This window comes from Mirounga angustirostris, unplaced genomic scaffold (assembly GCF_029215605.1).
Source record: "Mirounga angustirostris isolate CCGP_5_RB_7025 unplaced genomic scaffold, mMirAng1.0.hap1 SCAF_32, whole genome shotgun sequence".
In the NCBI taxonomy this organism is placed as follows: Eukaryota; Metazoa; Chordata; class Mammalia; order Carnivora; family Phocidae; genus Mirounga; species Mirounga angustirostris.
The window spans coordinates 154680-226768 of record NW_026991740.1 but is presented as its reverse complement, the minus strand read 5'-3'; the positions used below and the strand labels follow the sequence as shown (position 1 = coordinate 226768).

The 72089-nt window shown below is 39.9% G+C and overlaps 1 protein-coding gene and 1 long non-coding RNA gene across 7 annotated transcripts; one reads left to right on the top strand and one right to left on the bottom strand.

Moving 5' to 3' along the window:
• Positions 1-36501: 36501 nt before the first annotated feature.
• DCUN1D5 (defective in cullin neddylation 1 domain containing 5) lies at positions 36502-62604 on the bottom strand. Of its 5 annotated transcripts, XM_045895159.2 has the most exons (8): positions 62137-62604; positions 59997-60088; positions 54922-54992; positions 54418-54509; positions 40889-40997; positions 40694-40798; positions 38515-38617; positions 36502-36828 (listed from the first exon to the last, which is right to left on the bottom strand). In XM_045895159.2, the coding sequence occupies exons 1-8, from the start codon at positions 62220-62222 to the stop codon at positions 36773-36775; spliced, it is 714 nt and encodes a 237-aa protein (XP_045751115.1). In that variant the 5' UTR covers positions 62223-62604; the 3' UTR covers positions 36502-36772. The 5 variants fall into 5 exon arrangements, with proteins under 5 accessions (XP_045751115.1, XP_064439896.1, XP_045751116.1 ...); XM_064583826.1 differs by lacking the exon at positions 54418-54509; XM_045895160.3 differs by lacking the exon at positions 59997-60088.
• A 23-nt stretch (positions 62605-62627) lies between these two features.
• Positions 62628-70748, top strand: LOC123857878 (uncharacterized). Of its 2 annotated transcripts, XR_010408830.1 has the most exons (4): positions 62629-63553; positions 63665-63775; positions 64104-64489; positions 66769-70748. It is a non-coding gene; the product is annotated as an uncharacterized LOC123857878 (long non-coding RNA). The 2 variants fall into 2 exon arrangements; XR_008507575.2 differs by having other exon boundaries at positions 62628-63553; positions 63665-64489; positions 66769-70746.
• Positions 70749-72089: the final 1341 nt, after the last annotated feature.

Here is a 72089-nt window from a genome sequence, read left to right as displayed (position 1 = left end):
TAATGCTGGATTGCTTGGTCTTAACCGGAATTTGATGATACGATTGAGGTCACCTAAGGACTTCGACATTTCTTTCACCGTTTTGAGACTATGATAATTATGTAAAATCAATGCTGATTGAGTGCATTTTAACCTCTACAACTGTATTTTTGCTAATGTGGCCTTGGCTGCATTTGAATAGGGAAAATGCTTTTATCCAATTAGAGTTTATCTTTGTGTATGGTGTTAGAGAATGGTCAGGTTTCATTCTTCTGTATATAGCTGTCCAATTTTCCCAACACCATTTATTGAAGAGACTGTCTTTTTTCTATTGGATATTTTTTCCTGCTTTGTGGAAATTAATTGACCATAGAGTTGAGGGTCCATATCAGGGTTCTCTATTCCATTCCATTGATCTATATGTCTGTTTTTGTGCCAGTACCATGCTGTCTTGGTGACCACAGCTTTGTAATATAGCTTGAAATTGGGCAACGTGATGCCCCCAGCTTTGTTTTTCTTTTTCAACATTTCCTTGGTGATTCGGGGTCTTTTCTGGTTCCATACAAATTTTAGGATTGTTTGTTCCAGCACTTTGAAAAATGCCATTGGTATTTTGATTGGGATGGTGTTGAAAGTATAGATTGCTCTGGGTAGCATAGACATTTTAACAATGTTTATTCTTCTGATCCATGAGCATGGAATGTTTTTCCATCTTTTTGTGTCTTCTTCAATTACTTTCATGAGTGCCTCAATGTGAGACAGGAATCCATCAAAATCCTAGAGGAGAACATAGGCAGTAACCTCTTCAATATCAGCCACAGCAACTTCTTTCAAGATACAGCTCCAAAGGCAAGGGAAACAAAAGCAAAAATGAACTTTTGGGACTTCATTAAGATAAAAAGCTTCTGCACAGCAAAGGAAACAGTCAACAAAACAAAGAGGCAACCCACAGAATAGGAGAAGATATTTGCAAATGATACTACAGACAAAGGGCTGATATCCAAGATTTATAAAGAACTTCTCAAATTCAACAACCAAAAAACAAATAATCAAGTCAAAAAATGGGCAGAAGACATGAACAGACACTTCTCTGAAGAAGACATACAAATGGCTAACAGACACATGAAAAAATGTTCATCATCATTAGCCATCAGGGAAATTCAAATCAAAACCACATTGAGATACCACCTTACACCAGTTAGAATGGCAAAAGTTGACTGGGCAAGAAACAACAAATATTGGAGAGGTTGTGGAAAAAGGGGAATGCTCTTACACTGTTGGTGGGAATGCAAGTTGCTACAGCCACTTTGGAAAACAGTGTGGAGGTGCCTCAAAAAATTAAAAATAGAGCTACCCTATGACCCAACAATTGCACTACTGGGTATTTACCCCAAAGACACAGATGTAGTGAAAAGAAGGGCCATATGCACCCCAATGTTCATAGCAGCAACGTCCGCAAGAGCCAAACTGTGGAAAGAGCCGAGATGCCCTTCAACAGATGAATGGATAAAGAAGATGTGGTCCATATATACAATGGAATATTACTCAGCCATCAGAAATGATGAATACCCAACTTTTATATCAACTTGGATGGGACTGGAGGAGAGTATGCTAAGTGAAATAAGTCAAGCAGAGAAAGTCAATTACCACATGGTTTCACTTATTTGTGGAACATAAGGAATAGCATGGAAGACATTAGGAGAAGGTAGGGAAAAATGAAGGGGCGGAAATCGGAGGGGAGACGAACCATGAGAGACTATGGACTCTGAGAAACAAACTGAGGGTTTTAGAGGGGAGAGGGGTGGGGGGATGGTTTAGCCCGGTGATGGGTATTTAGGAGGGCATGTGTTGCATGGAGCACTGGGTGTTATATGCAAACAATGAATCATGGATCACTACATCAAAAACTAGGGGCGCCTGGGTGGCTCAGTCATTAAGCATCTGCCTTCGGCTCAGGTCATGATCTCAGGGTCCTGGAATTGAGCCCTGCATCAGGCTCCCTGCTCTGCGGGAGGCTTGCTTCTCTCTCTCCCACTCCCCCTGCTTGTGTTCCCTCTCTCGCTGCCTCTCTCTGTCAAATAAATTTTTAAAATCTTTAAAAAAAAACCAACAGGCACGTACTGCATGGAGCCCTGGGTGTTATACAAAAACAATCGTGGATCACTACATCAAAAACTAATGATGTACTGAATGGTGAGTAACATAACATAATAAAATAAAATAAAATTTAAAAAATAGGGAGAATGCAATAGAATCTAGTTTGTGGCAGAGAAGCCATTTGGGGGAAAACTCTTTCATTTTAACCCATTCTCCACAACCTTCCAACTTAGTCTTTCTGCTCCCACAACCTTCTTATCTTTTCTCTGTGTCTTCCAGCTAGTAAGTCCTGGTTCTTTTATGCATATATTCATTAACAAATGCTAAGTGCCTACTATATTCCAGGCCCTCTTCTAGGTACTGAGGACTCAGTAACGAGTACCACTGGACTCCTGCATTGTAGAGACAAAGAGAGGGACAGAGCATAAACAAATAAGCACGAAAATATAATTACTGGTAGCAAGTGCTAGAGTGCTAGGAGGAAGCTACTTGCTTTAGGGTCCCTTTTAGGGACTCCCATAAGCTCAGGGCTGCAGGACTGCCCCAAGTCTCACTGCCTTGTCCCTGTGTCTGCTCACCAGAGACCAGAGCCCAGGTGTGAGAATGCACGGTGTGATGTTCCCACGCCCCAGGGCCACCTGTTTCAGTTAATCCCATAAACTGATATGAGGGCTGGAAATTTTTCAACAAATGAACACGTACTAGACTTATAATAAGAAAATAATTCAAGTGTACATAAAAAAAAAAAAAAACAGAATCCAGTACATCAAGATCTAAGAGAAAGATCGTGTTTTCATGGCTCTGATGCTAGCATGCTCTCAGTGATTGATGATAAAAGGAGAAAAAGGAACAACCTGGATGCAAAAATGAATGGACACCCCAGACCCTCGATACAAAGTTTTGACATGTATCTGCATCAAATCTCTCACAGGAGCATCACACAGAGAACAAACTTTTCACACCAGGGAAAGCAAAGAAGGAAAAGGTAGCAGAGAGGAATAAAGAGGTCTGGACTATGCACTCAATTAAGTAACTGGCAACCAAACAGCCCTTTTTAAATTGACTAGTAACTGCTTACCTGAGAATCAAGGCAGTATGAAATCAAGGCCTGATTCTCAGACAAATCGGGGTCCAAACCCTATATCCACCCTTTATGAACAAGTTGAGCCTCATCTGCCACGTTTTCAAAGTTAGAAAATAATGATGCTTCCTCTATAGGCTCTAGAATTGGCAAGGTCTAGGACATAGCAACTGTTAAATGAATAGTAGCAATTATTATCACTGTTAAAAGTTTTCAGGGGCACCTGGCGGGCTCAGTCAGTGGAGCATGAGACTCTTGATCTAGGGATTGTGAGTTTGAGCCCCACATTGGGCACAGAGATTACTTAAAAATAAAAATCTTTAAAAAAAAAAGTTTTCAGACTCATGATCAGTTTGGCTCTATAATATTTTTAAATGACGTTAACATTAATAGGCTACATTTTTATGATTCTTCATACTGTTTAAATTAAATATATTTTTAACAAAAGCAATGCCAGTTCATTGATGAGATATAATATCCAGGTAAGCCATAAGAAGGAAATCTTAAAAATCATAATCATCTCACTACTTAGAAACAGCTAGGGGAATATATATACACACCCACCCACATATATATATATATATATATATATATATATATATATATATAACACATATATATTTTAGATCTTTATATAAATCTATAAAAATGGAGTCATACTACTCATACTGTATTATAATCCATTTTTAAATGTAATAATGTAGAATGAAGATCTTATAAGTATTCATCTAAAACATTACTTTTAATGGCTGAGTTATCTTCCACTGTATCAATAAATAACATATATATTCACTGCCCCTTTTGATCAGCATTTAGATTTTTACGGATTATTAGATGTGATGAAAAGTCTTGTAGGTAATCTTGGTGCACATCCTTAATAATTTTAATTTAATTTAATATTTATTTTAATACTTTTTAAAAGTTTGATAAAATTTCTTGAAAAAAATGGTTGTAAAATGTTAAGGTCTTAAAAACATATTGCTGGGGCGCCTGGGTGGCTCAGTCGGTTAAGCGTCTGCCTTCGACTCAGGTCATGATCCCAGAGTCCTGGGATCGAGCCCCGCATCGGGCTCCCTGCTCAGTGGGAAGCCTGCTTCTCCCACTCCCACTCCCTCTCTCCCTGTGTCTCTCTCTGTCAAATAAATAAAATCTTAAAAAAAAAAATATTGCTAAATTACTTTTCAAAAGCAGGTATCGGGTGCCTGGGTGGCTCAGTTGGTTAAGCGACTGCCTTTGGCTCAGGTCATGATCCTGGAGTCCCGAGATCAAGTCCCATGTCAGGCTCCCTGCTCAGCGGGAAGTCTGCTTCTCCCTCTGACCCTCTTCCCTCCCATGCTCTCTGTCTCTCATTATCTCTCTCTCTCTCAAATAAATAAATAAAATCTTTAATAAAAAAAAAGCAGGTATCAGTTTATACCTTCATCAGCTGTGTGTGAGAATGGCCTTTCCCTGCACCTTCAGTCATGAATTATTTCTTTCCATAGTCTTTGTCAGTCTGATAAGTAAAAATTATGTTGTTTGAATTCATAGTCTTTTGTATTAATAAGGCTAAATTTTTATGTTGATTGGCTACTTGATTTTTTCCTCTATAAAGTGTTAGTTTAAATCCTTTATAAATTGGTATGTTCATCTTTGTCTTATAAATTTATAAAAGTTTCGTTTTCTTTAAAATATTTTTTAATTAAAAAAAAATTTTTAAAGAGGTTTACGCCCAATGTGGGGCTTGAACTCACAACCCCAAGATCAAGAGTCGCATGCTCTACACATTGAAACAGCTAGATACTCCGATAAAAGTTTTTACATATCAGATAACCTTTTGTCTGTCTCACACGTTACAAATATTTTTGCCCAATTTGTCACTTGCTTTTAAGAAAATTATTTTGTTATATTTTAAAGTTAGGTTACTTGAGATGTAATTTAGAAAAAGTGAAATTTTCCCTTTTTTATGAATTTTTTTTTTTTAACAAAAGCATGCACTCAGGTAACCACAATCAAAATATAGGATAGTTTCATCACCCTCCAAAAGTTCTCTCTTGTTCCCTCCTCCCCTAACCCTTCTCCTCAGTACTCACTGATGTGTTTTCTGTCCCCATTATCTGCCTTGCCCAAAAAGTCACATAAATGAAAGTGTACTATATACAGCCTTTTAAATCTGGCTTCATTCACTTAGCATAATACATTTAAGATTTATCCATGTATCAAGAAGCTTTCCATTTCTGTTGCTGTGTAGTGTCCACTCTGTGCATGTCCAGTGTCTTTATCAATTCACTAGCTAATGGACATGGGTTTTAGTGATTATGAATTAAAAAATAAAGTCCCAGGGTGCCCATGGAGCGCTCTTGGCTTCTGCTTGGGTCATGATCTCGGGGTGGTGGGGTTGAGCCCTGCCTGGGGTTCCACACTCAGCGCAGAGTCTGCTTCAGATTCTCTCTCCTCCTCCCTCTGGCCCTCCCCCCACTACCCGCATGCACAGACACTCTCTCTCTAAAACAAATAAACAAATCTTTAAAAAAAACTAATGTCTCCATGAGCCCTTCTATAGATATTTTTGTATAGACCTATGTTTCCATTTTCTGTGGTTAAATTCCTAGAAGTATGGAAAATGTATGTTGAACTTTGTAAGAAATTGCCCAATGGTTTTCCAAAGTGGCTGTGCCATTTTGCGCTCCCACCAGCAAGGAGTGAGAATTCTAGTTTTCTAAACCTTTGACAGTGCTTCATACTATCAGGTTTGTTTCCTTCTTCCTGCTCTTCTTTCTTTTTTTTTTTTTTTTTTCATTTTAGCCATTCTAATGAATGTACGATGGTATCTCATTGTGGTTTTAATTTGCATTTCCCTAATTAAAATGATGTTGAACATTTTCCCATGTGTTTATTTGCCATTCTTACATCTTCTTTGGTAAAGTGTTTAAATCTTTTGCCTATTTTAAAAATGAGGTTGGTTGTTTTCTTATTTTGAGTTATGAGTGTCTCTACATACTCTAGATGCTAGTTATGTATCAGACATGTGTTCTGCAAATATTTTTTCCCAGTCTGTGGCTTTTCTTTTCATTTTCCAACAGCATCCTCTCCAAAGAACATAAGACTTTAATTTTCATTAGGTCAAATTTATCAAGCGTTTCTTTTATGATTCCTACTTTTTTGTCTTGTCTAAGAAATATTTGCCTATCCCAACATTGCAAAGATTCTTCTCTATGTTTTATGAGAGAAGTTTTATGGCTTTGGGCTTCATATTTAGGTCTATACTCCCTTTTGTCTATGGTATAACATATGGGTCATATATATATATTCATATATATATATATATATATTTTTGTATATGGATGTCCAGTTGTTCCAGCACCATTTATTTAAAAACACTATCTTTTTTTCTTTGAAATGTTTCAACACCTTTCTAAAAAACCAGTTGAGTATATATGCGTAGATCTATTTCTGAACTGTATTTCTCCAGTTACTTGTGATCGATCTTTTGCCATTTCCATACCGGTTTGATTACTCTCAGTTTACAATAAGTCTTAACATCGAGAAGTGGGAATTCTTCAACCTTGTTCTTCTTTTTCAAAATTGTTTTGACTGTTCAAGTGTTTTTGATTTTCATGTAAATTTTAGAATCAAGTTGTAGATTTCTACCAAAATAGCACGCTGGGATTTTGTTTGGAATTGAATCAAATCTGTCACTCAATCTGGGAGGAAAATTCATCTTAACAAAATTGTCTTCCAGTCTGTGAACATCTCTCCACTCACTACACATCTCCATTTATATAGGTCTTTTTTGTTTCTCTCTCTCATCAGTGTTTTATAGTTTTCAGCACACATATTGTTAGATTTTTATGTAGGTATTTCAAATTTGTTGGTGCAATTGTAAATGATACTTTAAATGTTTCCCATATTTATAGCATTTTCATATTTATATATTTATAGCAATTTTTATACTTTGTATATTTAACAAAATTCATCTGTCCTAGATGTTACCAACATTTCTCTCTGCCTTTTAATTTTGTTTATAGCCCAATATTTAAGTCTTTTCATGCACGGTTCCTTCTTTTGTGTAGATTTTTTTGTATTTCAAATTATTTTAATGATTTTTATCTATATTATTTCATTTTACTTTTACGATAACTATAGTAACTACAAAAAGACCACACTGTTTATTCCTCCTCTATTGTTTATTACACTGATATCAAAAGATTAATTTCTCAAGGCTATAGTTTGTTAGAGGCATTGTTTAAACCAGACTCTTAGGTACTGTGATTCTCTTATAAATACTTTTCACAGACCCTGCACTCAAGAAGCACATGGTCTAATAGGAAAACAGGTTAAAAAAGGGAAATTGATAGAGGGTCAGCTGTGAAGATGGTGAGGCAGGAGGACCCTAAGCTTACCTCATCCCACAGTACAACTAGATAGCATTCATATCAGTGTAAAAAAAACCAGAAAACAACCTGAAGACTGGCAGAACAACTCCACAACTCAAGGTAGAGAAGAGGCCACATCAAATAAGGTAGGAAGGACGAAGTTGTGGTCTGGGAGCAGAACGGACTGTGGCCATCCTTGATGGAGAGGGAGCTGGTGTACAGAGAAGGGTGAAACACAGACTTTCATACCAGGAGCCCATGAAATAGGAGAGCGAATCTCTGTAATATTTGCTTTTGAAAGCGAGAGGGGCCGAATTTTGTGAATTCTTACAATTAGTAGGATTTACAGCCTAGAATTTAAAAAATCAGTGGACTTGGCTCTGGGAGAGCCTGGAGGGCATTAAGAAGTGGAGTCCTTGCCCTTAAAAAGGCAGCACAATATGAGTCCTTGCAGATACAGTTTAGAACCAGCAGTTTGAAAAATGCCTGGGGCAGACAGGAGGGAGAATGATTTGCTCTTTTCAGAGCATGGTCATATAGACAGGGATGTGAGGGACCACTGCAGGAAGTAAGGAGCTGGCAGATGCCATTTCCTCTCTCCTTCCCAGCATAAACAGAGGTCACCTGTGGGGACAAGTATTGTGTCCACACTGGCTACCTACCTGGCTTGTACCAAGCCTTGCCACCCCCTCCCTGCACTTTGGTGCATCTGCCCTTGCCAGCCACACTGGCCTTAGTCCCGGTGCTGCGGGCCCCTTCTCCAGCAGACCAGCCAAAACCCCTGCCAACACTACATCTCCTGACCTGTGCAGGCATCTTGCCAGACCTCAGTTCTGGTGGCAGTGGGGGCAGGTCTCATTTTGTGAGCAGACCACTGCGTGCCTTGTTCAAATGTGCTTCACCCCAGCTAGGGACCAAACACTGCCCACAATAGGCAAAGCAAGCCTCTGCAGACAACTGGACTGAAGGAAAAGAGGCCAAGACTCTACAGCAAAGCACACAAAACACATATGGGAGATACTCCCTGAAGCACCAGGCCCTGGGAAACAGGGAACACAGCACTGCAGGCCACTACAGGACCTCTCCTTCATAAGGCTATTATTGTTAAGAGCAAGAGAAGTAGCTAACTTTCCTACCACATAGAAACAAATACAGAAAGTGACACAAAATGAGGAGAGAGAGAATCACCTCCCAAATGAAAGAATAGGATGAACTACAGCAAAAGACCAAAGAGAAACAGATATAAGTAATATGCCTGATAGAGAATTTAAAGTAATGATCATAGAGATACTCACTGGACCAGAGAAAAGAGTTGAGGACATCACTGAGACCCTTAATACAGAGATAAAAAAGAAGCAATCAGAGATTAAGAATACAATAAATGAAATAAAAAACATACTTATAAAACAAATGGCAGGCTAGAGGAAGCAGAGGAATGAATTAATGTCCTGGAAGACAGAGTAATGGAAAGTAACCAAGCTGAGCAAAGGAGAGGAAAGAAAATTATGCAAATTGAGAACAGACAGGGAACTCAGTGATTCCATCAAGCCTAATAACATCTGCATTACAGGGATCTCAGAAGAAGAGAGATAAGGGAGCAGGGAACTTATCTGAAGAAATGATAGCTAGAAACTTTCCTAATCTGGGGAAGGAAAAAGATATCTAGATCCAGAAGGCACAGAGATTCTCCCCCAAAATTCAACCCAAGGAAGTCTACACCAAGAAACATAGTAATTAAGATGGCAAAAAGTAGTGATAAAGAAAAAATTTAAAAGCAGCAAGAGAAGACAGTTGCACACAAGGGAAACCCCATGAGGCTATGAGCAGATTTTTCAGCAGAAACTTTGCAGGCCAGACAAGAGAGGCCTAATATATTCAAAGTACTGAGTGGGGAAAAATCTGCAGCCAAGAATACTCTATCCAGCAAGGCTATCATTCATTCAGAATAGGAGAGAGAAGGAATTTCCCAGGCAAGCAAAAACTAAAGGAGTTCATGACCACTAAATTAGCCCTACAAGAAATATTAAAGGGGACTCTGAATGGAAAAGAAAGTCCATAAGTGAGATTATGAAAAAATAACAGTAAAAATAAATATTTCTGTAAAAATTAGTCAAAGGATCCATAAAATAAAAGCATAAAATATGATACCATGTACCTAAAATGTGGCATGGAGAGGACTAGAGCATGGATTTATACATAAGTGACCATTAACTTAATATAGACTGCTATATGCAGAAGAAGTTATATAGAAAACCAATGGTAACCACAAATTAAAAACTAGTAATAGATATGCACAAATAAAGAGAAAGGAATCCAAGTATATAACTAAAGAAAGCCAGCAAGCTATGAAAAAGAGCAAGAGAATAAGGACAGAGAAAATCTATAGAAACAACCACAAAACAAGTAATAAAAATGGCAATAAATACATATCTATCAATAATTACTTTGAATGTAAATAGGGTGACAGAGTAGATAAAAAAATAAGACCCATCTATATGGTGCCTACAAGAAACTCATTTCAGACCTAAAGACACCTGCAGACTGAAAGTAAAGGGATGGAGAAACATTTATCATGAAAATGGATGCCAAAAGAAAGCCGGCGTAGCAATACTTATATAAGACAAAATCATCTTCAAAACAAAGACTGTAACAAGAGACAAAGGGCATTATATAATAATAAAGGGGACAATCCAACAGGAGGATATAACAATTGTAAGTATTTATGCACCCAAAACTGGAGTACCCAAATACATAAAATAGTTAATAACAAACATAAGAGATGTAATTGATAATAATACAATAATAGTAGGGGACTTTAACATCCCACTTCCATCAATGGACAGATCATCCAAACAGAGAATCAACAAGGAGACAGATTGGACCAGAGAGATTTAACAGATATATTCAGAACATTCCATCCTAAAACAGCAGAATACACATTCTTTTCAACTGCACACAGAACATTGTCCAGAATAGATCACATATTAGATCACAAAACAAGCCTCAACAAATTCAAAAAAATCGAAGTTATACTATGCATCTTTTCTGATCCCAACCCTGTGAAATTAGAAATCAACCACAAGAAGACATCTGTGAAAGACCACAAATACATGGAAATTAAATAACATGCTACTCTACAATGAATGGTCAACCAGGAAATAAAAGAGAAATAAAAAATTATATTAAAACAAATGAAAATGAAAACACAACAGTCCCAAATCTCTGAGATGCAGCAAAAGCGGTTCTAAGAGGAAAGTTTAGGGCGCCTGGGTGGCTCAGTTGGTTAAGCGACTGCCTTCGGCTCAGGTCATGATCCTGGAGTCCCTGGATCGAGTCCCACATTGGGCTCCCTGCTCGGCAGGGAGTCTGCTTCTCCCTCTGACCCTCCCCCCTCTCATGTGCTCTCTCTCATTCTCTCTCTCTCAAATAAATAAATAAAATCTTAAAAAAAAAAAAGAGGAAAGTTTATAACAATACAAGCTTATCTCAAGAAGCAAGAAAAATCTCAAATAAATAATGTAATCTTACACCTAAAGGAGCTAGAAAGAGAAGAATAAACAAAACCCAAACCCAGCAAAAGGAAGGAAATAATAAAGATCAAAAGCAGAAATAAATGATACAGAAACTAAAAAAACAATAGAATAGATCAATGAAACCAGGAGTTGGTTCTTTGAAAAGATCAACAAAATTGATAAACGTCTAGCAAGATGTATTAAAAAAAAAAGAGAGAGAGAACCCAAATAAACAAAATTACTAATAAAAGAGAGGAAATAACAACCAATACCCAGAAATACAAACAGTTGTAATAGAATATTATGAAAAATTATATGCCAACAAATTGAACAGTCTAGAAGAAATGGATAAATTCCTAGAAACTATAACCTACCAAAACTAAAGCAGGAAGAAATAGAAAATTTGAACAGACAAATTATCAGCAATGTATTTGAATCAGTAATCAAAAAACTCCCAAAAAACAAAAGTTCAGGACCAGATGGCTCCACAGGTTAATTCTACCAAACATTAAAAGAAGAGTTAATGCCTATTCTTCTCAAACTATTCCAAAAAATACAAAAGGAAGGAAAACTTCCAAATACATTCTATGTGGCCAGTATCACACTGATACCAAAACCAGATAGACACCACAAAAAAGAGAACTGCAGGCCAGTATCTCTCATGAGTATAGATGCAAAAATCCTCAACAAAATATTAGCAAACCAAATCTAACAATAAATTTAAAAAACCATTCACTATAATCAAGTGGGATTTATTTCCAGGATGCAAAAGCGGTTCAATATTCACAAAACAATCAACATGATACATCACAACAATAACAGAAAGGATAAAAGCCATATGATCATTCAATAGATGCAGAAAAAGCATTTGACAAAGTACAAGATCCATTCATGATGAAAACCCTCAACAAAGTACGGATAGAGGGAACTTACCTCAACATTATAAAGGCCATGTATGAAAAACCCACAGCCAACATCATACTCAATGGTGAAAAACTGAGAGCTTTTCCCCTAAGGTCAGGAACAAGACAAGGATGTCGGCTCTCACCACTTTTATTCAACATAGTACTGGAAGTTGTAGCCACAGCAATCAGACAACAGAAAGAAACAGAAGGCATCAAAATTGTACGGAAGAAGTAAAACTCCCTATTTGCAGAGGACATGATACTACATTTAGGAAACACTAAAGACTCCACCAAAAAACTACAGAACTGATAAATGAATGCAGTAAAATCGCAGGATACAAAATCAACATACAGAAATCTGTTGCATTTCTATACACCAATAATGAAACAGCAGAAAGTGAAATTAAGAAAACAATCCCATTTATAATTGCACTGAAAATAATAAAATATCCAGGAATAAACTTAACCAAAGAGGTGAAAGACCTGCACTCTAAAAACTATAAAATTCTGATGAAAGAAATTCAGGACAATGCAAAGAAATGGAAAGTCATTCCATGCTCATGGATTGGAAGAAAAAATATTGTTAAAATGTCTGTGCTACCCAAAGCAATCTACAGATTTAATGCAGTACCTATCAAAATATCAATAGCATTTTTCACAGAGATGGAGCAAACAATCCTAAAATTTTATGGAACCACAAAAGACCTCAGATAGCCAAAGTAGTCTTGAAAAAGAAAAACAAAACTGGAGGCATCACAATTGCAGATTTCAAGTTATATTACAAAGTGGTAATAATTAAGACAGTATGGTACTGACATAAAAATAGACACATGGATCAATGAAATAGAACAGAAACCCAGAAATAAATTCACAATTACATATAGGTCAATTAATCTATGACAAAGGAGGCAAGAATGGGAGAAAAGACAGTCTTTTCAACAAAAGGTGTTGGGAAAACTGGATAGCAACACGCAAAAAAATGAGATTGGACCAGTTTCTTTCACCATACACACAAAAACCCCTCAAAATGTAAGACCTAAATGTGAGACTTGAAACCATAAAAATCCTTGAAGAACACACAGGCAGTAAAATCTCTAACAGTGGCTGTAGCAACATTTTTCTAGATACGTCTTCTAAGGCAAAGGAAATAAAAGCAAAAATAAACTATTGGGACTATATCAAAATAAAAATCTTCTGCACAGTGAGGGAAACAATCCACAAAACTAAAAGACAACTTACTGGATGGGAAAAGATATTTGCGAATGACATTTCCAATGAAGGGTTAGTATCCAAAATATATAAAAACTGATACAACTCAATACCCAAAAAACAAATAAGCCAATTAAATAATGGACAGAAGATATGAATAGACATTTCTCCAAAGAAAACATACAAATGGCCAATAGACACAGGAAAAGATGCTCATCATCACTCACCATCAAGGAAATGCAAATCAAAACTACAGTGGGATATCACCTCACATTGTCAAAATGACTGAAATAAAAAACACAAGAAATAACAAAGTGTTGGTGAGGATGTGGAGAAAGGGGAACCCTCTTACACTGGTGGTGGGAATGCAAACTGGTGCAGCCACTCTGGAAAACAGTATGGAGGTTCCTCAAAAAGTTAAAAATAGAACTATCCTACGATCCAGCAATTGCACTACTAGGTATTTATCTCAAAAATACAAAAACACTAATTCAAAGGGATACGTGCACCCCAATGTTTATAGCAGCATTATCAATAATAGCCAAACTATGGAGAGAGCCCAGATGTCCAATGACTGATGAATGGATAAAGAACTTGTGGTGTATATATACAATGGAATATTACTCAGCCATCAAAAGGATGATATCTTGCCATTTGCAAGGATGTGGATGGAGCTAGAGTGTATTACGCTATGTGAAATAAGTCAGTCAGAGAAAAACAAATACCATATGATTTCACTCATATGTGCAATTTAAGAAACAAAACAAGTAAGTCAAGGGGGGAAAGAGAGAGGTAAACTGAGAAACAGACTCTTAACTACAGAGAAAGCCAAAGATGGTCACCAGAGTGGAGGTCGGTGAGGAGATGGAGGAAATAGGAGATGGAGGAAATAGGGGATGGGAATTAAAGAGCACACTTACTATGGTGAAAAAAAAAAAGAAGAAAAAAAGTGGAATTAATAAAACTTCAGCAGTGGTCTAGAGGAAGGACCATAACTTAACATCTGAGGTGTAGTCAGGCTGGTATTGGCTGAGACCCTCAGTGTGGGCAGTAACAGACACAGCTCCTCTATCATATGATAAGTTAGTTCCTGACTGAAGCAGAACTTACATGACTGAATTTTAAGACTTCCTTTACATCACTTTTGGACTTTCTGACTTGTGTATTTTTTCTACTAATTGCAGACTCAGAGATTAATCTTGTCATATGACAGCTCCCAGCTGGCGTAAACCAATATTCTAAGTGTAAACTCTTGTATTATTTAAGTGAGAAATAAAAAGCAGCACTCAAAATAACCCAAATATAGAACATATTATCATCATGGATAAACCTTTGGAAAATCTTGCATGTGGACTAAAATGTAACATAATATTAATGGTACCCCTGGCCTTGCCTGTGAAAAAACTATTGGTAAAATGTATGAATATATATAAAAAAAAGGAACTGCTAATTACTTTCAGATTAAGATCACATTAAGCCTGTAAGAGAATGACACATATTTTCCACCCCGGAAAATATTACTAATTATCAAAATACAGGAAATAGCAGAGGACTGTGTACATGATTTCAGCAAACAAGAGGATATTTCCTTAAGCTAAACATAAACGTTGATCAATGGCCTCATTTCACTCTATTCCCAGAAAACTTGCCCAAACCAAGACTGCCCCCTTACTTAAGACAAAACCCAAACTGACTCAAGAGCTAAAGCTCATGGTAAATAAGACAGAGTTCACAATAATTTAATAGAATATTCTTAGTCTTCTGAGGGAAATAGAACTAACCTTATAACATCTTAGAAATCATAATTATTCAGGGGAGTTCCTGTTTGGGTCTTTATCCATCACCCAAATTGCAATAAATCCTCTAGAAGGAAAAGGATTTCCATCTGAGGACCACTGACCCACTCACCTGTCTACACAATTCAAACAAACTGTAACTGGTATTGGTCGCAGGAATTTTAGTTTAGGTAGAGAAAATCAGTTTGTTTGGTTTTTTTTAATGAGATGTTGGGACACAAATTTTTATTCAACACACTTATAAATATACTTTTATTCAACTTTGTTCCAAAGAAGAGAAGAATCCAGGTAGGGAAAGAGAGGGATAAGAACAGGAGAACTAAAGATAAAGAGAAGCCTATTTTTGAGAATGCATTTAAGAAAACTGTTTAACTTGAAAAGACTGACTGAATACAGTAAGAAGCAGGAATGGGGAAGCAGGAAGGGGGAGGAAGGGGATGGACAAGAGAGTACAGGTTTACCTCACAGGTACACAAGGTAATTAGGTAAGGAGATCATGAAGCAGAAGTGGGAGAAAGTAATTAAACAGAAGGTGTGTTCTACTGAGAGAAGAAATCCACATTATCTACAAATAAATATGGATGAGACCACTAAAATCAAGTCATATTAGCAGATCTACTTTCCTTCTGTAACAGGCTTATTCCATCTTTGGCTAAAGGGGATACTTCCATCGATTTAGGATATATCTGATAAACTCTCTTTTAGTACTCTTACAAATAAAAAAAGGGAAATGTAATTTGGATGTTGGCCAAATAAAATGGGTAGATGTCTAGGTGGATCACCATACTCAAGCATGTGACTGAGCACCTCTCTACAAATCCATCCGTTCATTCTCCAGGGATAGACTTTTATGAAGGATCTACCATCTACCAGCCATGACGTGAGCCTGAGGGATCCTAAGAAGACCAAGCTCACAGTCTATGGCCTCACAGTCTATGAGGGAGACGCGATTCTATCAGAAAGAACTGTACTAAGCGGTTCAGTAACTATGAGAGTCAAGATTAGTGGAAAATCATTAATGAGAAGACACTCACAGGGTCCTCCCAGGCCATATCTTCTTCGATATTTTTTACCAGTAATGTAGATAAATATATCATTTTTGCAGATGTCATAAAACCTGTAGAGGTAGCTACTCATTGGGAGGTAAAAATAAGAGGTCCAAAAAATTGCAGTGACTGGCATGACGGGCTAAAACCACAATGAATTAAGTCAACTATAAATAAGTGCAGGGATCTACATTTAGGTTAAAAACCACAACCTCACAAACACAGGCCCCGGAAGACAGAGCATGACAGTGGCTAGGACCTGACCCTTCACAACACACAACCTGGACCTCGCTTAGCTCCTGCTGTCATGGAGGTAAACACGGGTGCAGCCCGAGGCTGCGTTATCCCAGCAGGTGCATCCAGGCCAGGGGCCGCCATGACACTGCATCCTGTGCTGGGATGTGAGATTGACCCTGCAGCGTGGGGGGCCAGTGCCGGCCACACATCACGGAAACATCTGATGTATCAGAGAGGGTCTGGGAAGAGGCAGCCAGGACGAGTTTTTACATGAAACCCATCACTTTTATATTTGTAAAGGTATGTAAGGAATCAGAGCTCTTTAGTGTAAAGAAAACAAGATGTAATGAGACACGCCATTGTTTTCTTTAACAATGAATGGGATTTTTCCATGAAGCCCAGGAGGTGAGAGAGGAACAGCTTTTCTCTTCGGATTTATTCTTTGCAAAGGACCGTCTGCTGCGTTATTTTGGTTCTCATAATGCCCCTGTGGGTTAGGTAATGCAGGGCTTTTCACACCTGTTACAATTACAGAAACTCTACAGGTGAGGAGCCAGGCTCAGAAAAGTTGGGACTTGCCTCATGTGAAAACATCGGGGGCCAGATTCCAATTTTCTGACCCCAAGCCTAAGCCCACAATTCCATGCCATCCTTCCACCTAGAAGCAGCTTTTATCTCTGTATAAGGAAAGCCTTTCTAATTGTAAGGACCGCACAAGAATGAAACGGACCACCTCACCAATTAACAACTTAGCTTTTCCAGAAGACCAACAGGGCTGGCTGACTTTGTGTCAAAGACAGTTTGGAGGTGACTTCTACTCACAGAAGAACTTGGGTCAGGTGATCCCTAAGTCCACTTGAATCAATGTTTATCATGGGGAAAAGAATTCTGAGATAGGTTTAAGGTGATATTCATGAGTCACCCATTGAATTCACTCGTTCACTCAGCAAAGATTCACTGATCATTTTGTATTCCAGACTTGAAAATAGAAATCTTGGTATTAAGTACTCCCTGACTCAGTTATCAACCGTGTGCCTCTTTGAGGATAGAATTTTCCACATGTTAACTGTGAACTGTAAAATCCATCTTGGGAATTGTAAGGATTTGATGAGGTAACATTTTTAAAGTACTAAGCACATAGTAGGAGTTCAACAAACATTAGTTCACTTCTCCTCTTTAATTATGAGAGGTACCAGGAATTTCCGAGGACATAGTTTGTATGCATTGAGTATGACAAGACAGGACCTGGCTACCGAGAAAAAAAAAAACATCTCTCCGGGTTCACATTATTGAGCTGGTCTCAGACTCAATTTTGTTAAGAATAGGACAGCGTGTTAATTCGCAAGCCTAGGGTATAACATGCTCTGAAATGTTATTTGAACTTGAATTCTCAATCTAACATGTCTTTTCATTGATTCTTGTATTCTGTTGAGCAAATTGTACTAGTTTTATCCTCGGAACTGGAGAAAAGAAGAAAAGAAGGTATTTGTTGGTTGCTCTTACAGATGAAATGCACACATGGACCTTATTTCACAGTGATTTATACATCTAAAACAATATCCATCTAAATATACTTTTAATCAAAGAAAAACCATTTGCCTGCAAAAAAGGAATGTTCCACTCAGTACATCCACCAGTTACATGTCTCTATTTTGACAATCGAGCTTCTTGGCTGTATCTAGAGTGGCTTAGCAAATAATATTTTAGATAATTTTGCCAACTTCATGTTCTGGCCAGAAATAAGAAAACATCGGGGACAATGGCTCAATTGGTTGGTACATAAGCTCACCCAGCTGTGGAAACCAAGCCTGTAAACAAAACTTGCTCAGCCCTGCTGAGCTATTATTCCAGAAATAAGACTGGGCAAAAACTCATTTATTTTTTCCTGTTTTTCTTCAACATATAAATTAAATATTTGCTCAGTTCTCACTTAAATTGTTAATGAAAACTGTGAATTCTTTCTGAATACAGACCGGTTTACCCACATTCATCTCCCCTATGTACACAGAAGGGTAAAAGATACCACAGAAATGTAAGTTAAATCTACACTTAGGCGTTTTCCCATGCTGAGAATATATAGTTAATACACAGGAAGTGATTAAATAGCAATATAAAATGTATTTGATATTTAGAACAACAAATACATACTTTGTATCTAACCCCTTGTGTGCCATGCACCCATCTTTGAGAAACATACAGTCTGGTGAAGGTGGAGGGTATGAGATGTGGACAAATTTGTAGCAATGGGATAATGTAAGGTGGGTTTCATTAGTGTTTAGGACTATGGGACTATCAAGAGGCTATGACAGGATAAGGTCGTGTGTCTGTGTACAAACACAGAGAGAGAGAGAGAGAGAGAGAAAAGTCTCTAGTTCTCAGAAATAACTGCCTTACTGAGCCAAGCATCATCCTATCTGAAGAGCTTGAAATTACATAATGCAAAGTTTAAAAGGAATGCAAAATAGGATTTCATTTTCTAGCATATTCAGGGTCAAAACAATAATTCTCACCTCCTAAATATCTAGGAATTACCTGGGAGCATGCTAAATGCAGACTCTCAGCTTCACACCAAGACCTTTGGTTTGGTAGGTCTGGGAGGGGCCACTGGGTGCCTCCATTTAAAAACACCAGGTGGGGGCACCTGGGTGGCTCAGTTGGTTAAGCGACTGCCTTCGGCTCAGGTCATGATCCTGGAGTCCCGGGATCGAGTCCCGCATCGGGCTCCCTGCTCGGCAGGGAGTCTGCTTCTCTCTCTGACCCTCCCCCCTCTCATGTGCTCTCTCTCATTCTCTCTCTCTCAAATAAATAAATAAAATCTTTAAAAAAAACAAAAACAAAAAAACACCAGGTGGTTGTGATATAGATACTAAGCAGATCTCATTTTGAATTATTCTACCAAGGGGATAAAAATTAGGAAGAATGGAATACAACTTTTTCAAATCACAGATTCCAAAGACTTAAAACGCCTGAACAAAAAAAATCAGTTCCTTAAAAAAAGAACTCTATGAAAGAAAGGTTTTTAAAAATCAAAATAATTAACCATGATCATAACCACATTTCCTCCCTTTATTTCATCCAGATGGTAACATCCACTGCAAAGGGGATGAATTAGGATCATCTCCAGGAGAAATCTTCTGACATGAAGAGTATAATTTGGATGGCAGAAAGAATTATTAAAGAAGAGGAGAGAAACCTTTTTCCCTGGTATAATCAGGTAATGACTCCATGACATCAAGCCATCGAGGAACCTAAACTATTGATTAAAAGAAAATAGAAAAACACATGAAACACACACATAAAATGCAGTAAGTATATGGTAATGGGCAGTAAGCACTGGATTAGTTAGTTAACGTGCTCTGGATTGATCTAGGAAGAAAGGACGGGCAGGCTGAAGGAGAGATGGCGTTGGGACTGTACCAGAGAGGAGGAAACAGTGCTAAAAAGCACAGCACCCTACGTCATCTCCCAAGCTGCTAAACACGTGGCAAGGTCGAATTGACCAGTTGTTTTGAGGTCACCGAACCACACCTTTAGTTTTTCAACAATAAAAACCAGTAACACGAGGTGGCAAGAGCGAAGAGCATGAGACAGACACAAATGAAGGGGAAGAAGTTGCAACATAGAAAGAACATTTCTGCTGTTGGGCAGAGGACACATTCCCTCACTGAATACTCCTGGGTTGATTTAAAAGAACAATCAGAAGATGTAGCTCACATTTATTGCACACTGATCGTGCATCAGACACTGTTCATTCCAAGCACTGACATTATTAATTCCTTTATTCCTCCGATAAGCACCATGAGATGGGAATTCTTCCCACGGTATCATCGGGGTTTCTAACAGCCCAGGAACCCCAGTGCGGGTCCTCTCAAACAGGGAGCTTTCAATCAGAGATTAATGTCATTTGGTCATTTTCAATCCTTCCTGTTTTTCTGCATCAGAGAAGTTTGCTTTAGGAAAATATCCTTTATTTTCCATGAACAGTATATTCAATCAGGTGAAAGGTGAGTTTTAAAAGTTACAATCAGGAAATTCCTACTGAATGTTTAACACAAACTTTACTTGTATGTGCCTTCTGTATACATTTTTAAATTATCCGTGTTGAGGAGAAAGAAAGTATATAAACTGATGCTTCAGTCTAAGAGAATGGGAGGTCAATGTGAGACCGAGGAAGCAGAGGGCAGGATCAGAAGAAAGCCAGGTAAGAATTTAGGAAGCAAGGCCAAGCAGAGTAACCCCGTGACCTAACTGGAGAACGTATCTGCTGTAATCTTGCATTGGGGGGTTAAAAATTACAGCTTCTACTACTTGAACTTCCCAGTAGTTCAGAAAAATTTTAAAAAAGTGGTTTTTTTTTGCAACTGGGTTTCAGGGTGACTCTTTTGGATAATATTCACAATTCCAAACATCTCTGATCTCCTCCCAAATTCACTGAGCAAAAATTAATTACTTAAATGCAGATTCCCCCTTGCTTAGTGATTGCAAGTTTCCCTCTGACGCTAGCAAGCAGGTCTTCCTGGAAAATCAGTTTCCCCACATATACCAAGCAAGTTATCTCTTCATTTTTCTTTAAAGATTTTATTTATTTGAGAGAGAGAGACAAGAGCACAAGCAGGGGGGCAGATCAGAGGGAGAGGGAGAAGCAGACTCCCCGCAGAGCAGGGAGCCCGATGCGGGACTTGATCCCAGAACCCTGGGATCATGACCCGAGCTGAAGGCAGACGCTTCACCAACTGAGCCACCCAGGCGCCCCAGTCTCTTTATTGACTGAATAGGTTCACACCACTAAGTGGCTTTAAAAGTTAGTGAAATGGTCAGTGATGTGTTAATCATAGTTGTAGTGACATATTTATTGGGCTAGTTTCCTAATCATGGAATTCTGTCATAGTTACATGCACTTCACATGGTTAATTGTTGCATACTGATGTTATTCATACCATCTGAAATTGCTGAACAGCATTTTAGAGTCTATAAAGTGCTTTGCCATGCCTTATCTTATTAGAACCTTATGGCAAGTGCTGGAAATGATCTAGGCAAATCGTCTGGCTTCTAATCCAGAGCTCTGTTGACTGGTAATAACTAAGGGTTACGAAAATACAAAGAGAATGGTGAACTCCCAGCTGTTAATGGTCAGGTTTTCTAGTTTTCTCCAGCCTAACTTTTAAAAGGATCAGACCAACCCCACAAAGTGGATGTGCTAATTCCCTTGATATATTTATCTCACTCACCATAAAAACATGGAAAGACCATTCTCCCTGAAGCGCACAGAGCTTTATATCTAAAAGAAGTAGTTGCTGATTGAAATAATCATCTTTTTTTTAAGATTTTTTATTTATTTATTAGAGAGAAACAGTGAGAGAGAGAGAGAGCACAAGCAGAGGGAGAAGCAGACTCCCCACTGAGGAGGGAGCCCAACGTGGGGCTCAACCCCAGGACCCTGGGATCATGATCTGAGCCGAAGGCAGATGCTTAACCGACTGAGCCACCCAGGCGCCCCTGAAATAATTGATTTCTGTTGATCTCGTTTACTTTTAGATATTATTGGGCTTTTTCTCAACTATTTCTATTTTTTAAGTACCTGAATAATTTTCTAAATTCACATGTTAAATAGTTGGTCTGTGGCATGGCCAGAATCTGGTTCGTGTGATTTTCTTTTCCTACTTGTCCTTCTTTCCATTTAGTTACCCTCTGGAAACTGGATTGTCCCATAAAGTAATACAATAAGGATCTGTTTATGCTTCTGAAGTATTTCCTTCCTGTTTTGTTTTTCTCCCATTCTGTTTACATACATGTGTCAGAAGTCCAAACAATTCAGTTGTCTTCTGTTAGCCCCGCTGGCTTCTTCTCATGTCTTCTTCTGATCAAAGGAACAGGATGGACAACTCATTGCAATAGTTGGTGCCATTTTGCTTTGCCCTTTCCCATCCCTTACCACGCACACACTATACTCTGTACTCCTGTTTTCCCCATATTATGATCCACTCAGTGACCACCACCAGCACCTGTAGGCATTTGCCTTCATAGAGAAGATGTGGAAGGCATTCGTATTTTAATATTAGAAGGGGATAAGTAGTTCTGGGCAGACTGCACATAAATCTATACATTAAATCACAGCTCTTCTTTCTAAGAAAGCTTGTATCACTTTAAAACATAACAGAGGGTTGCTAATCATCATTTTTAAAGATTTATTGTTTATTTATTTATTTATTTATTTATTTATTTATTTATTTATTTGAGAGAGAGAGAGCGAGCACAAGCACGGGGAGAAGCAAAGGGAGAGAGAGAGAAGCAGACTTCCCATGGAGAAGGGAGCCTGACGTGGGGCTCGATCCCAGGACCCCAGGATCATGACTCTAGCCGAAGGCAGATGCTTAGCCAACTGAGCCACCCAGGCGGCCTGATAAATAACTTTTTTTAAGAAAGATGTTTCATGAGTTTAGCAAGATCTTGAAAATGAAATTACTAAACTATGAGCACAATTATAATAAAAGGAGAAAGCACGGAAATGAAAAATGAAAGCAAGAATGTCTCAAGAGCTAAGAGTAGCGTCAGAAGGCAAACGCTCAGAGAACTCGGCAGAATGTGGGTATTGCTGTGGACTCCCTCGGTTACACTCAGGGTGGGAGAGTGGAGAAAGGCACCAGGGCCAGGGTGTGCCATGGCGATCACAGAGAGGAAGGACCATGTAGTTGCTGGTTGAGTTTCCCTCTTCTCTGTTAATGTGCAAGTGAATCTGAAATTAAGTTAAAAATTGAACTACCCTATGATCCTGCAATTGCAGTACTGGTATTTACCCCCAAAATAAAAAAAAACTAACTCAGAGGGGTACATGCACTCTGATGTTTGTAGCAGCATTATCTACAATAACCAAGATATGGAAGCAGCCCAAGTGTCCATGGACTGATGAATGAATGAAGAGGATGTGGTATGTGTGTGTATATATATATATATACACACACACACACATACAATGGAATATTACTCAACCATCAAAAAAGAATGAAATCTTGTCATTTGCAATGACATGGATGGAGCTAGAGTATGATTAAAGTGAAATACGTCAGTCAGAGAAAGACAAATAACATATGATATCGCCTATGTGTGGAATTTAAGAAACAAAACAAACGAGCAAAGGGGAAAAAAAAGAGACAAACTATAAAGCAGACTCTTAACTACAGAGAACACACTGGTGGTGACCAGAGGGGAGGTGGGTGGGGGGATGGGGGAAACAGGTGATCAGGATGAAGGAGTGCACCTGTCATGATGAGCACCGGGTATTGTATGTAAGCATTGAATCACTATACTATATACCTGAAACTAATATTACACTGCATGTTAACTATACTGGAACTTTCCACATAAAGTATCATGTCATCTGCGAAGAGATACACCCCTAAATTACTAGAACTCATACAGCAATTCAGTAATGTGGCAGGATACAAAATCAATGCACAGAAATCAGTTGCTTTCCTATACACTAAGAATATACCTGTAGAAAGAGAAATTAGGGAATTAATTCCATTTACAATAGCACTAAAAACCATAAGATACCTTGGAATAAACCTAACCAAAGAGGTGAAGGATCTATACTCTAGAAACTACAGAACACTTAAGGAAGAAATTGAAGAAGACACAAAAAGATGGAAAAACATTCCATGCTCATGGATCAGAATAAACATTGTTAAAATGTTTATGCTACCCAGCGCAATCTAGACCTTCAATGCCATCCTGATCAAAATTCCAATGACATTTTTCAAAGTGCTGGAACAAACAATCCTAAAATTTGTATGGAACCAGAAAAGACCCCAGATTGCCAAGGAAATGTTGAAAAAGAAAAACAAAGCTGGGGGCATCACGTTGCCCAACGTCAAGCTATATTGCAAAGCTTACCCTACACTGTAGGTCCCCCCAGCAAATCTGTGGCTCCACGCGGACTAGAATCACCTCCGCTACGCCCTGTGAGGTGATTATCCCACCCTATCACAAGGAGATGGCTGTGTGAATAGCTGTTGGTGGGTCTCCCACTGAACTAAGCACATCAGGAAAATAAAAGATCACAACTGAGGTTTCAAGGAGCTCAGAGTAAGACAATGCAACATGACAAATGCCACGGGAGGTAAGAGAGTGTGTTGGGGAGTGGGTGTGGGTGAACAAAGCCTTCCCGGAAGACGCAGGATCTTCGCTGGAGTGAGGGGTTTTGAAGGATGAGTGGGAGTTAGCCGGGTCAGGGCTATGCTGGAGAAGGTAGCACGCAATGGAACCGTGCATTTGCTAAGTTGCTGGTAGTGTGGTGCCAAGCTCTAATGAAAGTCTCTGCATTTCAGCGGTTGACAAAATCTACACAATAATCTTTTCGCAGAATATAAATACTCAATAAATGGGTTACTGACTGAATGGCCCCTCTCCACAATAAAAAGCAAGAAGTTGATATAGAAGGGGAAAGGTTTTCATCGGCTTGGTCTAGTTGTATTTATGAGGTTAAATACAAAGCAAAACTCTAATTTGAGGGACAAATAGCATAATAATGGCTAAATAGAAATTTCATAGATATGAAACTTTAGTTAGCTACAAATTCCGTGAGACAAACTGAAGCCAGGTAAGGCATCTAAAGATATGAGAGAAGAGATGCAAGCATCAGGTACGAGATTTCCTTTCACTTTGCGGATCTGCTGTTGTGCAGATAGATAGGTGTTTTACAAGACAGGAAGCCCAGGTGACAAGAGAGAATTTCCCAGTTCCAGTCTAGAGGTGCTACTTACGATCCATTCAATCTTGGGCAAATCTCTTTGGGATCCATTTCTGACTCCAAAGAGAGAGGGCTGTCCTCAAGTCTTTATTCAACTCCGGTTGAAATGATAAATGGCAGAAGTGGGTGGAGGGGATGCAGAGACACGCACTCCCAGGCACAGAGTGAGAGTGTCACGGGGATGCGGTGCTCAGCATATGGGCACGGTCGGTGATACCCCAGTAAGTCTGTGTGCTGACAGATGCCGCCAGACTTACCATGAAGATCGTGTCGTGATGCATCAGATGCCCAATCACTATGATGTGTGCCCAAAACTAGTAAGATATCGTATGTCAATTACACCTCAATGAAAACAAACAAAACCCCAAAACACAATGAGCCTTCAAGAATTTGACACATATCCTTATACCCCAAGTTCTGAGGCCACCATAGGACCTCTACAAATATTTCCTGAATGCGTGAGTGAGTGAATGAATGAGCGTTACTTCCAGATAGGCCTCGGGTGTGTCCTATGAGGCCATGGGCAACAGGCAGACAGGCAGGGAGCATGGCCCGCTGCACTGGGTCCAGGAGAACACTCTGTTTTCAGCTTGGTGCCTCCTCCTTCACTGGGAGGGTGCATGTCATCTGCAAAGGGGAAAGCCTGCTTCTTTATCTCACCTTTATTTACTTTTTTTAATTACAGAAGTGATGCATCGTCACGGTTAGTAGAGAAAATGTAGAGAATGAAGTAGACATGAAAACTCCTGGTGATGCTATGACCAAGCGGCTACCATTTTCCCGTTTTGGAATGCACTTTCAGGCTTTTCCCTGTCTGCTCACACACGGTGGAACAACCAGGGTGCATACTGTTTTCAAACTGGTTCCTCCCCACTCCCACGATACAGCGTGGATTTTTCTCGGCAGAGTACTCCAAAGTAGGATTATAATTTATATAACCAGTGTTTGTATGGTTAAACATTTAGGTGATTTCCTCCCCCCACCCCATCTATAAACTAGGTTATGGTAAAAAATATTGCAAATTTGTTATTTATTCTTTAGTATAAATTCGTAGGCATAGAATTGGTAGGTGAGAGGAGATAAGCATTATTAAGGCCTTTGAATATATCTCCCCCTAAATGCTTTCCAGAAAAGGCTCTGCCAGTTTATATTCCCTTCAGCAAAATATAAAAATCCTTGATTTCCTGTACCTTTATCAGCAATGGGTATGACCAGTTTTAAAAATCTGCCAATTCGGGAGGCAAAACTGTCCTAATTGTTTTAATATGCATCTCTCATTTGGATTTACACTTGATTCTAACTTTCATAGGTCAACATTAAAATAGGGCTGTAATGGAATGCCTACCATATAGTGAAAAAAATACACAGAAGATAATTAAACATCTTACAGAAGCAGAATCGTTTATTTATCTGTTCATCTTCATTTGTTCCACGTATTGAGTGCTTTCCCTGGACTGCGGGTAGCTGTGAACAGTGGACAAATGAAAGGCAAATACACCATCCCTGCTCTCAAGGAGATCGCAGTCTAGGTAAGAAAACAAATGTGTAAATTATACATTGCAATACAGTGTTGTCAACACTCTGGAGGGAAGGGAGGTTTCTTAGGATGAGGGGGAACCCACAGGGGCTGAAGGAGGCAACAGAGAGAAAGGCGCTGTGGCTTAGGGCCCGAAAGGAGCAGTTACAACAAACCCCATCTTACATCATAAAGACCAATTCATACATTCCGAGTTCAAAAAGAATCGTCTTTTCCCCTTTTCGGCTGGTGGCCTGCCACCAATTATGCTTCAGTGATCGTGTAATGAGTCCAGTCGATGTAACCATCTCACGGCCAAAAGTTAAAACCAGTTACCAGCGAAGGAATAAAGATGACTCCTTAGTAAGGAAAGAGGCGAGCAGTTAGAGCCAATGAAGCCTCCATCCCTCGGGAAGCTTTTTTTTTTTTTTTTAAAGCTTTGCTCTATGGTTTATTTTGTGGTTTTCCTTTTTCAGTAAGGCATCCTTAGAAATCATGTCAGCACGAAGAGCTCATGACTTATTCATCCCTGACATAACTTCAGTCTCAAAGGAGTTTCCAAATGACCCCCAAAGCCCTTCTGATCATGAGATTTGGTGGCTTCGCCTGTTCACTTTCCTTCCCGTCCGGTGACAGGTTTACCGGCAGATGCCAGAGCCGACATTCCAGAGCGTCCTGCTTTCCGTCGTCAGGATCATTCGTTCTGTGTCATTCCGCAGACGTGCGTCTGGGGGCCGGTGCACAGCAGGACGCTTCACTTAGTGCCTCACCGGCACCTCGAAGGACAGTCTCAGTCTGAGCACCGAGCTCAGCTCTGCTATGGGAACAGGCAGAGGGGAGCTACGCGAATCTCAAGGCTACGGAGCCGAGAAGCTGCAAAGCCACGGCTCCCCACAGGTCCTGCCGCTCAGAGCCCAGGGCTCTGTCCACGCCGTGCCTTCCTTCTCCAGCCATCTAACTCACAGCTTCAAACACACCTTCATCAAGTCTCACTGGCTCTGAGAATCCGTCTTGACCATCTCAGTCCACTCACCTCTCCCTCGCTGAACTCCGATGGCTTGTTGCTTAGCATGCAAGTGGCGCGAGCTCAGAAAAAGCTCCCTGGGTAGCCCTCTCTCCGGTCAGAAATCACTTCAGGGCCGGCTTGTAGAAGACAACTCTGGTTCCACTCAAACTGAAGGTCTGCTCAGTTCTACCGACAGAGCTGACTGCCTCCTGAGTCAGGCAAACTATGCCAAGAGCTGCAGACATGGCCTCCCCCCTCAAGAATCTTACTCGAACCAGAATGCAGACATATGTATCTTTAGGTCCAAATGTGTCCACTTGTTCATTTATTCACTCACTGATGACCTCTGTAAGTAAACTCTTTAATTTACTGGCCATGTGCTGCCATGGGTGCAAGATCAATGCAACACAGCCCCTGTCTTCCCAGGGACTTGCAGTTTAGGAGAGAAGACAAATGTAAATGTTTTCGTTCATTCAATAAGCATCCATTAAGCCCTTATTATTGAGTGAACGTGGAGCGGGGGGGGGGGAACACGTGTGACTTATAGGGTCTCTGCTCGCAGAGTTGTTTCGCCACTGGGGGACTGGAATCCTCAAAGGCAGAGACTGGGAATGATGCTCTTGCTTATCCTATGTGGTACAGGGCCATAGTGAAGCCTCAGTCCACATTCATTCATTCATTCATCCGTTTCTATTCCAAACCTCTCTTGGCAGTTCTTACAGATCTCGCCCTTCTAGATCAACTCTAGGTAATGAAACTAAGATAGAATGGTCACAAAGTCTATCATTCTAGCATAAATATTTCCAGTGGTGCTTGAAATATATCTCATCCTGTTCCACGCTAAAACAATGTTGGCCACTTTCTGGCTTTTATACAGAGAATGAAATAGAAGTTTCTAAATAGAGTCACATGCTCTATTCACGTCTGACAGGGCAAGGTGCAAATGTGGAAGGAGTGATTTTCAAAATACGCTCGTCAGAAAGCCAGGAGCTCCTGAGGCCTCTCAGAAGCAATCTGAATCTTCCACTTAAACCAGAGCATGTCATTTGACTTTCTTTTACATACTGTGCTTCTAAGTAAAATTTCATTTACAAAACAGTCCTGCTACTTAAAAAAATTTTAAACAACTGGTTTAAGAGAATCAAACAGTATAATATGACATTCCAGTACTATGGCTTTAAAATTTTTTATCTTAAAAAAAAAAGTCCCCACTATGAGGTCAAATCAATCTGTGCTTAAAGACAGCAGCCAATGCGACCCAGCACTCAGTACGTGGTGCCAAGTACACTCTAGACTGATCGCCTCGTTTAGCCGCATTTATTATCCCTCTGAAAGCCATTTCACTCCACTGCCCCATAATAACAGAACAAATAAAACAAATTGGTTTGTATCATTGACATTAAAGAGATTTGTATTTAGTCTGATTTTAGTGGATCAACTTCCCCCCATTTATCTGATTCTATTAGAGTAACAGACACTCATTGAACACAAACCCATCCTCCACAGTCCAACTGATGTTTTTCCAGGTGGCAATAAACCTAGTATCTACTGCACACTGTTTCATTTCATCCTCAAAACAATCCTATGAAGTCGTTATAAGATCCTCATTTTACAAGTAAATAAAGAACTGGCCTGTACAAGTAGGGACCCTAAAAGAACTGAGGGAGAAGGTCTATGTGTGCACCAACTTTCTGGGTGAAAAGTGAGAAAAAAAAAGCAGAGGACCCTTATTCCAGCAAGCTCCTTTCATCTCAAACTTCTTGACCTGATACAAGCCAGACAGGAAGATGTGTCCACCTTCCACATTGATCCTTGTCCACTCCAGTAACAATGAAAAGCCTAGACCTCCTTCTCTTTGGGTAGCAACAGGTAATCTCTACCAGCTGCTCTTGATCATGGGGGGAGATGAACACTATTTGGAAGAGGAGTAGGGGCAAAGATGGAGAATTGGAATCCCTCCACAACCATTCTTACACGTTAATAGGAGAGCCTTCTTGCAGGGGAATTTTTTGTGAAGGAACCAATCCCCTCACTGTTTCCCCCCCCCTTAGTTCTGTCTCTTTTCATACACTATGAATTAGCCTAAGTACCAAGCCCTGTGATGGGCACTTGGAGGTGCCAGAGATAAATGAGTCAGGCTTTCTAACACTGGGGGAAAAAGACATTGAAAGAGAGCACAAGATATTAACTGCTGTAAGATGCTACACCAAAGCTTATTTAGGCAGGGACTACATTCTACTCATCTTTGTAGCCCCAACTCTTACTACAATTGACTGCACAAAGTGACAGCTCACTACATTTCCTGAATAAATGATGTCCAGAATTCCTTAGGACTGGTTTCAAACTCTCCTATGTACCTATGTGGGCAGGGGCTCCATATCAGATCTTAACTGCAGTAAGCTACGCCTGTTTCCTTGTACTTTATATGCAAATATTTATCAGCTCCCAGTCCTAGATGCACTGAAACCAGCCACAACCTTATCTGATGCTTTCCCAGCAACAGAAAATGCACAGCAGATAGTGAACTGTCACTTGAGCAGCAAGTGCATTCATAGATAGGGGCTGAATACAGGTGCTCTTTGGCTAAATTAATCCCAATTACATCTCTGCAGAAACTAGAAGCAAGCCTGCCCCCTAGTGCCAAAATTACGGAACTGAATCAGAAGAGCAATTCCCAATTAGAAGACGGAGGCGCTTGACATATTCTTAAAACGTAGAGCTGTACTGTCTCAAAACAAAAAGCTTTGTTCCAGGAATAGAGTGGAATTCGTCCTTTAAATTTAAGTGCCACGTGCATATATATGCTTTCAATCTTGACCGTTAAATCTCTGTGCTTCCATAACATGACAGAAAGTAAGGATTCCTGTGTATAGAAAACAGGAGCATTACATTTCTTCCTGAAAAACCACAAGTCAGCCCTAAATTTCACCAATCATGTGTCTTCAGTTTGGTTTTATTGTCTGCTACACTTTCAGTTATCGCATCACGTCCTGACTTAAAAGAGGGTTATACTCCGATGACTTCCAAATACGGTTCACCCTCCAACAACATGGCCACGAGGGGCGCCACCCCCCACACCGTCAACCACCCGTGACTTCCGACTCCCCCAAACCTTACCTATAAGAGCCTGTTAACCAGCAGCCTCAGTGATAACATAAACAGCCAATTCACACACATTTTGTACATTGTATGTATTATACAGTGTATTCTTACAATGAGGTCAGGTAGGGAAAATGCATTTACAATACTGTATCAACAAAAAAAATCCATGTATAAAGTGGATCTGCACAGTTCAAACATGTGCTGTTCAAGGTCAACCATGTATGTATGTATCCAGCTCAGACCTCCCCCTCCAACTCCAGACTCAAGTATCCCTCGGCCTGTCCTGCATGCCCCTGGGGACATCTAATAAGTCTGTCTACCAGAACATGTCCCAAACCAAGCTCCCCGACCTGCTCTTGAGTCTTCCCTCTATTAGTAAATGGCTGCTTCATTCAATTGTTTCAAGCCAAAAATCTGAGTCTTCCCTGGTTCTTCCTTCTCATACCCCTCATCCAACTCATCTGTGTAAACTATCTGTTCTACTATCAAAATATATTCTGAATCTATTATTTTCATTGCCCTTGGCCTCATCCACATGACGCCATTTTTCATCTGGATTATCCCTCCTATCTAAAGTGTCACCTTCCATCCTTGCTTTGATCAGACCCTGCTCCCCACCTCACTCTATGAAAGCCTGTCCTTAGAAAGGCCTGCAACGCCCTCTGTGATCACCTGCCATCAGGCATGATGACTACCCCCGATCTCTCTAACCTCAACTTCCTAGTCCTGGCCACTCCTCTGGTCTCACTCTCTACAGTCACAGTGATCTCCTTGCTAGTTCTTGAAGACGCTGCGCACACCACCAGCTCAGGGCTGTAACACTCCTTCTGCCTGGTAAGCTCCTCCCCAGATATGCAAATGGAGCAACGGTTCACTTCTTTAGATCTCTGTTCAGTGTCACTCTGTCAGTGCGTACTGCTTAAAATAGCGATCCTATACTCACTCCCCAGACCACTTCCTTGACTTACTTTCCCTAATCACCTTGTCATCACATGACAAACTATATACACACACACACACACACACACTCTCAGGCCCAGAATACTTGCTGGCACATAGCAGATGTTTGGGATTTACTGAAATATTTTGTCCCAAAGGTAATATGAATAAGCGTGATTATAAAAACAAATGGGAGAATAAAACAAGAAATGCCAATAGTTTCAATTTATACAAGATAGAAAACCTTGTTTAGAAAAAACTATTATAACGAATTGTTTTCTGTTCAGATATCAAAGTGTATTCATTTAACACTTACTAATAAATGTTATGGGCAAGGCCCTGCTTGGACTTCTTAACAATTCTGGTGGGTATTATGGCTATTTCACATAAGGTGAAACTGAAGAGAACACAGGTCAAGTGACGCGTCTGGAAGTGATGTGACAAAATGTGGTAAAGAGAAAATCCACCCAGGTTTCTCTGGTATTACTTCCGTAAAGTCCAAAACAAGTCGGGGTTCTGCACCTAGGAGTCCGAATTCATTTGCATGACAGAATAATACAGCTAAAATACTCAAGGTAAACTAAGAACACTCACAAAAATTAGTTTTGCTAAGCTTGACGAATCAATGATACTAAGTCTCACAAGACAAGCTGTTCAAGCAAAGTATTAAAGTCCTTCATCTTTTGTGGTTCAAATGCAACTGCTGGCAATCACACATGAAAGCAAAATGCTCCTCTCACCTTCAGACATGGAAAGAGCTGCTATGCACAACCTTGTTTTCTACATGGAAAAATAAATTACGGGTAATAGTTCGCACACACCCTCTCTCTCACACACACGTCTCTCTCTCTCTCTCTCTCACACACACACACACACACACACACACACACACACCGAGTTTGGGGTGAATCTGGCTTTCTACACATCCATTTTGCTTACTGCTGTTAGCTTCTAAGTATGGTATTTGGTTATTTCATAATATACACAATTTTAACTTAATACTTGAAACAATCCATGGAAGGATTTTCATTAATACTTTAAAGCTGGGAAAGCCAAAATACAGAAGGATAAAACTTCTTCAAAATGGCAGAATTCGGGAGGAACTAAGAAAATTTTAATGAAACTATTTTACTCTAACTCTTCCATTGACAGACCATAGATCCATTACATAAATACAAAAAAGCTCCAATAAAACTGGCACTGTAAGTTAAGATTCTATTATTAAAGTCTAACCTTATTTATTTTAAAGAATATTTAACACATGGTAAACTAGAACTCATGCAAAAATGAGCCATATTACAAAAGGCCCTAAGAAATGACAAAGCACACAAAATAAAGACAAATGTTCTAGATAACAAGTGGTCTAGGAAAGAAGCAAGAGAAGCACTATCTGTATAAGAGTCAAAGGACTGTAAGGTAGATTTAGCAAATTTAAGATATTTTACTAAGACTGGTGTTTGGGAAAAAGAAAATAAATTGTGTGTTAAAAGCTCTAAAGATCTGCTCCAAAGAAATAGAAGTTCACTAGAAAAATCTCTGTATTGACAATTTGCCTAAGCTGTGGGGCTGAAACTCATCTTCCCACAATCTTTAATCTACATAAATTTACCATACAAGGGAGACTGTTTTTGGGGTTTCCAAAGTACCACTCACGGGTAACTGTCAACAAGACAGACCAAGTCTTAAGCAATCTCTTTTTCTGGTTGTTACAAAGCATTTATGAAACTAATAAAGCTACATTCATTAAAAAAATTATATGATCCAGAATATTTAATAATTCAGATTAGCGTTTCCTATTGAGGAAATCAATGAGATTTTGTTGTTTTTCTTTTCTGAAGGGAAAATGAACTCTTCTTTGAATGTTTCCTTGTAACGGTATGACTCAAGAAATAATAGTTCCTCAGGAATTCTCTAGCAATAAGGTTAAGATTACTGTGTCTTCTTAGTTTAATAAAGAAATGCATTTAAATTCTGTATTAACATATCCCTAATTTATATGACACTTTAGTTATCTGATAAACATATGAGATATGCCACAAAACTTCAGGCCACAGGAGCCTGCAAAGTCCAAACAAAACTTTATCCGACTGTGAATTATCACAGTTTTAAGTACACTTCTTCAAGAAAGCAGGAAAATAAATCAGCATTCTTACTACCTGCTTCTCAAGCTGACCACAAAACATATTCCAATAAATCCATGCATAAGTTCACATAAGCAATTAGAAAGGATGTGTTTTGTTGAAGGAATACTTAGTTCAAAGTGAAATGTTTCATCGCAAATACACTTCCCGTGTTCGGAATCTAAGCTACTCTACACAACCTGTATGCCTTAAATTCTACTCTCTTTCTCCTCCACTCCCTGCACAAAGTGATGGCATTCAATACTGTTAACGATAATTTGTGGTTTTCTAGATATAAAGGCATTTGCTGTAAGAGAAACAGCCCTCAGGGGTCAATCTCACATCCCACAGAAGGCTCTCACGTTCCAGTTTAAGAAACACTCATCTAGAGGACTTCCAACAGAGTAAAACCCAAATCAACACAATCTATGCATTATACATAAAAATACTATTACTGTCAAAAATGTATTCTGCCAAGAATTTTACTGGCAGCATTTAAAAAAACAAGGAATCATTAGACCATAGAAGACAGAGTAATGCAGATCAGCACATGACAAAACATCACTTATCTCCCATTCAGGTAAAACTGGTAGCTGTTTAGAGACAACACCGTGGGACTTGAATCCCTGGCAATTTCCTGCAGAAACCAGGCCTTGTCAACAAGCACTGGCTTCAAGGGGGCAGGGGACAAGATCTGCATCCTCTAACAGTTGAGAAAACACACCTGGCTCTATTTCCTTCCAGGAGTGTTACAGGTATGCTATTCTAGAAGCACATCGTTTCCAACCATAAAGCACCAGTGAGAGTTCATCCCACACAAAGTAATTCGGAAAATGGTACCACAGGATTCCTGGGAAGGCACCTGAAGCTAACTAATAAAAAGAAGAGCCTCGGCAGTTAGGAGACTTTTTTAATATACTGCAGGCTCCTTATTACTGGCCTATTTGCTTACACCACTTAACCTCTTATACTTTTCGCAATATATTAAATGTATTTCCCAAACTGTTCAAGTATAAATTAAGAGATGAAAGATAAGGAACAAGCCCACATTCTGACTGATGAATTAGGGAGAGTAAATCTGCCTCCAAAGTAAGGTTGAGAGAACTAGAAGGAACAACAGAGTAAAGCGAGAGTGGCCCAGGCAGGATTGGGCTGTTGACTTTAAGGAAACAAAGTTTCATTTTAATTTTCAGATTCCAGAAGTCTAAATGTACTTTGGATAAGTACAAAATAAACAGTTTCCTTTATTTTATTTTTTTTTAAAGTCATCTATAAGTTCTGAGTGTTCTTTATTTTACTTAATGAAGACAACAAGGACATTACTATTACTTCAGGCTATAAACTGACAACTTATAAGATCTGAATTACAGGTTTTGAAGTTAAACAAAAGTGGGCAATATTCTTCAAGTTTAGAAGTTGTGTCTTGGAGGGAAGAGTCAATTAAATTATAAAGATTCAAATGTCAAATCTAAATGCTTTACTTGCAGTAAATTTGATATTACAACATCATATTGTTGAATCATAGCATTGTCAGTATATGCTCGGTTCTAATAATTCAGTCATTCTAATACTTAAAAGGGACATTTCAGGAAAATTATCCTTATTGATAAGACATTTAGGAAAAACAAGTTTTTGTACTGTTATATCAGTGTTTTACAAAGTTGTACAAAGTGATTTCATTAAAAGGCAAGTAAAAGAGTAATCACTTTCTCCCAGCTCATTAACCAAATAAACCATAAAAATCTTTAAAATGCTATTTTCCCTTATGCAGTCAATACTGAAAGTCACTCATTAAATAAATTCACTATTCAAAAATCAACCTTTACCTCAAATCCCAATAGAAATGTTCTTATTGTGGAAAAATAATCTATTTACTTCCTTCCACTCATAACACTGAAATTAGCAATGCTGTTGAGGTTGCGGCTGGACCATGAACGGGATGCTGGGTGGTTTGAAAAGCAATGTCCAAAACAGCCCTGGCCCCTCGTCCAAAAGATGACTTTTACGTGAATTAGAAAAGGCTGTCCTTTCCTCAAGATACTTTACTGCCAACGTTTAGAAAGTCGTGACAATTAGCAATGCTGTCATTATACCATCAACAGAACCCCTGAGCTGTGCACCATTTTACCCAGAGCTCTCTCAAGACTCCTTATTTTATTATCTGCTTTTCCTGTAGGTATCTTAACTAAATCCACAACATCAGAGCTCAGGTCCCCTTGTAAGACCAGATCTTATATCTGTATCACAGAATGACGTTAAAGAGATCATATACACGCTACTCGTAATGAGAACAGTGACGACCACACAAGTTCAATACTGCTCTTGATTCTGTCCTCAGCCTAATTTTGAGACCATTAATGCAGGAACCTTGCTCTTTCACACAGAAATGGAACTCTGTAACTGACACAATACAGAAACCTTGCCAAGTCATATTAAGAATATACATTCAATGCTGATGAACGCTTACTGACAGTACTATTTAACGGTTAGAAGCAAAATACCGGGACATAATCATTCCAATTCTCAACTTTCCAGGTAAAGCATGCGCGTAAGACCATGGCTGGTTTCATAGAACACCAGGGCTGAGCGCCAGAGAACTCCCAATATCCAGAAATGGTTTTTATTAGCTGTATCAGAACATCATTATCCCAGAAGCCAAGGCCAATATTCTTCCTAACTGTTCACAAATGATTATAATGAGCCATACCATCAGCCGACTACACTGCCAAATATGAAGATTGTTTAAAATCTTTGAAACTCCAAATTCATGGTGAGAAACATCCTCTAAAATTCAAGAATTAAAATGTACAAAAATAAATACCACTCTGACACTCAAGGGACATCTTCACTTTAAGGCCTTTGTCACAAATCTGAATCTTTATTGTTCTGAAATAAATGTTAGAAACATAACTCAAAACAAAAGCTTCAATATTCAGTCTCAGAAGAGGTGTGGCTCAATGCCCATCACATGTAACAAGAAAACTTCCTTTAAAAAAAAGGAAAAAAAAGTACTATGAGAAGTCTTTCGTATGAATGAAAATGCACCCTTTAGATTTTTTCCTTGTTTCCTCAGCCTGTGTACACGTGGGCACCAAAAGGTTTGCATTTTCTTCACATTAGTTCTTGCTATGATGTTTGACGGATCTTTTGCCACTCAACAAATTCATCGAGAAGAACAGGCCCTGGAATAAAGAAGTTTTTGTTAGGATTCAGTGAACTCATCCGTGCAACGACAGAACACACTGCCCACAAGCTCTGCGTCAGCGCTGAGGACGGACCCTCCGCTGCCCCAGGGGTTTGCTCCCCGTCCCACTGCTGGACTCACCGGTGCTTGCTTCCCTGTCTTTTCTCTTCAGAGAAAAGACAGAAGGGACTTCCCCAAATGGGTATTTGCTGCAACTTCCCTCGCAAAGTGAACTCTCCAAAAACTAAGTCAAGATTAACCTCTCCCTTTTCTAAATGTTCACAACATTCTGTTACTTAATTATTAAGGAATATGCAAAGTGTTTAATGTAGTATTTCCAGGTTCCCTCACCAAGAAATGTGTAAGCTTGTTGAAGGGGTGGCTGGTAAGAGGACCCAGTAGGAGTCTAAACATTCAGCAGGTGTCTACTCAATAGCCAACCTAAGAACTATTCTACAAAGACATCTGTATAAAGCAGGGGGTACAAACTCATTTCCTGACAGAAGCCAGGTAGGCAGTTTAAATGAACTCACTGTTCTCTCTCTTTCTGTTTTTAAATAGAGGAAAACTCATTGCCAGAAAAAAATATGCTTGCTCTATTTTTCTTAAAACACACAACGTTCTGGTGGTCTGTCTTTTTCTCTCAATTTCACAGACATACCTCCCTACTCGAAGATAAGCAGCAGGTAAGCCCGGTAATAAACGACAGCTGAAAACCAAGCGAACTGTTGGCATAAACTGTGGGCCAGCAAAGTGGGAAGCGAGTCCAACATGAGCTACTGCTCGGCCTCAGTCACTAATTCCAGGTACAGTTTTGTCAGATTTTCTGATTTTTCAAACAAATCTGGAAGCTTTATTTTTATGCAAAAACTCTTAATTTAAAGGTTGACTCAAAACACACGAATATATACATCTGCAGGCCACATATAGTCCTTAGGTTGCCAGCTTACTGCTGCTGGTATTGTTTCTAAAAGTATTATTAAATGATTTACCATCCTGTAGGGAGATATATATATATATATATGGAGAAACAAAGTTAGCCCTTCTTTAAATAAGTCCACATTTCAATTCATGTTTATAGGAATGTGTCTTACCACCCTTCCCAACACTAACACAACACATGCAACCAAACTGGAGGTGGAAATGGAAAACTTGTACCGTTTTAGAGAATGTGGCTTACCTAACTTATTACTTCACAGATCTGTTTTAAGACATTCTGCCCTTTCCACTGAAGAATATTGACTGATAGCTTGAATGACAAAAAATTGTATTTCTTTTTTTTAAGAGATTTTATGAGAGAGAGAGAGCACAAGACAGAGCAAGAGTGAGTGGAGGGGGAGGGGCAGAGGGAGATGGAGAGAATTTCAAGCAGACTCCATGCTGAACATGGAGCCCAATATGGGGCTCGATCCCACAACCCCAAGATCATGACCTGAGCCGAAATCAAGAGTTGGACACTTGAACTGACTGAGCCGCCCAGGCACCCCTGCAGCAAGATTTTATAATATACTGCTCAATCTAAGCTCTTGGTCTACATTCTACACCTGCTTTCCCCACACTTTCCACATTATTAAATAATAAGTTATTGCTAAGAAGTCTAAATCCTTTACGGCAATGCTATACAAATGTATATTCTCATCTAAGAGTTGTTAGGAATTTTATTTTCATAAGAAAACATACTTACAAGCACCATCTTCATCATAGTTACTAAGATCAGCATGGACAGTCCTGCTGAATTCTAATACGTTGTACCACTGATCTTTGTTCATAACACGATACTTTGATTGCTGTAGAAAATGATATAAATACTTTGAATACAGAATAAGCATTATTTATTAGGACTTGACTTCGATAAACCCAGTTGTAACATTTTTTGTGATTTCGTCTTAAAACACTTACTGCTCTTTAAATTATTTGTGCTTCTAGGAGAAATCTCAGGGACATTTACATGTTAACATTATCCAAGTTACGTTTTCCTTTATCTTTCCTTCATTCTAGAGAAATCACAGGAGCATGGAAGGTACTAAGAGTTAGGGTAAAAGTCGATGTCCACCTATGTAGATGTTTGTGGAACCACCATTGAACTCAAGACCGACAGCCTACCCTGGACACACCGCATCCCCTCCTGTGGCCCCCAGAACAGCCCTTCTTCACTGAACTTTACTGTTCAGCCACATTTTGAAGTTGGCATCTTTGTAGGCAGTAAAAGAGTACTGGCCTGGGTTCAAACCCCACTTCTCCACTTACCTGGGTGACCCTGGGAGCATTATTTAACAACAGAGCCCATTCCTTCATTTGCTGAAGGGGGATAAAACATAATTCAAAACAGTGTTATAAAGATTTAAAGAAACACTGCAGGTCGAACACCCTCTACGTAACAAGCACTGAAAATATTTAGTTCTCTCAGCTCCCTTTAGAGGTGAATACTTTTACACTCAGTTCTATTTATTTTTGCCCAAAACTACTAACAGGAGGAAGATTGATAACATCCATCAAAAACATCTACTTTACTAGCCTTCATTACGCCCATTTTATTAAGCTTAAAGATTTAAGTGTACATGAAACCCACTTACTTAAGTCCTTTCCATAATATTGCTTCTTTCTTTTTTTTGTTTTAAAGATTTTATTTATTTGTCAGAGAGAGAGAGGGAACACAAGCAGGGGGAACAGCAGAGGTAGAGGGAGAAGCAGGCTCCCCGCTGCACAAGGAGCCCGATGCGGGGCTCGATCCCAGAACCCAGGAATCATGACCTGAGCCGAAGGCAGACGCTTAACCATCTGAGGCACCCAGGCACCCCATATCATTGCTTCTTATCAGAAGCTTTAAACAAAATTACTCCAAGGAATTTGCTATGATAATCAGCTTTACGAGAAATCATTTTCAAAGCAACAAGAAAAAGTATATATACTCCAGAAATGGTGAGCAGCATACTAAAAAAAACTAAAACTGAAAAGGCACAAAAACAGATAGAAGAAAACCAGAGAAAGCAATGGAAAGAAGAACAGTATCTCAGAACCACCGCTGGTGGTGGGTGCTACGTTAAACCTTCTGAAAGAATACTTTCTCCATGAATTCAGCATACATTCTTTACTCATCAGTACATTGAAGTACAGGATTATAGCCATTCTCATATCCGTGGGCATAAAATATTTTAATTCTAATTATTTAGATTGAACCTAAGTGAAAAGTAAAATTTTATTATTACTACAACTGGTTCCCTTATGTAGATTTCAGCCTAAGATCTTGTATTAAAGAAACCTGATTGGGTCGCCTGGGTGGCTCAGTTGGTTAAGCGTCTGCCTTCGGCTCAGGTCATGATCTCAGGGTCCTGGGATCGAGTCCCACATCGGGCTCCTTGCTCAGGGGGGAGTCTGCTTCTCCCTCTCCCTCTGTCGCTCCCCCTGCTTGTGCTCTCTCTCTGACAAATAAATAAATAAAATCTTAAAAAAAAAAAGAAAAGAAAAGAAACCTGATTTAGAAGCTTGATACTTATATACGAGCATCAACTCTCTTCTGCCAAAAGTCCAGGAAACTAATTCTGCACGAAGAACGTCTTTGCTAAAATGTATTTCTTGAAGGTTATTTTTTTATGGGAGGGATGCAGGGCTGGAATCCAAGTATCTCATGTACAGAATGTATTAATGAACATGAACCTGTGTCTAAAAATGACAACATATATGTACACACTTTAACAGAAACTTTTTACTACTTAAGCAGATTTTTTTAAAAGCACAGTATCTAAAAATCTATTTGTCTTTCCTCAACTAAAGGTTTATTTTCAATCAGAGTAAGCTTTAAAATCAAAATTTAAATTTAATATTCATCAGATTAGTATTTTCAAAAAACGTAAGAACATACACACCTCCAGGTACTGGTAAAATACTGAAAACAATGGCCATGTCCTTCCAAGCAGAAGAGCTAGCATAGACTTAGCGGTATCAATATCAAGGCTTCTCTGATCTTTATCCTAAAACATAAGGAAAAAATTCTCCTGAGTGTGGTTTCAAGGTTAAAAAAAAAAAAAGTTAAAATTACAAAACCTGGAAATTCTACCTACCCTTGCAAAATCAAAGGCATATCTGTAGATATTCTTAAACGAAGAAATATCATTCAACTGTGAGCGCAAAAAGTCAAATTTGTTCTGTAACTTTTCTGTGCAGTCACACCTTAAATTAAAAAAGCCAAATACATTATATAATCCAGAAAATTAAATAAAAGCATCTTTAAGGGGTTAGAAGAAATGCATTAAGAGAAAAGTGAGTGCATTTATGAAATTAACATAGGTTTAAAATTCTGATTCACAAATGTAGAGTTACTAACAAACTTGTTGCCTTGTATGTACCAGTGGAATAAAAAAAGGAAAAGGAAAAAAAGAGAAAACCTGGCTATCAGTGAAAGTTCAGTTCAATGACTTCCTTTTAAAAAATACAACTCAATCAAAAACTCCAGTAAAATCACAAATATCTCTTAAGAAGAGGAGGTATATTAAAATGTGCTTTCACCACATGTGAGGTTAAAAAGACGGCAGAACAAAGGAAATGAATCAGGCCTCTGTCATCTATTTCATTGGAAAGTTCTCAGGCACCAGCTTGGTGAAAAGAGATGACCATGAGTGGGTTTAAAAGCCCGGGATATAACACAGAGAAAATTAACACGTTATACTAGTGCTTCAGTCATGAATTCAGATTCCTACATTTTTAGTGACAAAAATCAAGGTCAACAGTGGCAGTACCTGACCTCAAATAAGGTGCACATGCAGAAGAGTGCAAACAAGGTATCCATGTTATTTCTAAAGATCAGACATGAAACCTAAAAAGGCCAACAGAGTGCTCCAAGATCTCCACCGGCATCCTGACTCCCCGGGCTGAAATCCGCTGCACTGCTGAGCAGGAGTAACGCAAATGGTGCCTTTTGCAAATGGTGCCTCTCGCAAACGGCGCACAACGCCTCTCCCCTCCTGCGCACTCTAGCTGTATCTCACCGACGCTTCCCCAGTGCCACGGCTCTGCTCCAGCACATGGTACCGCCTCTACTCTCCTCGAAAGGCGCTCCCTCCAACAGTTTCACAAAATATCACTCACCAACGCCTAACTCACGTTTTGCCACTGCTGACAGATGACCGACTCCCTTCCATTAAATCAGCGTGCCGTCTCCTGTGACCCAGTCTCCCACTCAAAACTGAGTTTTAGTGCTCATCATGTAGCAGACATCTAGCATTCTCAGATTTAACAAAGATCTTCACTATTCCAATTCAACAATGTGACATGTGACTCATAATTTTATTAAGGTGTAAATATTTTGGATACATTTCTAACACTGATTAAACCTTGCATTCCTGGAATAAGCCAAACTGGGTAATGTTACCTGTTTCATACATTGCTAGATTTTTTGGCTATGTTCATAAAAGAGACAGGCTTGTCAATTTCATTCTTTCACACTCTTCACTAATTTTGATAACGAGCTCATAGCATAAGGCTCAGAAAAACTAAATGACAATTATTACCCTTTTTTCTGTTTTCTGAAAAAGAAAAAGAAAAGAATTAGCATTTGTCCAAAATCAGCTGAAAAATCACCTGGGTCTTTTCACCAAGGGAAGGAATTTTTAACTCACCATTTTTAATGGTTATAGGATCATTCAGATTTTCTACTTCTTTTTGAATCAACTGATCATTGGCAGTTTTTTGATAATTTATTTCACATCTTACTTAAAGATGATTAAATTTATAACATGTTCTAATTTCCATTACTGTTTATTTTTGTTTTGTTTTTCTTAATCATCTGCCAGAGTTTCCTAATTTTCTCAATTGTAGCTTTGCTTTCTCTTTTACTAATGTCTGAACATCTTTTGATCTCTTCTTTAGGTTGATCCTTTCTCTAACTTCTGAAATTAGATTAGTTCATTTGGATTGAAGGTTTCTTTCTCTTTTAATGTAACAATTAAGGCTACAGATTTTCCTCTAAGTACAATTTTAGCTTCAGCCACAGTTCTGATGGATATTACTGCTTGGATTACCCACTTGTAAATGGTGCCTCAACAAGATGGTTTGAGAAGACTGGAAGGGTAAGCTTACTAGGTTTAAGAGAGACTGAGAGGAGGGGCTTTGGAGAAAACAAGTAAAGGTGACCCTCGAACAACACGGGTCTGAACTGTGCGGGTCCACTTACATTTTCTTTTCTCTAGTTTACTTTATTGCAAGACTATAATATGTAATACCTTTAATGTAGAAAGTATGTGCTATTTGACTGCTCGTGTTATGGGTGAGGCTTCCAATCAACAGTAGGCTATTAGTAAATTAAGTTTCGGGGAAGTCAGAAGTTACACCCGAATGTCTGACTACAGGTGCTCCCACGCCTGCCAACAGTGATGAGGACCTTCCCTCCGACTCCTGCAGAGGTGGTGTGCTGGAGGCAGCTAGTGAAAACGGAATGTTTACGTAAGATCCAGAGTTTTAGAACATTATATTCAAAATTTCCAGGTTTCAATAAAAATTCCCCCTTTGTTCAAGGGTCAATTGTATAGACAAATGCTGCCAAAGAATTTGGTTCTAAAAGGGAGCAGAGAAAAGCGACATTTAACTAGTGTGGGATGGAGGGGGACAGAAGGTTTGCTTTTCTTTTTTTTATTAGACAAATAACTTCTGCTTTCAGTTAAGATGAAGTAAATGTATTTTTTCCCTTTGTCTCCTGCTAATTCAACTAAAAGCTCTGGACATTAGCTATAAAACAAACATAAGACTGGAAGAATCTGAAAGACTCTGAGGAACAACACAGTGGTGAGTTTCCCGGGTTTTCTTTTGCCTTATCTATCCTAGACCTGGATGTGAAGGAATCAGCCAACCAGAATGCCAATGGGGTAGAAAAAAAAAACAAAAAACAACAAAAACCTGCTCTCCCTCCCGCAAAAATCAAGCGGCCAAGCAAGAAGAAAACTTTTAGAAAAAACACTCCTCTATTCAACCACCACAGAAAAAGCTGGCTCCACGCCCACCTACATCAGCAAAGATTGGAAGGAGGACTTCAACAGTCCACCCTCACCAGGACGTGGGAAGGCCCTCCCTTTGACCTCCCGCACTATCAGTGGAAGCCACAGAAAAGCATGGGCTTCCACTCCAGCAGGTAGTAAGGAGCAGTGCCCTGGGGCAGTGTCTGCGGAGACCTCATGGGGTGTGGGACTCTCAGCCTGCCAACAGCAATGAAGGATTCCCTCCTCCTGCTGAGGTGGTGGTAGAGAAGGGTAGCTAAAATAGGAGGTTTAAATAAAATCCAGAGTTTCGTAACATAATCCTCAGTATTTTCAGGTTCCAATAAAAAAAGCACTTGTCATACCAACAACCAAGATGTCAAGCAGAATGTAAAAAGAGCCAATATATGCAAATACTGAAATGACAAGAAATGTTTAAAATGATTTGCAGATTTTAAAGCAGCTATTATGAAACTGCTTCAATAAGCAATTATGGACAAAGTAAAACAAATGAAAAGATAGAAAGTCTCAGCAAATAAACAGAAAGTCTAAGAAAAGAAATGTAACATAAAAAAGAACCAAATGGAAATTTCTGAACTATAGAATACAGGGCAGACTTAAACCTTAATGTACCAATAATTATATCTTATGTTAAGTTGTCTAAATGTACCAATTAGAAGACAGAGATTCAAAGAATGGATCAAAAAGACCCACAAAACCAAAATGACCCAACAATATGCTATCTAGAAGAAACAGATTTCAAATATAATATAGGCAGATTGAAAGTAAAAGAATGAAAAGTGACACATCATGGAAACATTAACCAAAAGAAAGCGGGGGTAGCTTTATTAATATCAGCTAATGTAGATTTCAGAGCAAAGAAAATGATCAGAACAGAGAGGAACATTATGATAAAAAGGTTGATCCAGGGGCGCCTGGGTGGCTCAGTGGGTTAAGCGTCTGCCTTTGGCTAAGGTCACGATCCCAGGATCCTGGGATTGAGCCCCACCAGCTTCTCCCTTGCCCCCCCCCCCGCCACTCCCCTTGCTTGTGCTCTGTCAAATAAATAAGTAAAATCTTAAAAAAAAAAAAAAAGTCAATCCATCAAGGAGACGAAACAATTCTAAACGTGTGTGCACCGAGCAAAAGAACTGCAAAATATGTGAAGCATAAACTTACAGAAAAGGAGAAAGAAACAAATACACAATTATTGTTAGAAATTTCAACACCCCTCTGCCAACAACAGATAGAACTAGACACAACATCAGCAAACATAAAGAATTCAACACCATCAACTAACAAGATCTAATGGACACTAATTGAACATGCCAGTGAATGACAATAAAATATGTGTTCTTTTCAAGTGTCCACACAACATAAACCATGAGAGACCACAGCCTGAGCCATTAAGAAAACCCTGACAAATATATAAGAACTGAAATCACACAGGCTATGTTCTCTGACTACAACGAAACCAAACTAGAAATAGCAGGAAGATAACAGCAAAATCTCCTTAGAAACTAAACAGACTCCTAAATTATCCGTGGGTGAGAGCAAGTCTCAACGGAAACCAAAAAATATGCTGACCTGAATGAATATAAGAACACAAGTCAAATTTCCTGAGACACAAAGCAGTACTGAGGGAGAAATTCATACAACTAAATGTAAATATTAGAAAAGAGGAAAAAAATTCTCAATTCATAATCTAAGCTCCTATCTTCAGAATATAGAAAAAGAAGAGCAAAATAAACCTAAAGCAAGCAGGAGAAAGTAAATTAAGAGCAGAAATCAGTAAGATTAAAAACAGAAAAACGAGAAAAATCAATGAAACAAAGAGCGGATTCTTTGGAAAAAAGTCAATAAAACAGACAACTCTCCAGCAAGAATGACAAAGAAAAAGAGAGAATACAAAAATCCCCACTGTCAGTAATGAAACAAAAGATGCCATTATAGACCTGTAGGTATCAAAAGGATATAAATTTGACCACTTAAGACGACATGGACCAGTTCTTTGAAAAACAAAACACAACACACTAACAACACAAAATAATCTGATAAAATGATCTGAAATAAATAGTAATTTGAGTGGTCCTTTATTAAAAAAAAAAAATTCAAAATTTCAAAACTTCTAAAAAAGATACCTGTAGGTTCCAACAGTTTCGCTGGAAAATGCTACCAATCTCTGAAAACCAATTCTATGCTATATCTTCCAAAAAATAAAATACAAGGAAAAACTCTCTAATTCCTTTTATAAAGCCAGATTTGTCTTGACATCAAAACCAATTAAGGCAGTATAAAAAAAAAAGAAACACACAAGAAAAAATTTTAACCATGTATGACGATGGATGTTAACTAGACTTACTGTGGTGATCATTTCCCAAAACACACAAATATTGAATACGTTATGTTATACACCCGAAATGAACAATGTTATGTCAATTATACCCCAAGAAATAACAGAAAATCACAGACCAATATCTCTCATGAATTCTTAACAAAATATTAACGAAAAGAATTCAGCAGTAAATAAAAATAATTATACACCACAACCAAGTGGGATTCATTCCAGGTATGCAAACGGACCAGTATTCAAAAACCAATCATTGTAATCACAACATTAACAGTCTAAAAAAAGAAAAGCTACATGGTTAGGCGATTTAATGCAGAAAAAGCATTTAAAATATTTCATGTGCCTTCATGTAAAAACTCACAGGAAGACATGAGGAGGAGAACTCCCTCAGCGTGATCAAGAGCAACAACCTACAGCTGACATACTTTGTACAGGAAGAGCCTGAATGCAGTCCCTGAGATGGTGAGCCAGGAAGGGATGCCCACTCTCACCATGCTTACTCAGCACAGGGGTTCCAGCCAATGCAATATGTCAAGGAAAGGAAATAAAAAGGAAATAAAAGACTGGAAAAGAAAGAAAACTGTCCCCGTTTCTCTATTTTATGTTATAATCACATGACATGACTATGTAGACAACACAAGGAAGACAAACATACACAAAACCTTAGAGTGAGTGAGTTCAGCAAGGTCACAGGATGCAAGACAACCACACAAAAATCAGATGTACTAGTAATGACTTACGGATGCTGGACTTAAAAATGCAATGCTATTTACTCCAAGTAACAACCGAAACATTTACGTGTAATTCTAACAAAACGTACGGCGTTTGGATGCTGAAATCTGTACACAAATGATGAAAGAAATCAAACACCGAAAAGAGACTATCTATCTTGCATATACTCAAAGGCCCAAAATGTACAGATTTTGGTACAGATGTCAACTCTCCCCATATTCATTATGCAGTTTAACCAAAATCACAGTAAGATTTTTTGTAGGTAAAAGGAAGATCATTCTAAAATTTTGGGGAAAACTAAGAAATTGGAAAAGCCAAAACAATCTTGGAAAACAATCAATCATCTCAGGTTGCTGGGATGGAGCCCCTCCTTGAGCTCTGCACTCAGTGGGAAGTCTGACTGAGATTCTCTCTGTCCCTCTCCTTCCGACCCTCCCCCTGCTTGCGCTCGCTCTCTAAACAAATACATAAAATCTTAAAAAAAAAAAGGAAACAGAATCAGTCAGTGATGTGATTCCAGACTTAGTACATAGCAGCTGTCATCTAGACTGTGTGGTGCTACCAGAAGGTTAAGACACGGATCAGCAGAACAGAGAACCCAGAGACAGACCCACATACAAGTATGTCCAACTGATACGGGACAAAGGTGCGAAAGCAATTTAAGAAAGACCTTTTTCAACAAATGGACATGTGGAGGAAGTGGAGCTCTGTGGGCAAATAACAAACGTTTTAAGAGATGAACTCAAAATGCATCACTAAGTTAAAAGTAAAATAGAAAAGATTTAGGGGAAGAATTCTTGGACTTGACACCAAAAGCACAGTTCATAAAAGGAAAAACTGATCAACTGAACTTCACTAAAATTAAAAACTTTTGCTCTGCCAAACGCCTTGGAGAGGACGAAAACAAACTACAGAGTGGGAGAAAATATCTGCAGACCACATATTCAGTGAAGGACTTCTATCTAAAACATACAGAAAACTCACAGTGAAAAAAATTTATCCATTCACGTCCCTTAGACTCTTTCCTATTTTCCTCAGATATTATAGGTCACCGATTCCTACTTAATCTACATCTACCTCCTTTGTAATTCATCCATTGAGTTTTAAATCTTGAGTATTTTTCACTTTCACAGATTTAATTATGCATCTGAAATCTGATCATCTGATACCGTTCTTCTTTCTTTAAATATATTTAATGTATTTATTTTATGCTGAAATTACGACAATTCGAAATACTAGCCTTAAAGAGTCTAATTCTGAAGTTTAAGATCTGTTTCCCAATATGCTTAGTCATTTTTGATTGATAATTAATGAAAACCGAACCTTTCTCTGCAGAAATTGATGCTTCTGCTTAAAATGTATTCCTATACAGAAGAATCGCTTCCACTATATGCATGAGAATACTATTCACACCTGGGACATTTGTAAAATAGATTTCTGGCTTGTTATACAAATAATGAATTCCAGTTTTCATATGCATGATGAAGAATTTTTGGTAAGAATTCTCTCGGGGACATGCCCTTCACTGTACGTAGAAGCAAGCCCAGGCAATCACACCTCCATCTACTGGGTAGGTGTGGTATCAATGACTTAATTTGAGAGTTTTGATCTGATTCTCACCCTACTCAGGTCTTGCAATTTTGTCTCTTATTTGCTATGTGCACCACAGGTTAATGGCCAGACCCTAGGTGACTAGGAATAGGTAGGTAACCTTAAGGTAAATGCCAGCTCCACAGATCCCTATGGTATCACCAGCTCTTGTCATTTCTGGTCTCTAATTATCTTCCCTAATTTATAGTCAAGTCCAAGCATGCTTTTTAAATAGATGCTTTCATGTTTTATCCAGCATTTAAGTGTTTTACATGATAAATGGTTTCTTTGCACATTTAGTCTGCCATATGGCCAGAAAAAGAAATCAAAATTTGGGTAAGTTAACTGTCCAATTTGTCTGGGGCCTAGTTCCTATATATGAACAAGTGTATAATATATTTCATGGAGAAACAAGAGAAGTTTATTCTTACTATTTATTAAAAATGCATTACCATTTCATTAAGTGGCTTTTATCAGCACAAAAATTCTTCATTATGTGAAAAATAAAGCTTAAATAGCGTCAAAAATTTAGTTAACTTCTACCGGCGGGATACACAAAAAACAAATTATCAGACTATATGCTCCTATAATGCTGTTTGAAAATTTGGATGTCTTCAGCATCCCCAGAGTGATCAGCTGATAATGGTCAGGGGTACTACATTTTAAGGAGCCACTTACATGTACTACCTTCCTTGTGTATCTATCTTAAGTAGAGGCCTCATCTTCTAAATCTTTGTAGCTTTCTGAAGAAGTGCTTTTCACATATTTCTTAGTAATGCGAATCACATTTTCACACAAAATCTCATTCAGAATCTTAATACACTTGAGACTCAGGAAGGCAAATACGACAGAGGATGCTTCCCTACATTCAGAAGTTCTTCCTCTGACCACCACCAGCGTTTGAAATCATTCTTCAGGGCCTGGCATATAGAAGCATTCCAAAATTATTTGTTAAGCAAAAGTATGAATACCAAAAAAAGGCCACAAAGTATGTCTTTATTTAATTATAAAAAGTTTCAAAATCCCTACACCTGGGGAAAGGTTAGCGGGAAACTGTAGTTCCAACAAAATTATAAAGTGTGTAAGTGGTGACTTACAAGTTACTAAGGAGATAAGAATCCAAGAAATCACAATCTTTTCCGAATATTTTACATCCCACAGGTACACAGAGCAACAATATTATTTAGGCTGTGGTCTGAATAAGCTTATGACAGAAAGTGAAGAACCAAGTTTCTAGTCAAACAGAGACAGACCAGGTGAAATTCCAACTTCTCCATCTGCTGCCGTGTGGCTTCAGGCACGTCACTGATTCTCTCCTCATTTTAACACGCAGGAGCAGGAACAGATAACCGTGAAGCTAACGGAGAATACACGAATTACGTGATTACAACAGTTCTTAGCTTGAGATGCTCCTTCTGAGGCAAATGGCTTTAAAATCACCTGCACCCTGCTGTCTCTGTCCAAACTACTTCATACCATTCCTAATGGTCTACCTCAATCTCAAGCACAGAAAGAATCTAACAGAACAACAAGCAATCAATGAAAGAAACAAGAGAACAAACTCCCACATTTAGTACCCATATCATAAAGACCGTGAAGGGACCTAGCAAACCCGGTGAGCATACCCAAGCAGTCACTAACACTTCACAGTTCTTTTAGTTAACCTAGCCCAAAACAGACTCAGAGGTTAGTAATATCCATACCTCATAACTTGGAAGTTTAGAAAGAACATGTCCCTTGAAGTAAAAAGAAATGCATTACTTCACTAGTACATCATGGAAAGCTAGAGAGAGTTTCTAAATAACAACTAAAAAAAACCCCACAGATTTTAGGGACACTGGCACCATAGGATACCATTCCCCAAGGCCACTGTGGTTAGAATGAGTAGAAACGGGTTTAAATTTCAACATTAGGACTTGGACATTCATTTCCTGAGTATTGCTAAATATCTGATTAGCAAGGGAGGCTTTTAAATTTCTGCTTCTTTAAAGACCTCTAAAATGAGAAGAAATTACCATTTGTGTATTAGATCTACGTGAGATTCTCTTCCTTAATTAGAGAAGTCCCAATAAGTATGCTGTGACGCGCTGATATACAACAAAGGAATTTTACTCACCAAGTTCTGTATCTGGGAATTTCTCTGAGTAAGATCTACTGACCAAAACTAAACAGCACATCCCTGGGGGTACTTGGAAATGTGGAAAGAGGCATTTGAAATTGTCACGGAGAGTGGAGTGGAAGAATGTGAATGGCCATCAGTCGTCGGGCCCCAGGCGCTAAATGAGTGACAGTCACGCGCTACACACACCACAGCACCCTGGCGACCTCAAGGGAAAGTCAGATAACCGCCCCCATTCCTCTCTCACCTAAATCCAGTCAGGCCGGACCGCGGCCATGACTCCTGCCGGGCCGGGGCTCACGACAGACACCAGAGCGTGTCCAACTGGGCGTGGAGCAGCTGCCATTCCCGGCCCGTGCTGCCCTCCTGCCTCGCCTTGTCCGATCCTAAGCAAGGGCAGGCTCTCCAGAGCTCAATGCTGACGCTCTTCTCCACCAACAGGGTATTTCACCCTTGCTCCACCACCACCGCCAGCTGGCCACGTGAGAAAAGCTCTGCACTCCAGCCCGTGAGCACCCACGGAGCCCTGCATGCGGGATGCGAGAAGAGGCAGAGGAAGATCCGTACGGAACGAGCTGTGCGCAGCGGGGCAGGTGCGTCGTCATGGGGACGAGGCCCGCGGTGTCCCCAAGGTGCTCACGAGACTGTGACCACAGCGTTAAAGCAAGTGCCCTACTGTGACCTGTGTGCGACCTGACGGTCTCCCACTGCCGGCGACAGGGTTTAAGCTCTGTCCACGTCAGCCTAGGCCCTCCAGCACGCAGCTCTTAGCCCACTAGCTGCAATTCTCTCAATTTTCTTTATGTACCTTTGGATTAGAACCAACCAGACTACTTTCTTCACACACACATTTTCCTGTCCCAAGGCTCTGCTCACAATTTCTCTTCAGAAACAACATTTCCTGTTTCCTTAACCATCGGAATCCTAATCATACTTCAAGGCCCAGTTCAAATGATCCACGACGACAGACCATCCAGTCTACTCAGCCTCAGTTAATCTCATTAGCAGCCGCGCTTCCTGTCGCATTGCACCTGGCTGTCGGGTGACAGCACGTTCGGCAGAGGGCAGAGCCAGCCGTCTATTTCGCTGTGGTCACAGGCAAGTGGCACAGCACCTGCAGAGCAAAGGTGTTCTCACCTACGTGTCTACAGATCAAATCCCATCTGACGGGCAATCTGGCGGTTCCTGAACGATGGGAACCAGAGAGCAAAATCCCTAGGACGGATGTGCTGTCAACTGCATCCTCTGAAACCGACAAAATGGCCATTCCAGGCTAATTATACACAAGCTCACACCATAAATTCTTCCACAAAAAACAGAAAGGCAATTCAGATACAAAAAGTAAACAGCTTTAAAGTAAATGAACGTACAGAAGTATTCTATACAATGACAGATTTTAATTAATCACAGTGGTTAAAGTCTACTGCCCTTGAGCAAAGTCTATGTTTTAACTACCAGGCTGTTTCTACTCCTTAACAGAGCCCTACTAAAGTTTTCTAAGGGTTAAAGTTAATTAATTTGAAACCAATGATAACTACATTAAGACAATTTAGGGACCATTAAATAACTATGCACAGGTTAAATCAAATCCTAGAAATATGAAAAATCTATGAATGGAATCCAGTCTGTGAAGTTTTACATTTTATGACTATATGTATTAAATAAAACTAAGTATACCAGGCAACTATAAAATAAAAAATTAAGACTTCTATAACTTCTTTTGTCTCTCCTGCTTTAAATTTTAAACCACTGTAGTCTTTGCAAGTTTTTTACAAGAAAATTCAGGGACTAATAAGACTTAGCTAACTGATAAGAAATACTTTGTACTTCACGTAACAATTTAGATCGTGGGGGAAAAAACAACTGTTTTCCCAGTCAAGAGCGCTTGCCTAATTTGAGCAGTGGCACAGCTCTATGGCAGAGAGTAAAGCAGAGGGGCAGGAGATCATAAATGAGGGAAACAGATACCTCGGGGTCAATTGTAAGTGTTCAATAGCTGCTTTTACGTTGTGTAGCTTGTGAACTTCCTATAGAAAAGATGTGCTAGTAAAAAATAGGTTAAAGGGTTAAGTCAGTTTCTAGTCTTGTACCCAAATTCATATGCTAATTATTCTAATTATCAGAAATGTTTTGTGTTTACACGTTTCTGTTATACAAAGGCTATTTGTATTACGTCAAATTATGCAAAAACAAATAATGAGAAACTTTTTGGTTTAAAAATACATGAACACTTGTTAGCTGGGATATTAAAAAAAACAATATTCAAAAAATTCAGCAGGAGCAGTACAAAAAGCAGTTATAAGTGCCAAATAAAATGTCTTACAATCAGTAAGCCATGTTACAACTGATATAAATTTCAATAAAACAGACAAAAACTATGAAAACTAGTTTATATTCTTTGCATACTTGTCTGTATATTTTATCTTTCTTTAGAAAGCTAATTGAAGATTGGATGTTTCCAAAGAATTTCAGAATCAACATCATTTTAATTTGGTATGTTATGACACCTAGATGAATGATGTAATTCAAGCCTGGTTGTAAATACTATGATTCCAAACATTAATAATAGTCCTTTATTTTATAAAGAATGCTAACATATATACAGAAAGATAATGCACTAGGAAGTACAGTATGCTAGACTGGTAATCTGGAAATTTAAATTCTAGGTCCTAGCGGGGCCACTAAATAGGTGCATAAACCTTGGCAAACGTTTTGTTCACCTTTCCGAGTCTGACTCCTTATCTCACCTATAAATAATTGAAATTACAGGGTTGATTTTATGTTCTATTCTAGAAATTGTAATTTGGCTCATATAAGCAAAGGTTTTTACCTAAATATGTAAGAAATATCTACATGTTAATACTGGTTAAAAAGGAGAATTACAAAGCATTACATGTTGAAAATTCAAGTATAAAAGTTCAAGTTCTGTTTGAACAGATACACTTAAAAAAGTAACTGTGGTATTCTGAAATTTAAGGACACACAAACAAGTAGTAAAGAATAGTAAATGTGTTAAAAAAAAAAAAAAAAAGCATAACCCACAAGAGGAAACCACATGGCTAATTAATCCCCAGTTTTTGGCTCAAAAGTATTATAAATTAATGTTTCCTCTATTTTAGAATGTTGGTAATTAGTAACATCCTGCATGAACATTAGGAACATGACATAATTTAAAAATAACACATAATTACTGATTCTGAAACTAAGCACACTTTACTCTGGAAGGTCAAAATCACATGATTTTTATACAGAAGCAATTCTGAAACCTCATGAAAGAGTTCCAAGGCAGCATCAGAGTGTGTGTAACAGGAACGTGGCTAGGGGCTGCACGGAAGCCTCACAACCTTTCTACTTTTCTTCTTTGTCAGATTAATTTGGCAAAAAAGAAATAATAAAAGTGCCATGTAACTCTATCTTCAAATATTTTCTCAAAATCAAGCATAAAATTGCAGAGGAGAAGAGGCCCCAGAGTTTAGGACTGCCCCGAGAACAGACTCCTTACAAGCAAAACTCTATATTCAGAGAAGGAAATCCCTTATTGCTCAAACAATCTGTGGGTAAATAACTTTGATCACAGACCTCTAATTCACCCACTAAGAGTCAATGATTTTAATAAAACTGTGATGAGGTTCTCAGAGAATATGAAAAATGGGGTAACTGTTCATTTTGCAAAGACCACAATATAAATTTTGTCAATCCCTAACTGATTGTTACAGATCAAACCAATTTGATTACTTTAAGGTGAAACCTTACTCCTAAAAATTATGAAGCACAAAATATCAATTAAGATCTTCAAATAGGCCATCAAATTTGTTTTTTAAAAAAATATCTTACTGTAATGAAGTCATCCCCTTTAACCATTCTTCCTTGGTAAAAAATCCCATGCTTTCAGCCTCCAATTTCCACGCTAAAACTAACATAATAATCTGGAAAGAACAGAACATAAAGGATAGGGGAAAAGTCAGCACAGAGATAATCATGTCTATATTTATCATGGAGAGCATTTTTATACAACTATTTCCATCCTTCAACTATTAAAGAGTACAACCTCTGGAATTATTAACTCCAAAGAAATTTAGATGGGCCAATTTCTTAAAAGTAAAAAGTTCTAACCAGTTTCTGAAGGTAGAATCTCTCTCACTCTATTACAAATGACATTTGTATCAAGAAAGAGAACATGTGCCCAACTTAAATTGATTAAAAATACTAATGACAATCTATAGTATTAAATATGAAGAAACAAAACCCTGATATAAGATTAAAGTGTCCCGAATTTTAGAAATTTATAAATATGCTATACCCCACTTGTATTCCATTCTACTTAGAAATAAAACATACATTTTCAGGTTCAACACCAATGTCTTCACAAAATTTTTCCATTCCTTCTGGCCCTACAACTTCATCAGGACCTTCAAAGACAAAAATAATTTATATATTTTATTGTTATAATTTAATATCAACATAAAATATAAGCCAATGTACTAAAGGCATCTATGAATATACCATAACATTTTTTGTAAATAACGAAATTTGAATTTTGACAGATCTTTGATAAAGTATAAATATTTGCTATACGATTTAAAATGTAAAATTTTTGAAATATTCTTTAAACACATTACAAAATGAAATTAAGGGGAAGAATGAAGTAGCATTAATATCAGTCATTTGTTTGTACAGTAACTTGAACCTATGCATTAAAAAAAAAATTTACCGAGAGCCTTTTCTGAAGAAAATTTTTCGCAATGCGTAAATATAAAGAACCATAAGAAATTTTACTAGAATGTGTAGGACCAGCCCACAACTCAAGATGGTAATCAGAGAATACCTGCTTTCTTACTAAAACATAAGGTCACTTATTACCCTTTTGAAATACAACCAAATAAAATTTAATACTTTAAAAATATACACGATTTTGAAAATAGTAACTTAGGAAAATTACTTTCCTTATCATCTTGGATCTAAAATAGACAGCAAAGCATCAATTATGCCACCTTAATATAGAAACAAAAGTTTAATCCCTCAATTAGCTTATGTTTATCATTTGTCCAAAAATTAATGATACTTGGCTAGTTTCTTATTTTTCTCCCTTAGTAGCACTAAATAATCAATACACCAATTCTCCTATTTCTTTATTTCATCAGTTTCTGAAAAGATAGTGATTACATCATTGCTAGGTCTTTTTTGTAACTCGCTAACGAATCTGTGACAACATGGATGGACCCAGAGATCATTATGCTAAGTGAAACAAGTCGGAGAGGGACAGATAACATATGATGTAACTTATATGTGGAATTTACAAACAAACAAGCAAAAAAACCCAGACTCATAAACACAGAGAACAGGTTGGTGGTTGCCAGAGGCAGGGATGGGGGGTGGGAAAAACGGGTGAAGGTGGTCAAAAGGTACAAACTTCTACTTCTAAAATAAATAAATCCTGGGATGTAATGTACAGCATGACAACTACAGTTAATAATACTATATTAAAAGTTGCTGAGAGTAGATCTTAAAAGTTCTCATCACCAAGAAAAAAATTTGCAACTATGTATAGTGATAGATGTTAACTAGACTTATGGTGATCATTTTGCAATGTATACATATGTCGCATTATGATGCTGTACATCTGAAACTAATGTCATATCTCAATTAAAAAAGACTGAGTTATCTAAAATAATTATGAAATATGACAGAAATATGTTATCACATTTGATTTTTGAAAACATAGTCTTGAAATATTAAGGTAGCCAAAAAAAACCCTGTTTTCTTTTTTAAGGACTTATAAAACTCCTGCAGCTTTATTAATCACAGACCAGACCATGGCTACTCATTGGTGATGGCGCTGTACATCATCATCAGTTCCCAAGTACAACACGAAGCCAACGGCCAATGGTTTCTTCTTCACAGAAGAGTAGAGCCATCCAGTATGTGGGCCAATATATTCTTGCTGCTTCAGATGAGATCTAGGCTGCTAAGACGATGTAAAAATATGGTCCGAAACCAAAAGCCTTATTTAATTTTCTGGTTTAAATAAGTACTGCAGTTATTTATGCAGTGAGGTGTCAAAAGGTGAGAGGGGTGGTAATTATAGGACACCTTCACTTCCTAATATATATTTGGAGGATTTTTTATGAGAATGTGGTAATTATGTAATTTTAAAAGCATACATACACGATAAAGCTGTTAAAAATATAACTGAATATGTATCCTTATATATGGTTTGGTTGAAAGTAAAAATTAGATAAAAAATTTAATGGAAGGACACAAAGTTTTTCTTTAAGCCATGACAAAAATGTATCATAAATTTTTCTTATGAAAAAGAAAACTGACTTGCCCTCAAAGCTGCCATCATTAGTAATCAGAAGAGAGAGCTGAAGAGTCGTGTCAAGAAGTATCAGTTACTATCATAAAATACAGCCTTCCTAGAAACTGCGGGACTAGTTAGTGGTTAACATTTGATGAGAATCAAATTATATTCTGTTATATGTATATATAAGACATACACAAGACCCTTCTGTAAATGTTAAGTAGCTTTCCCAAAGCAATGAAAATAATCACAAATATAACTCTAAAACAAGGTCAATACCAAATGTTCTTTTCCTGGACTGCATAATGTTAGTTCTACTTACTGAAATACACTCTTCCAATAAATCTACTCTGCAGCTGAATTTAACTCTTCAGGCTTTCCACTCAATTTAAGAAACTATGGGAATGATTTAGTTCACTCTACCAGCTGGCAGAACTTTATTAGAAGTTAGCCATTCTATCCTGTTTTTTGGGTTCTTTGTAAGATTTTAAAAGTGCCTTTTCACTTTCCATGCTTTTATGCAGTAATATGACCCCTGTATTACTGAGTCCTTGCTAATGTAAATATCACTCAAGATGAGAGGTCTTGTGAAACAGCAAAATCATCAGGCTTAACACACATCACCTATGATATCATATTAACAAAATTAGTGGTAAAATATTTTTAAAAGTAAAAAAAAAAAATCAATTTTCTTTTTTTTATAACCATAGAACGTTTCCAGTGGTGTTTGCAGAGTCTAAAACCATGCCAGCCATAGCAGATGCTCAGGAAACAAAAACTGTGCTCAATGAATGACACAGCACCTTCAACATGAGCTACACAGGCGCTATCCTGTTAATCGTGAGACAGAACTGTCAAAATCCACAACCAGGCAATCTAATGCTGTAATGCTATTACTCTGTTAATAAGAACTTACATTTATTGAGTTCTGACTACATTCCAGGTACTGCGCTAAGTGCTTTACATATATTATTCTCAGACAGGCCCAATGACTGTCTCCATTTTAATAAGGGATATCCCCATTTTAGACAGAACAGTGACTGATTATTTGGTAAATGACTGGTTCTTCCTTGTCAGTTAGGTCTCTGCCCAAAGTAATGTCTAGAGAGGCCTTCTCTAATCACCCTACTTGAAAGTCCATCCAAACTTTCTACTTTCTATCCTTATACCTCACCATATTTTTACTTTTACAATGCTCCACGAACTAGAATTGTCTTGCCTACTTACCTATTTACCGTCTGTCTTCCCAACCAGAAGGCAAGTCCCTTGAAGGCAGGGATCTTGTCTAACTTGTTCACTACGATATCCCTGGCACTTACCAGTGCCTGACGCACATTGAATGCTCAATAAATATTTACTGAATGACTCATTCAATAAATGACATAATGTAAATTACCCTCAAGTGCATTTACTAATTCTTTTTGTATAACGAAAATTAGTTGCCATGTACATATTTAAAAAAAGAAATTATAAGATAGTAGTAATTAAAAGCATAGGCTCTGCAATCAGAATGACCAAACTTTGAATCCTGGCTCTTGTCACTGTATGATCTTGGACAAATTACTCCATCTAAACCTCGGTTTTCTCATCTATAAAAAGGGATAACATCACCTACTTAACAGAATGACTGTTAGGAAACATTATATAATTAAGTATGATTTTTGAAATAAAGACAGCAATTATTATGCCGGCTACTACAAAAATGCTAGTATAGAAAATAAATGTTGAGCTAATTAGAATATTATACTACCCACGAAAGTCCCAAGGAGAGGAAATACAAATAAGCATGAAAGAAAAAAAGTAGACTAAATTATGGTATCTCTTTATAAGTGAAATAAGGTGAGTGACCTTTTGATTCTATATCATGAATTCCAGTAAAACTGGCATTTTGAATAATGGGTCAACATTTAAATGGAGGTCAGCAAGAAATGAATTCCCTTCATTTAATTTGGGTTAGACATTGTCTTGGGATGCGAGTAATAGCAGTTTTTTTGGTCTAGAAAGAACCTGTTCTGTTACTAAACAATTTTTAAATTATACTTTGGGGATCCCTCAGCTGGTTCAACAGTGAAGATGCTGTCCCCCATCAATAGTCTTACTTTCCATAGTTAGCCTAAACTTATACCTCAAGTTCAGAGTATACCTTAGACCTTAACTGATCAGCACTAAATATGAGTGTGACGGCAGGTACACGGTTTTATTTTAAATGCTAAGAATGAGAGCGGTAACAGGAGGAGGGAGAAGCTATAAAATCATTAATTCCATAAGACCAAAACTATCCTGAGGGAGAAACAAATGTTTTCATACGTGCTTAGGAGAAAGTAATAAATGGGAAACAAATTATTCTATTTCATATGTGTGCTTAACGGTGATGTCTCCTCCCTGGCCCTGACTTTCACCCCAGGCTACAGCTCCACCCCAGGCCCAGAGCTTCCAGCACTTACAGGATTTAGCTTCAGTTGCTCCTTCCAGAGCCCTTCCCTGACACTCCCAAGGCTGGTGACATGTTCCTCCTCTGAACTACAATCACAGGACATCTCATACAGCATTTATCACACTGTAGTAGTTTAGTCGGTTTACTTTCTGATTCATTACTGCATTTCTAGTAGAACTGAAGGGGGCTAACCAGCAATGATTAAGGGGCAAATGTGTTGTGTAATGACAGATTTGAATCTTAAATCTTTTACTATGCTTCCCCCAAAGTTTCAGAAAATGTCAGTTTAGGTTCAGAGAATTTTCAATAAAATATGGAAAAGAAAACTAAGAACTATATAAAGCATAAAATGTTTTATTATATACTTTGTGTTTTCCAGACTATTAAGTCTACTTTAGCTAATGGACATAAACCAATAAATGTATCTGTTTACAAACTGTATCAATAGTAAATGAGTTTCACCCCTCCCACTAAATATATACTGAATTACATATTTAATGAAATATCATCCTGACATTGCACCAAATTCTTAGTCTACCTATAATCCTCAGTCTTGACCCTGATCCCAGGACACAGCACTAACACAAAGCAGGCCTGCAATAAATGATTTGTTAAATGAATGAACCAAAAAAATTGTTAAAGCATGTGACTGATATCTTCTTATATTAATTTCATTACCTGCATACTCATAAAACCAAGCCAGGCACTTCTTGCTTGAAAAATGTTCCTCTCCACTTATTAGTCTAGCAGGGGGTTGGGATCTGCAATAGCTTAGAAAACACACAAATGCCTAAGAATTTTATCAAGTCTCAACTTTCAGTGAAAAGCTAAGTTCAATATGAACTACTTCAATTCAAAGTAAACAAAGTACTTTTTTTTTTTTTTTACAGCTGGTATTATAGGAAAAAATCGGAGTTGTTCAGTATTTGCAATTTGAAACAGTAGTGTATACGTAAAATTTTCTTGCTAACAAAACCCAAATGCTACTTTGCTCACTATCAAAATCCAAAAATATCACCTAAAATCATTTCCCCAGATTTCAAATGACCACATGGAAGTTCAACCTAATGGTCTCAAGACAAGACTAGTAGTTGGGAAAGTATTAATCTTTACAGTGATTCTTCTGCTTTGTATGGAAATTATATTTGTGTATAATATGCATGCATTTGAAAACAAAATCTTATAAAATATATTTTGATACTTAATGAGCCAATATTTTTTAAAAATCATATATTAACAGCTGTTTATCATCTGCCAAACTTAAATAGGTATTTAAAGACAGAAGATGATTTAGGACCCAAGAGTATAATTAAATCCCACAGATTAAAAACAAAAGGTAACTGTAAATATGAAAATAATTGTACAAATAACTGGGCCAAAGCTATTTAATCCCAGAGCCTATCTCTTTCACAAATCACTAAAGGTTGGGAAGTTCATAAATGGTCTTTAGAATTTAATGAACTTCAAGGAGCTCAGAGAGTTACACCACCACAATGACCTAGAAAGGCTACAACTCTAGCTACTGAGCAATGTCATAAATAAGGGTACCATACTTAACATTTTAAGTTGACAGAGCAAAATATCACCTGAGTTTTAACAACACTGGCTGCTTGGCTATTTTAACGTGCTTCATTTAAATAATTTTGATATGTTATGCACTTAAGACGTCTACAAGTTAGAGTAATAAAAAACTAACTCGCATGTTTCGTAAAACTATGAGCTGGTGGAATGGCGCTGTCGCATTCTAGTGTGTCACCAAGAGCTGTAAGAAAACCTTATCATCTCTCACACTAATAGCCCCAAGATATCCTCAGCGAAAACGTAAAAAATTCCGTCAGCTAGGAAGGGAAGGAAGACGCAGACCAAGTAAACTGGCTCCCTCACTTCGAAGCAGCCTCGGTAAGGAGGGCTGTCATTGCCTGTCCAGAACGCTGACTGCAGTCCTCTGTGAATGGCAGCATCTGAAGTTGTTCCATCAAGTGCCACGGTGATACCGTCGGACACCCAACGAGATTTAGGAAGAGCCACTTCTCACACCTGAACTGCAATGGTTTCGTGCAGCACACAACGTTGCTGGGATGCCTGCTGACACGCTACAGTGGGATCGAAGAGCTCGATCACGGCTCTGCTCTGGCTTCTTTTTCCCCAAGAGGGTACTGAGCAACCTAAGTCCCAATGTATTAGTATCTATACCGAGAGCTAGCAGCATCTGGAACGCTAGGAAATAAAACCGCAAGCAGGGCCTTTCCAACTCTGCACGCAGGGGCCTGGCGCAGGTGGACGCACTACCCGTCCAGGAGAGGGGCTTCCTGCCGGGACCTTCTGGCTCTGGCCCCTCCAAAGACTCCATCTGGGGGCCAACTACAGCACAGGGAGCTTCGCTTCTACCCCCGGCGGTTGAAGGGTCGACATGACCCGAGCGCCGCTCCCTTCCTCGCACGCTCCAGAGGCTCTGGAAGCGACCCTTCCGCGGACCCGGACTCACTTGCAGGCGTGGACGAACGTCGGGGCGGGGACGGAGCGAGTAGGGGGCCAGGGGCAAGGGGCGAGGGCGCAGCCGCCGTGCGCAGTCCCGTCTCCCCACCCCCAGGGCACGCAGAGCCGCAGGTGAGGCGGCTCCCGCAGCCCCTCCCGGGGCGCACACGCCGAGCACGAGGTGCAGTCGGGCGCAGAGCGTCGCGGGGTCCTGCGCCCAGCAGCCGGCCTCCCGGGGGGGCTCGCGTCCCCAGCCCGAGCCCGGAGCCCCGGAGCCCCGGCCCGCCTGCTGCTCCTCTCGCCGCGCAGCAGAGGAGGGAAGACGGAAGGGGGGAGGTGATACCTGGAGATTTTACACTTTTTGAGGCCTCCGTCTTCCGCCACGGCCGCCGCCACCCCAGGGGATTTTCTCTTCTTCTTCACCGGCATCTTCCGCCCTCCCCGGCAGGGCGGCCAGAGGAGCCGGGGCAGGGGGTCGCGGCCCGCCGGAGACGCCTCAGAGCTGGCAGCCGGCTCCCAGACACAGCAGCAAGCGGAGGGGCAGAGCCGCCAGCCCGCGGCAGAGCGGCCCAGCGCGGCCGCCGCCCGCGCCCGGACCTCCGCCCCGTCCTCCTCTGCTCGCGGCCGGGGGCACGCCTCGCCGGTGGACACTGCGGCTCGCTCGCACCGGGAAGGGAGGACGCGGACAGCGCGGCACCTCCAGCACTCCACGCTCCGCGAGCGAGAGGCTGGCTCTGACCCGGATGCGGACCGCCCCGGGCCGGAAGTGACGCCAGCGCGGCGCTGGCCGCCGGCAGGGGCGTGGCCGTGCGTGGCCGTGCGTGGCCGGGCCCGGCGCTGCGCGGGGACTGAGTGGGCCGGCGAAGGCCGCCGTGGGTCGCCCGGTGCCCCGGCCTTTCTCACGGAGCCTCCCCCGGCCCTCGTGCTGGGGGGCACCCCTGGTCCTCTGCGGCCCAGCGCGAGCCGCGGGGCACCTGCCGCGTTTGCTCCGGGGGCGGCCTGGAGCCCCGGCTGTCGCTCTCCCGGCGTCCCGGTGAGGGGCACCGCTGGCGGCCGACCTGGCGAGGACCCCCCCCCCCCCGCCGCGGGGGCGGCGCGCCTGCCCCTAAAGGTCACTGCCGGCGGAGGTGCCCCCGGCTGCGCGGCGGGGGCGCGGCGACGCGGGGTCCCGACGTCCAGCCCCGGGGGCGCGGCTCCGGCGGCCCCGCCCGCTCGCCGGCGCGGGACGTGCCGTGGCCTTCGTGCCGGGCGGCCGCGCGCGTCCGTGCCGCGAGCCGCAGTCGGCTGGCCTTGCGCGCGTGTGGCTTTTCCGGTGGCGCTCGCGCGGAGCGGTCGTCCGGCAGCGCGCTGTCCCGTCAGCCTCGCGTCCCCGCGCTCCGTCCGCGCTGTCCCGAGCGCTAGGGTTTCTCCGTAGTTTGGGGCCGAGCAGTGTTGCGTTGCGATAGACACGGCTCCGTCGCCCACAGCCTGGTTGTCCGCTCACGGGTCGGTGGGCGTTTGGGTCGCTGCCGGGTCCGGGCCGCGGGGGGAAGGGCTGTCTGAGCCGGTGTCTGGCCCCTGACGCGCGGATCTCGGCGGCCGCGCTCGTGCGCTCCCTTCGGTTTGCTTCGTAACTTGCCCTTTTCTCGAGCTGACTCGGTTGTGTTCGTACCTGCGACCTGTGCAATCCGTGTTCGCCGACCGTTCGAGGGACGGGCCGGGCCGTTGGGCTGTTGGCAGTGATGCCTCTGGGGAGTCCGAGGTTACAGAGAGATTTTCAGGTAAGCGCGGGGGTGTCGGTGCTTCTAACGCCCACGTTGTTCAAGGGTCACCTGCATTCCCACAGGTGCAGCTGCTGGGTCGTACAGTAGTGTCATTTTTCTTTTCTTAAGGATCCCGTCTAGCCTTTCCCGGAGCGACCGCGCCAGTCTGCATTCCCGCCGACATCCATGCACTTGCCGTCTCATCTGTGTGACAAAGGCCCTTCTAACAGACATGGGGTGGTAACTCACTGTGGTTTTAATAATGCGTGCCCGTAATGCTTAGCGACACAAAACAGCTTTTCGTGTACCTGCTGGCCTTTTGTATATGTTCTTTGGAGAAGTGTCTCTTCAGTTCTTTGCCCGTTTTTTAATTGGGTTTTTTGTTTCCATGCTGTTTGTTGAGTTGCGTGAGTTCTTTATATGTTTTGGATATTAACCCCTTATCAGGCATATGGTTTGCAATCTTTATCCCCATTCCATAGATTGTCTTTTCACTTCATTTTGCTACGCACAAGCTTTAGTGTGATGTAGTCCCACTTATTTTTTATTTTGTTGCTTATGCTTTCAGTGTTACAGCCAAAAATCATCATGAAGACGGTGTCAAGGAGTTTTATTCCTGTTTTCCTCTAGGAATTTCATGACCTCAGGTCTTACGTTTAAGTCGTTAATCAATTCTGAGTTAATTTTTTGAGTGGTGTACGATCAGGGTCCAGTTTCATTCTTTTCCATGTGAATATCCAGTTATCCCAGCACCATTTGTTGAAGAGACTGTCTTCTCCATTGAGTGTTCTTTAAAGAAGAAGAAGAAGAAGAAGAAGAACTCCTCTTACACAACTACAACTGCTTCTTGCAGACCTAAGGAAGAGGAGCCCACCACACCTGGACGTTTGACTGGATAGGATCTCACTTACGTCTATGGAATTCTCTGGGGGGAAGAAAATGGAAGACCGTATGGTATTCACTCATTAAGTTTATTACTCACACAATACTTAATGATCACTTAAAATAAACCAGGAACTGTGGTGGGTTTAGGGATATAGAAAACAGGCGTGACTCCTTTATTCATGGATCTTACAGTCGGGGGGAGGATACATGGGGCACACTTGCGTTTAAGCGAATTTTAGGAACACAGAATAGGGCCAATAATCTATGCTTATCAGTGATATTAAAGAGATGATTTCCAGGGTCATGCAGACCGTTTTCTTCACTGTCTTCTTTGATCAGTACCTACTGTCACCACCGTACCTCTATGGTCAACGTGGACCATTCCAGTTACTCACAGAAGGGGCATCACTGCCCACGAGCAGTACATAAGCATCGAGTTAGGTGGTTTTAATCTTTTCTGTTGCTAACACATGGACAATACATTAGTTTCCATCAAGAAGGCACCTACCATAGAGAAGTAAAGTATGACACAGTACTCTGGTTCTTTTTGTGTGGAATTTTAATGAGAAGGAAGGGGAGCCATGAAGTATTTACCTTAAACAGAAACTCATGTGTTCTGGTTTCAAATCCAAAGACACCTAATGACTTTAGGTAAGACATAATTGCCTTTATCCTTCATTTTATCCATTTTATTTATGTTACATAGAAGGATATAGAAAAAAACAACTAAATATCCATCTAACACAGCAGTGGACGTCTATTCATACCAGACAGGGCAGTAAGCAAAAGGACTGAGCCAGAGCTCTGCCATCTACTTAACATCTTGATTACACACGCATCCCTTATCTTTTGAAGGTTATAGGATGAAGTGATGAAAAAGATATTTTAAAATATTGCATCTGAATCAAGGCAGCCAAAAATGGTCCCTTAAAATGTGTTAATTTATATATTCTGTACACAGTTTATTTTTTCTTAACACCTCTTTAAAATAGGGCATTGGCACTTGCCAGAAAAAGAAGCAGCACAAAAATTAAACGATTTATGGGATGCCACATAGAATTTTGGTCCCGGATCTACATAAATACTCCTTTCCATACATTTATGTTCAAAACAACCTTGCAGGCCAACATTTTATGAAATATCTCCATACACATAAAACAGAGAAAACTTTTTTTTTTTTTTAAGATTTTATTTATTTATTTGACAGGGAGAGACACAGCGAGAGAGGGAACACAAGCAGGGGGAGTGGGAGAGGGAGAAGCAGGCTTCCCGCGGAGCAGGGAGCCCGATGCGGGGCTCGATCCCAGGACCCTGGGACCATGACCCCAGCCGAAGGCAGACGCTTAATGACTGAGCCACCCAGGCACCCCAGGACCACAGTTTTTGTGTGTTTCTTAAGATTTTTATTTATTTATTTGACAGAGACACAGAGAGGGAACACAAGCAGGGGGAGTGGGAGAGGGAGAAGCAGGGGGAGAGGGAGAGGGAGAAGCAGGCCTCCCGCCGAGCAGGGAGCCCGATGCAGGGCTTGATCCCAGGACCCTGAGATCATGACCTGAGCCGAAGGCAGATGCTTAACCAACTGAGCCACACAGGCGCCCCAAACAGAGAAAACTCTTAAGGGAACAGTAGAAATGAGATGCTAGACCCTGACTTTCTTCCACACAAGCCCACAATGCCCCTAGTGTTGGAGAGCGGCCTGGCAGTGCAGAAGTAGGCAACGCGCGTGTGTCCTACCTTCTAGAGCACATCACCTGCAGCCCGACTGTGGCTGTGGTTCACTTTGGGACCCCAGCACGGAGTAGTCACCATCTGGGGCACTGCCTCCCGTTGTGGAGGGAACAGAAAACAGGAATCCTGTGCTGGCTGTTCAAGGTCCTGCTCTGGAGTGACACACACCACTTGTGTGTAAGTCCCGTGGCTACACCTGGCGTTTATCAAGACCTGAATGTATAATCCTGCAGAGAGAGGCGCCAAATAAAAATACAGTCTACGACAATATGGGCTTGGAATGAGATTTTAGTCAGGATCCAGGGAAGAATGAGTTTCCCTAGTTTTGAAGGGGCAGTAGAGAAAAGCAAATCTCCAGCCTCACAGAGACTCCCTCCAAGTCTGAGCCTTCTCCAGCTCTGGAACCCCGTTCCTAGCCAAGATGACCCTCAACTGTCACAGCATATTTTTAAAGTAAAAAACCCAAATCAACTGTTCTTTGCATTTCCGATTTTATAGTCCTTAATTCTCCTTGAGGCAATGAGAATGACATGGACTATATATATATGGTCATGAGCAAGAATGTGCAGAGAAGAAAAGCACACAAAAATTTTTTTCACAATATTTTCTCTCCACAGGCAATTCTCAGACAACCTTCAGTGAGTTCTTCGACATTCCATCTGTAGCCCAGGCTTCTGTCTGCACAGGTTCCGGGTAGAGCCCACAAGCAGGCCCAGCTACATAACCTGTGGGGCCCAGAGCAACATGAAAATGTGGAGGCCCTTGTTCAAAACGCCCTGAATGCTCCGTGAGAGCCGACCTCTGAACCCTTCCAAGCACAAGGCTGTGCGCAAGCCGCCACAGGGACCACGCGTCCAGGAAGCGGGCACTGCGCACACCTGAGAAGCAAGTCACGCACCCGGTGGAGCTCAAGGTCTGCACATCGTGGCGCGCCCCATGCTCACGACAAGTCATTCTCTCCTATCCCGGAGACACAGCGAGGTCTTCCCACCGTCTTAGGCAGTCGGGAATCGCCACCGCAGTCTCCTGCACCAGGCTTCGCTCTTGACCTCTCAATCAGCCAGGTTCAAACAACTTTGGAGAGAAGGCTGTCATCTGGGGAATACTGAAGCCACAACATGGAAGAGGATGCCTGAGCCGTCACATAGAAGACTGCCTGCCAAATACCACAATCAACTGTCAAATGAAGGATAAATACAGTTCTGTAACGTTAAGCCAATTGCCATACCTTGAGTGTGTGTGTCAGGACAGGGCAATGTACAGTAACATACCACGCCCAAATCTCATTATCTTATAACACAAATGTATTTCTTGTTTATGATCTACCATCAAGATCACTATACTCGTCATAGCTAGCTACTCAGGGAGCTAGGCTGATCAAACCCCCATCTTGACTTACACCTCCATGGTCACCACAACACTGGAAAAGAACCATGGTAAATTATACACTGGCCTTTACGGTTTCTGTGCATATGTGATATATCACTTCTTACGCTTCAGAGGATAGCAAGTCAAATGGTCATGCCCATCTTCAAAGACAGCAAAGGCCATATTGTTGGGTCCAACGTGTAAAGTTGTCAGCAGAGGAGATGACTATTAAACTTAGTCCAAAGCCCCCTCAACATCTTTGCTTTTCTAAGCTTTGCTGGAATACATTATACCAGAAGTAATTTGCAACGTGTTGTCTGTTTAACTGTGGACCTATGTAATGCTTTTATCCATGTTTAAAAAGGAAGGAATTTGATCAAAGGCAAACCATCTCATGTAATTAGCCAAGGAAAAAGCTTTCAGGACTTTCAAATGTTAACTGTTTTTCTCACCTAGGAAATGCTATAAAGCTCAAATTAGATAGGAATGACTTCTACATTTTTTTGTTTTAAACACCTAAGAGATGCTTGTCAGGTATGTATATTGCCATATTCTTAATGCTTTGAGTGACGACATCCAATTCTGCACCTGTACCCTCTGGTACTTTTTAACCTTCCTGGAATCCATTTTCTAAAAAATAAAGACATTTTTAGATCTGGAAAAAAAAAAAAAAGTGAATAACTTCAGTCCAACTATGTGCCAAGAATGGGGAAATCCAGACATATTTGGCAAATGAGAGCAAGGACTCCCATGTGAATACAGATGTTGGTGCTTGGAAGAAGGATGCTGCCATATAGAAACTCAAAATTTGTACAGAACAAGTAGGCAGCAGACAGCAAAGAAGCAGATAGGCAGGCTGGCGAGCTGGAGAGCCCTAGTGCACCTTGGTAACATATCTAGTAAAACTGTCCCCAGTGAGAAGTAGAAGGTAGACCATGAGCCTAGTGAAACCCCAACTCTTTGAGAAGTAGATGGAGGCAGAGTGATATGTGCTGGATACAGTTATCTACCTTTAGCAAGATCTTACAACAAAGAGGGCAGCTCAGATGAGAACTGGCTGGTGTTCTGGAAGAGGTAGAGGGTACTAAGGAATTCTACAGATCAAGGTCCTTTTAAAGTTAGAAAAGCTGACTGCTCCTAGACCCTAGGTCTAGGTAATAACTTTTCCTAAAAGTTTTAAGGCCCTAAAAGGTCTCTCAGTTCAAAAAAAGTGATACAACCTTTCTGCAGGGATCAGATTAAGGGTTTTTAACCTTGCCATCCAAACTTACTGTTTCAGACAGCTTTCAGATAGCCATCATTCACTGAGAGAGAGGGGCATGTACATGAGGGAGCAGAGATGAATCACTCTTGAGAATTATATATGGGAAAGAGCTGTGGGATTTACAATACAGGAACTAGAAGCACATACCAGAGAGCCAAGTTTTTAAGGTAATTATATTGTTAAAGAAACCATACAACCCGATTAAAAAAAGACTTTGAGCCTTAAAAAAAGCAAGCTCTCAGGGTGTCCCCAGCAGGAAGCCCAGATAAGCTATCTTTCTGGTTTACACGTTGCTGGACCATGAGGAGCCACATTTGAACCTGAAGGCAAGGACTGCATCACACGGAGATCTTAAATCCCTCTTTCTCTAATAAAGGACTGCCCCAAATGTGCATTCATTGACTTCACGGCCCCGTTCCAGGCAAGAACATGAGACACATGACGGGAGTAACTTCCATTAGTTTCAGGGAATAAGGGTCTTAATTTCACATTTCATATTTGTTAGGTATCTTTAGGGACTAAAGGTGCCAAGGTGAAAAGATATGTTAAAAACTTGGTCTCTTTTCCTTTAAACCTGTCCTGAGCTACCCTCTTGAGTAAGTTGATGCCACCAAGTTTTTTGATGCTCTATTCTCATAGCAACAGGCTGTGATGTCAGAGGGTTATTTTATCACAGAAGTCATCCAAAAAAAGATGCTGGGCTGTGAAGCAGAAAGCTGTGGCTTAATTGCATGTTACTCAACTATCACTTCACATAAATAGAAATGGAAATAGAAAATAAAAGACTCATACTAACAGTTTATGTGGACATTTTTATTAATAGTTGCCATGGTATGAAGCAGTTTTCCTTTTAGGACTTTATTATCAGTGGTTATGTATTTTTAAAAATAATATTACAGGGCATCCAGTTACAAGTCTCAACAAGACTATTTCCTGCGAATAAAGGTAAGCTAGGTCAGGCACACAGGAAAGAAAGCCGCATCAAAGCATTTAAAAGAACAATCAGCATCATAGAGGAAAATACTACCTATTACTATGTTTGGAATTTTTTTTATGGTGAGAACCTTAAAACTGGTTTCACTAGCAGAATTGATCACACTGAAAGGCACAATTAAAAGCACTACCTTTGTTTATCAGACAAATGATCATCCCTTAACTTGGTTGGTGTAGGGAAGATAGCACTCTGTACAGCCACCAAAACTCATGTGGCCACGTAAATTCGTGGAGTGGCCTCCGTGTGAGATAGGGTGGGTACGTCTGGAGGGGCTCAATTAGGCCACAGCAACAAAGAAGCCGAGAGCTCAGTTGTTGAAGACCTGTGTTTGCTTGCTCACCCTGCACGCTGGTCAGGGTCAGCTGGGGGCTCTGTTCTTCGTCATTAAGGGCAGCCACTATCGAGAACCGTGCTCATTACTACTACGGTGGAACAAGGAAACAAGGCAGGTGATTCTGTGTAGCCCAAGCAGTACTCTCTCCTAACTGGAAAGACGTCTGGAAGGTGTGCTCGTCCTTAGGACTGCTCTCAAACTTCTGCTCTCTCTCCTTTCACGCACAAGGCCCAGCTGCACTTACCTGACCCCTGCCGTTAGATGTGACCCTGTGACTTGCTTGGCTAATACAATGTGAATGGAAGTGACAGGCAGAAGCTTCCAGAGCCCATGAGTGCTCTGCCACATGGTTTCTTCACCAAGATGTTTGTCAATTAAACCTGTATATAAGCAAATACAAACCAAAGCGCAATAAATACAATTTTTACCAAGAACTATAAAAACATCCATACTTCAAAAAAAAAATTCTCCCCTGGCGCCTGGCTGGCTCATTCAGTTAAGCATCTGTCTTTGGCTCAGGTCATGATCTCAGAGTCCTGGGGTCCAGTCCCGCATCTGGGCTCCCAACTCAGTGGGGAGTCTGCTTCTCTGTCTTCCTTTGCCCCTCCACCCCCTGTTCGTATTCTCTCTCTCTCTCCCTCTCAAATAAATAAAATCTTTAAAGAAAATAAATTCTCCCAACACTGGTGTTCTTTTCATCTTTAAAGAGAATAGGTTTAGGGTACTGTCTCTGACATACCTCCCATAATTCTTGCCATTAATATTATGTTTAAAATGAAAAACACCAGGATTCAAATAAATAGTATTTAAAATTTGATAGAAAATTCAAAATATTTAAATTATTTAATCATAATGTCTTTTTTTTTTTTTTTTTAAATAATGAAACACAGGTATTACCTGCAAGGAACTCCACACTTTTGCTCTCCTCTAATGTCTGTTTCTGGTTCTCTTTGTGGGAGTGGAGACTGGGGAAAATCATACCCACATTATCACATTTCTGGCCTCTTCTCCCACCTCCTCTACTCTGCCCAGGATTCATGGGGGGCAAGAGGGGCACTGAAGTGCAGACCGAAGAATTATCTTCGGCTGTGTGTTACAAACCGACAAACACTAATTTCCCCATTACATAGCTCCTTCCTCTCTCCCTATAATTTTCAGTGCAATTGACTGCAGAAGGACTGGCTCCCTGTGTGCCAGGAGTAATGGTTAGCGACCATTCACTACTTATGAACAGTCAGAAGAAATAGAGTTCCTTTTGTCCTATTGGTGTAAATATATGTAAGTATTAAATGTCCTATTAGGATGTATCTTTCATTGTGCTGGTGACTGAAATCTGTAAATGCCACGCTTTGGCAAGTCTGAAGAAGGGGTTCTGAAAACACCTGTCATGCACAGCACCCCCCTGTCTAAGAAGAGTAACTATGCTTTACTATGAAAAATTCTGTAACAGTCCTGTGGCATTTTTCCCTTAAACGGAGTCAGTGTAAGGAGTATATTTAATAAGGGGAGCAATTTTTATAACCAACATGATAATGTAATTTGCCCAATCTTGGTCAAACATAATGGATCAAACAGAACAAACTTTCTTCCTCTAGTCACTTTCACAGAACAGACGCAGATCTGTTAGAGATCACCCGGAACAGTGGATCCCTGCGGACACTGAAGCCCTTTTCAGAGGTTTGGGAGGTCACAGTATTTTCACGGGCTAAGACATTTTCACCGATCATGCAAATGTACTGGCGTCTGTGAAAGGTAGAATTCTCAACTGGCGCAAGGTTTCCACATGCCGTGTAACCCCCTAACCTTGAGCTGGGGTGACACCTGTGAACAGGGAGAGAGGAAGGAGCTGTGTACGCAGGGAAGTTAGTGTTTGTCGGTCTATCACTCCCATACTGAATTTACCACTCAGCTGACTTAATAAAGAAGGTTATCCACCGGGCCTGGTCGAATCAGGTGAACCCGGAGAGGGAATAGGGCC

Excerpts from the sequence above, each read along its gene's own strand:
- DCUN1D5 (XM_045895159.2), bottom strand. The coding sequence starts at position 62,222 with ATGCCGGTGAAGAAGAAGAGAAAATCCCCTGGGGTGGCGGCGGCCGTG. Across the intron at positions 54,510-54,921 it reads TTGGTGTTGAACCTGAAAAT|ATTATTATGTTAGTTTTAGC; the intron begins GTATGTTTTATT and ends TGTTCTTTCCAG. Across the intron at positions 40,998-54,417 it reads AAGGGGATGACTTCATTACA|GTGTGACTGCACAGAAAAGT; the intron begins GTAAGATATTTT and ends TTTTAATTTAAG.